Source organism: Telmatherina bonti (assembly GCF_933228915.1).
Source record: "Telmatherina bonti genome assembly, chromosome: 9".
Lineage (NCBI taxonomy): Eukaryota > Metazoa > Chordata > Actinopteri > Atheriniformes > Telmatherinidae > Telmatherina > Telmatherina bonti.
In genome coordinates, this window is record NC_136627.1 from 11,566,383 (window position 1) to 11,638,471 (window position 72,089).

Sequence of the window (72,089 nt, forward strand, 5' to 3'; positions counted from 1 at the left end):
GCGAGGGTTCTGATGAGGACCAGCAGGAGAGATCATATTTCACCAGTTTCAGCCTCTCTACACTGACTCCCTGTTAAATCCAGGATAAAGTTTAAAATTCTTCTCCTCACATATAAAGCTCTCCATGACCAAGCTCCATTGTACATAAAAGATCTTATAGTTCCAAATTTTCCAAATACAGTTTACTGGTGGTTCATAGTAGGGCTAGGCGATATGACCTTTTAGTAATATCCTGATATTTTTATGCCCTGTGACGATATACGATATATATCTCGATATTTACCTTAGCCTTGAATTAATGCTTTGGTGCATACAATCACATCAGTAAGATGATTTTGTTGCTCCATTAAAACATAATTGTTCATACTGTATTAAGATATGCTGATTTTAAACATTCATGCCAAAAGGATGAAATTTTAATGAAGCAAATTGATCAAAACCGTATTTATTGAACAGTTAAAGCAGTGACAGAAACATGTCATTTTAAAACAAAGTGAAGTGCCTTTGCATGATGTAATAAATGCAACGTATGAAAATAGGTGCTCCAGGGGGTGACTTTTCAAATGATGAAATAAATTTGTGGTACTACGACCTTTTGTGGCGATTTTGCGACATACATTGCATACGACAGTTGTTTGGTCAACATCCTCTCTCCGGTATCCAAACCACTGCCAGATGATGGATCCTGTACTATTTTTCTTCTATTCTTTTCTTTTTTTTGCCACTGAAACAGTCTATCCCTTTGAAAAATTATTTTGAATACCATTAAAACGACATTGTATGAATCCGCTTTGTCCTGCTTTATTAAATGTTAGATTATCAAATATCAAATTTAACCAAAGGATTGTTATGTTTTGTGGAGTAGCTAGCTGCATGTTCAACCCTCTTCCTTTATCTGGGCTTGGGACTCCCACAGTGACCCAAAAATACACTTTGACAGAGATACATTTATGTTTTTTTATTTGTGTAGTTTTCTTACTTTTAGTTTTGTCTTTTTTTTTTCCTTTTTTTTTCTAGTTTTAGCTTGCTTTGGGTTGAACTATTATAAAGCTTTGCTTTATGGATACGTTTTTGAGTTGTCGTGTATTTTTTTTTTTTTTTTTTTTTTAAATCGCAGAGTTTAGCATAGAAATCAGTCTTATAATACAGGCAGAATGTCCTTGTAATGTCTCCAATAAACGGCTTTAGCCAGCCTTTGAATTCAGGATTTGATTCCCACTCCTTTCTGTACTTTCTAGAGACATGACGAGCTAAATAAATATTTAGCTTGTGTCACACACAGTGGATGAGGTGAGTAAGTGACAGAGGCTGTGAATGTAATCAAATTTAATAATCATTTTAAGCGTGATGTGAAAAACTTTACGTAATGCAATTTACGTCCCACTCTGTAATCCAGAGCGGGATCAGTGGCGGATTTGGCTTTTCAGTTTGACTGTAGGTAGAGTCGTGCAGGTGTCCTCTCTGCTCCTCTGACTGGCTGCAGCTGCAGCCGGAGGGACTGAGCGCTTTAGGACGGGGAGAGACTCTCGTTCGTAACAATAACTTTACAATATGCGCTTTAAAGTCAGTCGCCAAAACACCAGGAAAGTCTCCAATAACCCCAGTAAAAGTCGCTAGATTTGTTGCTCGTCGCTTTTCACAAAAAAAGTCGCCAGTTTAGCGAGTTGGCAACAGTGGCAACACGCTGCCTCTCATGACGTAGCACGTAGCTCACGTTATGCACGTAACGAGGTGCGCTTGCTTTAATTCTCTGTCCAAAGCGGTGCAGAGTCGAGGAGGAGGGAGGAAACCCCGCCCACAGCTAAAAACAACTGCGTGACAACAGGATACTCGAATATGTAGAATATAGACATTTTCTATATTCGCACAGGGGACTAGCCACGATATCTCAAGTATATTTGATATATCGCCCAGCCCTAGTTCCCAGAGTCTCAAAGAGTACTATGGGAGGAAGGGCCTTTAGCTATCAGGCTCCTCTCTTATGGAACCAGCTCCCACCATGGGTTCGGGAGGCAGACTCCCTCCACACCTTTAAAATCGAGCTGAAAACCTTCCTTTTTCATGATTCTTATAATTAGGATATGAGCATCTCCTGAGTTGGAGTCTGAATGTACGGGACCCAACTGTCCAGGTTATGCTCATTGCTCTTATAGTTATGGGTAGTCTAGCCAATCATTACTCATGTAGCAATGGGGATGTTACCTGATGCACTGAGATGTACCTCGCTCTATTACTCTAATATATTAATGTATAAATATATGCCAATATTGTCGTCTCTAACTTATTTCTCCTTCTTTCTGCAGGTTTTCCTGAATAAGTGCAGTTGTACATGTTGATCTGTCTTTCCTGTCCTCTCCACCCCAACCAGTCGAGGCAGATGGCTGCCCTCCCTGAGCCGGGTTCTGCCGGAGGTTTTTTTCCTGTTAAAGGAGAGTTTTTTCCTTCCCACTGTCCCCATGTGCATGCTCAGGATGGGGGATTGGATCGGAGTCATGACTTGATGCAATCAGTTGGTTTCTATTATAAGATATGTATCAATTGGCTTGAAATGATGTGTATGTTGATTTGTGTATGTAAAGTGCCCTGTGACAACATTGTGGTGAAGGGGCGCTATACAAATAAAGTTGAATTGAATCCACTCTAAGTTTTTAACCACATGCTGCATTTCCCTTACATGCTCAATGCATCTAAAGAATAAAAACAGGTGGAAAGGTGAAAAGTGGGTGGCCATATCCTGTGGCAGAGACTGTTTGAAGGAGGACTATCCAAATGTACCTAGTTACTAAAGAAAAAAAAGGTCCCAGCACTCAAAAGGCTGCTTTAGAACATGTGGAAAAAGCCAGTGTCACAAATAATACTCACTCTTTAGGGGGTGGAACGAGAGAGTCGTGCTGAAGGATTAGATCTATCCTCAAAGGACGCGTTGCTTTGCCTTTTCTCTTTTTTCCTGCATCGGGCTCTGCTGCTTCATAGAAAAAAGAAATATTTGCAAGTTGCTCAACTGTATTTAATCAAGGCATAACCTTATATAACAACTCTGCAGGTAGCAAAGATAACATTTACCTTTTTGTTTAGGTTTCTGTGGCTGTCCAGTGTCGACAAAAAACAAACTTTCATCTGACTTCTCAGACAGAAGACCCCTGAAACGCATGAAAACCACATATGTTCAAAGCTGAAAACCTGTTAAAGATTTCTAAAACAATCAAACAGATGCCATGCTGTTGGATAAGTAGCAACAAAATTAGCCGAACAGTTCACACACAAGTATAGCTGTGCTCATATTTATTCATACCCTTTCATTAAAGAAGGGGAAAAAAAACAGCTGCCTGTAAAATTAGCTGAAATTGACAAAAGTAATAATAAATAAAAATTTTATGATCATCATGAAATTATTTTCCAATTCTGGTTCAATAGAATTTAAAAAAAAAAAAAAAAAAAGCAAAGAAATAAGATAATTTATTACATCACTCAAACTAATATTTTGTTGAACAATCCTTTAATGTTTTTCCGCTACAGTCAGGTGTTTTCTGTTCCTCTCAGTCAGACTTCTGCACCTGTTGACAGGTATTTTGTTCCACTGTTCAACAGAAAAGTGCTCTAATTTGTCCAGGACCAATTTGTTTGTTTGTTTTTTCTTTTTCAACTCAATTAAATGAAAAAAACAGTATCTTAAATATGTTTTTGCAAATTTTTAGTTATTGTTCCTTTTTAAGTCTCCAGTTATTTGAGTGACTGTTGTAAATTCAGCCTTTTCCTAAATGAAAGGGTATGAACACCAGGGCTGTGACAATATGGTTTTGTCCAGATTCAATTCAATTCCGAATTTGCTGGTGCCGATTCGATTTAAAATGTGATTCTCACAATTCTTTGATTTAGCTGATTTTTGTAGATTAAAAACCAAAACAAACAAAAAAAAAATGCATAAAACTTTTTTTGTATGTCTTTTTTTTTATTTCAATGAGGAAAAAACAACACAGTAGCTAGATCATCATACTGCTGCTATAAAGCCCAAGACGAGAAGTTGAAAAGAGCACTAAAAATAATAAAAATGACAAAAGTTTATAATTATTTTTATTTACTTGAAAAAAAAAATCGATTTTTTTAACAAAAAAAAAAAATCGATTTTAGAATTGTGAAGCAAAAAATCCCGATTTTCGATTCGATTTTCCCACCCCTAATCAAAACATATGAGCACAACTGTATATGGCGAAAATCACGAGCACGCGCAGAAGAGGCCAGTCCAAAGAAAACATCAACAAACATTGACCCATCTACTGTACTCAAGTTTATTTGACTTTATTATTAACTCCACGAACAGTTAATTTTTTAAAATGTTTTTATATATTTATAAATATTATTATAAACGATTAAATAAGCAGACGTTTACATATATACAATTAATTATCCTAAAGAAATGGCAACTTCTGTGTGGAAATGGTCGACTAATGAGAATATAAGAAACAAAAGTCGGCAATGTTTAGATAATTTAATTTTAGATTATCTTTGCTTTCCTTCCTCCCCTCCATACTCACCCAGTGGTCCTCTCCTGATGCCTGACATCCTCTAAAAAGTCATCCACGTCATTTATCTCGCTGTGCTTGTTCCAGTTCTTCTTCTTATTTTTATTGACGCGTTTTCTCCGGCTGCTCACCAAGTCTGAAGGGTTTAAAGCGGCATTTAAAGTTAGGAAACCGGGCTGTTTAGCTGCCACGCGTTTCAATCTCCTGGCAGCCGCCATTTTAGAGGAAAAGAAAGAGGGAGGGCCATAGACATCATATATACATAGACGCTGCACTGTATCGAACTGACGTCTCATCTCGCCGCCATCTTGGATGGGGCTCCGATGCGACTCCAATGCACGAATTTTTACCTGATTTTTCTCACAGTTTGCTTTATTACAAAGGGCAGATATATTGTTATAGATAATTGTAAAACATAAAAAATAACGTGCTTTTATGGTAAGGGATTGTTGATGCTAACATTAGGGATTGTTAGCATCACTTAGTCATGCTGCTATAGGTTTAGACTGCTGAGGGACATTTCCACATACACTGAGCATCTCTCTTTCTCTCTTTATCCCTCTCTCTTAAACACTTCATTTGAGTAAAATGTATCATATGCATTTTGTAGATTATTCACTGTGTTAACATTATTTATCAACCAATGATGTAGAAAAGTGTTTTGTTTGTGTGTTATATACGCGCTGTCCACAAAAAAAGAGTTTTGTGGGGAAACTACGTTAACGCTGCAGCATTAACGTAGTTATTGACCCATCCAATATGGCGGCGACGCTGGTTAAATCTCCAGCACTCAATGGGGCGTCTATGTATATATGATGTCTATGGGGAGGGCTACACGCTTCTTCTTCTTCTCTTCGCATGAATGACTCAGAGGCACCACCACCACCACATGCAGTTTATGGGCGCCTCCTAAAGGAGGGTTGATGTAAAGCATGATCAAATGCCTTGGGGGGGCAAAAAAACAAAAACTATTTTAAAAGTAAAATAATAATTTTACAAGTCAATTTGGAACCTTTTTATTCACATCAGCGTCAATATATACATTGTGAATTTAATTTAAATCAGCGGCGAGTCACATAAACCTTGCTTAAATACGTCTGTATTAGGTTATGTAAAAAATAATTAAATATTCTATTATATTCTTGAGGGTTAATATTTATAAAAAAAAAAAAATTAGTCGAATGTTGTTTAGTTTATCTACTCTTTGTGTTATAATCTTTATTCTAGTCTAGCTAAAGTAAATATATTGTAAAACAAAATCGTTCTCGGTTTTCAAAAAATGTCACAAACTAACAAAAAATGTAATTTGTTATAATTCTTAACAAAGACTTGTTGCACAGCTGCATCCGTCAGCATGACAGCGCAGTTTTTATCATGTTGCCGCATGTGTAATATGTTTTTCCCAAATGCATGATGGGAAATGTGTCTCCTCTTGCTTTCCTATGTTCATTTTTTTTCCTCCCTTCGTTTTATTGCGAGAACAACGCTTTAGTGACTGAAGAGTAAATTCCTATTTTTAAGGCGAAATCTTTAAGTAAGTTTTCAAGGTAGGTATAATTATCTGAATAAAAGTCCACCCTGTCGTTTAATGTCATTTTAGTTTCGGATTAAAGTGTTTTTGTGTTTTATTTTCGTTGAAAAAGAAAAGGCAGAGCTGTCGAGCTATTATCCGCCTTGCTCGGGGAGTCAGGGGTGCCCTTGCGATTTGCTCGATTTTCACTCGGAAATGCGCCTAATGTGAAGGGCCATCCGGCGAAATATTGTTAACCAGTTGATCCTTTGACATGTCTAGTATCATCCTACAATATAATATTCCACTTTTATGTCGCGGTTTTCATGTTCTTCCGACGTTTTTCCAATCGACTTCTTCGTTTGCTTCGACGATTTTCCCTTCCCGTTTACATTCTTCTCGCCAGCGGCCAGCCATCATCTTTGAATGCGCTCGTTTGCTAACACCGGGCAGCAAGCGCGGGCGGGGTCGCCTGTTTTTACGATAAAATAGCCCATTCTGTGTAAAATAAACAAGTCACGTGCACTTCCACTGAGTCCAATACGAAGAAACGAACGCACACAAGTTCAACACGCAAAGGGCGGGGTTTGTAAAACAAATAGCGTGTTGTGAGTGGACGAGAGGTTAAGAGCATCCCGCCCCACTCAACCGTTCAAGTTATTTGATTGGTTTACCCGATAAAGAGCTTAACTACGATTGGTCAGCTTTGCTGTCCCTTTCCATAGCCATTACATAAGCCATTTTGAGTATTGTAGTTAAAAAAAAAAAAAAAAGATAAAATGCTGCTTTTTTTCTTTCTCATTTTTAAAAAGAACAGTAATAATTTCAGAATTTGGTATTTCTATTGTAAATTTGAAGTGGAAAAAAAAGGAAAACAGGAAAAAAATGATCAGTTATACCCACCTGCTTTCTTAAACTCAAGATGAAAGTAAGTTATCTGAAGGAAACTTTATTTGATTTTAGGTCATCTGAAAAAAAATGGCCCGTACCAAGCAGACTGCCCGTAAGTCCACTGGAGGCAAAGCTCCACGTAAGCAGCTGGCCACAAAGGCTGCTCGCAAGAGTGCTCCTTCCACTGGTGGTGTGAAAAAGCCCCATCGCTACAGGTAAGAAATTACAAAGCTCTCCAATGTGCTTAGGCCCATTAAACAGCTGATCAGATGTATTCATTTGCTTTCATATGACAGACAAACACCAATTCCTATTACGTATGAAGACATTTGATTGTTACATATCTTGTTACTGAAAAAAAATGATAAAAATAATACACATTATAACATCTCTTAGAACTGTTTGAGAATGTAATTCAGGATCTTAGATATTTCAGAGGTATAAGTGCGGTAATCCAGTAATGCATCTCTTCTATGCTAATTTTTCATGACGATTCATGCTTCTGCTCCTCTCTAATCATCTCTCCAGGCCAGGTACTGTGGCTCTGCGTGAGATCCGTCGTTATCAGAAGTCCACTGAGCTGCTGATCCGGAAGCTGCCCTTCCAGCGTCTGGTGAGGGAGATCGCCCAGGACTTCAAGACCGATCTGCGTTTCCAGAGCGCGGCCATCGGAGCTCTTCAGGTCTGTATTTAAAGGATGGCACTTTTTTAATGATTTAAATTCCATCATTCCACTAAATACGCAATTATTTTTGTTCTGTCATCTGCAGGAGGCCAGTGAGGCCTATTTGGTGGGTCTGTTTGAGGACACCAACTTGTGCGCTATCCACGCCAAGCGTGTCACCATCATGCCCAAAGACATCCAGCTGGCTCGTCGCATCCGTGGGGAGCGTGCTTAAAATGTTTTCTGAGTTTTGAAATGCTGTCCTCTTGTTTCTCTCTCTCCTTCCTCTATACTTAGTAGTTTGTTTTGAGCTTCTATATATATATCATATGATTGTGATAACCGTAAATGTGTGATCATGTCTTCTTTGGTGCTACCAGTAGCTGATATTCTATAGAGGTGTCTTTATGTAACTTTCAAACTTTGAATCAGAATACACTCATGAATTTCTAATAGTAAGCGCACAGGAATACCTTATTACCTCAAAGAATAAGGTGTTTTTTCAAGCAAGAAGTGTATGATTGGGTATAGGAATTAGCATTAAGGTTGACATTTTCATCTGAGAATGGACACAATTTTATGAGTCTTGATCTTTTTTTAAGGAAAAAAAATTAAATTTGTTGTAAAAGTAGTGATTTTGGTTTTTTTTTTAATTTTCTTTTTACAAAATAGTGTATTTCTACTGTTACTATTCAGCGTATCAAAATGCAAAAGTTTGATTCTGGTTGTCAATTAAAAATGTCATTGTGCTATGATGACAACTGCATGGTTTGACAGACTACAAGCGGCATATATGTAGCAAACCTGTGTTGATCATGTTTTGATTTTCAATCATGTTATTATGTCCAGGTAATGTTTTGTTTCCTCTCTCAGGTTGACATGATGACCTAATTTTTTTCTACTGTGTTTTCGATTTATGTTTCGGTCATTTTTAAGAGCAAAATATTTGTACTCTGGAATTCACATTCAAACATAATAAACTGATTCTTGTGGTTAAAGTCTATGTGAGAGTGCTGCTGATATCCGGGCTGGCATATTAAATAGTGTAAGAATTGAGTCAAGGTGTCGGGGGTCCACTCTGGGGGTTTTGCGTGTGTATGTGTCTGATAAGGGATTATATCTGTTTGTGCCCAGAGGCACAAGCATAAACCAAAGTCAAACGCACACAAGCTGGAGGGGATTCTGATATAAGCGCTCTTCTTTTTCAGACTTAAAACCACTATTGATATTAATTTACAAAATTAGAAAAAAAATCATAGTTATTTAATATCTTTGAATAAACATTACGCCCCGCGATACTGATGAGCTGTCTGGGGTGTATCCTGCCTTTCGCCCAAAGACTGCTGGGATAGGCTCCAGCTTCCCTGCGACCCTTAATCGGATCACGCGCTTAGGAAAATGAATGAATAAACATTACTTTATTATAGTTTTTTTTCTTTTACTTTAGTCTAAATATAAGTAGTAATATAACACATCACCATCTTTCAACAACTACCAAAAGTAAAGCTTACTTTTACATGTACCTTTTCTGCATGTTTTAGTATGCAGAAAAAGGGTTAACTTGTTTAAAAGTAGTCCACTGCTTTAAATTTATTCTACTTTGTCAAAATAAATATATATATATATATATATATATATATATATATATATATATATATATATATATATATATATATATATATATATATATAAAGAGCAGGCTAATTTATACATTAATGTCAGACCCCAGTCTGGCCAGCATGTGTCAATTTTTTTTTTTTTTAATGCTTTATCTCAACTCACAATATGTCTTACAGTTCACAGTGAATGACATTGCAATAATTTACCACAAAAAAAAAAAAAAAAACCTCAATTGAGAAAAATAAAAACAATGTTTGTATTTAGGACATTATTATATCATTTTTAAATTCTTAAAACAACAGAATAAGAAAAAAAAGAATTTTGTTCAGAGGTTATTTTAAATAAAATGTATAAGCATGTTCAAGGACATAGGATCTGAACTTAAAAGACAAGAGACTCTGGCATGTTTTGTTTTGTTTGTTTTTTTATTAGATTTTATTGTGACAATACATATATACATATAAAAAATACAAAGTAAATAACTAATTAACATTCAATAAAACATATCAAATAAATCACATCACTTCTAAAGTGTCTTTTGATATATTTTCTTCGGAACCCAGGAAAATTATTGATGTGGAAACAAACAAGTCCACTCACAAGTGAACCTTTTCACAAAATGAAATTCTGTGTGAACATAGCTTAGAGAAGATCTAGATAACAATTTAATGTCTTGTTAAAAAAAAAAAAAAAGGAACAAAAAAGTTTCATGTGGGAATGATAAAAAAGTTAAAAGTAAGATAAAATGATACATTTGTAAAGGGTAGGGACTTAATTTAGATCATATTCATAAATGAGAGAATAAAGTTTGGTAGCTTGGGCATTTTTAATCAATTTTAAACTTTTGTAAAACAGAGTTCATGATTCAAGGCATTAGGGGGGATTCTGTGAACCGGCATGTATGTAAAATTTGGCAAAAATGATAATATTGTTAATTAGAAATTGCATTGTCTTATTTTCCATCACAATACGAAGTTGTATAATGTTAAATTAATTAAAAATATACATTTATGGATTTACACTGAAGCCATTCCTGTATTGATCGCCACAATCTATTGATTATTTCACAACTGTAAAACAAGTGCTCTGTTGTTTAATTTTTTATTACATAAGTAACAATTATTTACTTCAAATGTAAATTTGGATCTGATAAATTCATTAGGGCGATATATTTTATCTGTGAGAATCCGGCACGTGTCAGGTTGTAATGACCGAGATGATGTGTGAGCACCGTTGCATTGTGGGACACATGATTGATGCCGCGGCCATTTTCCCGCTGGACGCTGCTTCCCATTGTGGAACAAAATAGAGACAAGCGCAACATTGCAGACGATTTCTGTCCACTTTCCTGATCGGTAAGCCTCTTAAAATAAATCGTTTTATCAGCATATATAAACTTAATAATTTCTAAGTTTCGTCTTTATGCATTAGTTGTGGAATTGAGGTGAAAATGTCTGTTTTTGTCGTGTGGGTAATTGCACAGTGCTGCTGTCGGAGCGGCAGTGAAATGCGGACTTCTCTGCAGATGAGCGCAAATTCAGGTTCAAATTATGCGCCGCTTCAGCTCGGTTCTACGCAGCCACTGGGGGCTGTGGAGCTCCCCTACATGCATCTATTGGTACCTTGAAATGTCTTCTGTGTTGTTCTCCTATTTTCCGATATGTTGGAACAAGAATTATTTGTAAAATTGAAGTTGTTTATGAGCTACTCGTACGCTCCTCCGCGCTCGGTCTTTATCCCGTTGGCGCATCAAACCGCCGCCATCGCCAGAGCGGGGTGGGCGGGGCTAGCAACAGTGGCAGGCAGCTGTAGAGTCCGCCCACTTCATAAGTTCTGCATCCCGATTGGTTGTGAGGTTAATATTTTTTTAATTTACATTTTGGTCTAACAGCCAATAGTATCACGAGCTGTCTTTGATTGATGTTTTTGGGCTGATTGTAATCGGGAATGCAATGTATGTTTACTTTAAGAAAGATAAAGTTGTTAGTACGAGTTTTAAAAGTGTTTCATAGCATAAACCAGCATTATTCCTATCTATCAAGTGTCATTTCACGTCAGCTGCAGAGCTATTCAACGAATAAAGTTCAGTCATGAAAGATGCATAAATCTGAAGCTCAATCATTTGTCAGTCTTTAAGATAAATGATAAAAATCGGAATAAGAGTGGCAGAACTCTTTCGGGTTATAAAATTATGACAAAAAGCAAACATACTTTGAAACAAATGTTGACATTGATCAACATTGAGTTTCAGAACATTTCAAGTAGGATTAATCATTAGTTTTAATAAGTTTCTTTAAATATTTAACTTTAATCTAAACTTGAATTTTTATGTGATCTTTATGTGGCAATTTAAAATCAAAGTGCTGGGTTCTTTAAGGGGCAATGCTTTGAATTTAAGATATTTGATAAAATGGGAGCATTGTCCACTTTTCATAATCATATGAGGTTAATATCTATGAAATCAAAGATGGTAAATTATTTCCCCCCTTTTTTTTTATCTTCATCCTCATCAGGTGATCTTAAACAATGGCCCGTACCAAGCAGACTGCCCGTAAGTCCACTGGAGGCAAAGCTCCACGTAAGCAGCTGGCCACAAAAGCTGCTCGTAAGAGTGCTCCTTCCACTGGTGGTGTGAAGAAGCCCCATCGCTACAGGTGAGCTAGACCACAACAGCATCGACATTAGAGTTTCTCCTCTTAGTATTTCCCCTCTGTTCATGGAAACCAGCATCGATCAACTCAAATGAAATATACTTTATTCATTCCCGAGGGGAAATTCAAGCATTAGGGTATCAAGATTACAATTTTTTGGTCCCGTATTTCTCAAAGAAATAATCACAATTTTATAATTATCACAGTGTATATGATATAATTAATTTGTGTAAATTCACATGCACGCTCTTTGTAGCTCTGTCAAGATGAACACATTAAAAATATTACTCTGTGGAATTAACTCGTTAACAACATGCCACATTAAGAATTAAATGTGTCATTATCTGTGCGAGAGAAGCTGATTTTTGGCATGTAAATGCTTTATCACAATGGTAAATCAAATCCACCAAAAATTACTTTATTCTCCTTATGCATCAAGGTTGGGACATTTTTTTCAAGTTTTAAATTTAGAAGTTTTTCAGAGGATGACTTGTTTAATATGTAAACTAACTTTGTTGTCATTATGTGCACAAGCTGGTCTGCTGTTATGAATTATATATGATCTTTTGTGTAAAGTGTTGTCAAGGAATCTTTACAATTAATTAATTGTGGCATTTAATTAATTGTAAATCCCAGTAACCATGACATCCACAGCTGGTATTAATCTGTTTGTTAATATCACTTGATGATGTAGTTTTCTTATAAGCTGTAAAAACAAAAATGATATAAATGAATTCTCAAATATGGGTCTTGGACTCCTGCAAAGCCAGCTGTGGTTTCTGCTTTGGGTACTGGACCTCATTTCTTTATTTCAATATGAACAAACTTTATTGTTTCAAATGATAACCTGTTTTTCTTTTTTTTTTAAACTGTTTGAAGGCCAGGTACTGTGGCTCTGCGTGAGATCCGTCGTTATCAGAAGTCCACTGAGCTGCTGATCCGTAAACTGCCCTTCCAGCGTCTGGTGAGGGAGATCGCCCAGGACTTCAAGACCGATCTGCGTTTCCAGAGCGCGGCCATCGGAGCTCTTCAGGTACGTTACAGAGGTGCCAGGGTGTTTGAATAATGTCAACTTAGATGTTGCTTTGTGTGTATTTGAGAGGATTGTGCATCTGAAAGTGAAGAACCCTTATTTATTGGTGATGTATTGCAAAAGCTGGCTGAAATTTAAACGGAAGATTAATTATTCTGAAAATATTTATGTAAATGCATAAAATAAAAACTTGCTCATCAGAGAAAAGAGATTCCAGTCAATAGTCTAAGTATGGACTCGTAAAGCAGCATTTTGCTCATTTATTCAGCTAACAGTTCTGTAACATGTATGATTGACTGTATAGAAAGGTTATTTCTGACATTTTTTGTTAAAACTCATGTCAAAACTCATGACTTTGAGATAAAATCACAAGTAAAAAATCCCATCACCGGCTGTAACCATTTTTTTTTCTTCATCTGTTCCTCTCCGCAGGAGGCCAGCGAGGCCTACCTGGTGGGTCTGTTTGAGGACACCAACCTGTGCGCCATCCACGCCAAGCGTGTCACCATCATGCCCAAAGACATCCAGCTGGCACGTCGTATCCGTGGAGAGCGCGCTTAAAACTCACTCCTTTCCTCTTCATCTTCTCCTTTTCACCTCATCCAGTCCTTTCCTCACCATCTATCTATCCGTCCCTCTGCTCCTCACCAACCCCCTTCCTTTAATCCTTCCCCCCTCCCTTGTTTGTAGTGTGTAGAGGAAAACTGATTATATTATAATTAAAGTGTATAGTCGTGTTTTTCTTAGTGCTTTTGGCAGCAGACTTATAGGGTACTCTCTTTTTGTGCATGTACCAACTCTTTGGTGATGAGACCTCCTCAAGCACACATTTCCTAGTTTGCACTGTTTCTAACTTTGAGGGTGTGGATGATTTGTGGGTGTGATAAGAAAAATATGGACTATAGCGATGCAGATTTGGAGGGGACAAACAGGGGAAGAGGACAGGTATTTTTCTGCTTGGGGGGACTGTGGTCTCTGCAGCAGGGTGCTAGAAGAACTTGTCTGCTCCTCTTTTCCTGCTTCTGGTTCTCTGCCAGTCTCTTCTGAGATAAGCAGAAACCATCCCCGTATGTGTCTGCATGAGTGTGGGCTCTGATCACCACAGCAAATTGTATACAGTCCATCAACATCATGCTTAACATGTTGCTGTAATCCATTATGTAAGTTTTTTGTTCTTGTTTGTTTTGTTTTTTTTGTTTTTTTTCAGCTTGTTTTTTTTTTTTTTTCTCTTCATGCTATTTGCGGATAACAGAGATGGGGGGGGGGTATGAATGATTGACATGCAGAACAGAAAGCAGATTTGAATTTTTTTTCTATTGAAATGTGAGTCTACTGACCTGTTTTGGCTCCAAATTTTGATCCTCTTGTAGACGCCTATTTCCTAACACCGAAGAGTTTAGCCTGGTATGTTTCTGTGATGTTCAAATTGGTTTCATCGAATAATGTTAAAGCCAAAGCTTAAGAGCTGAAGCATGGTGTCGAATATTTTTCATACCTGTGGCTCTTTTTTTTTTTTTAAATAAAGGACCTTTTTGTTTTTTAAGGAAAGGTTCATGTAGGTTTGTAACATTCTCTAAACCAAAATCTCTCCAGGTGTTTAAAATAATGATTTTTTTATTTTAAAAAAAACGCAAAAATGACTTAAATTAAATGTATCCTAATTCAGTGTGACACAATTAATGATACTAATCTTTTCTGTATGCCTCCCCCTGTGCTTGTTTTGTTTTTTTCCTTTTTGGATCAGTTGATCATCTGTGTACCATTTCTCAGGTTGACATTTTCCCTTTTAACTAAGTTTGTTTTTGTTTTTATTTTTTTTCCCAGTTTGATTTTCTTTCTTTTTTTTTCTTTTATGAAATGTTGAAGATAATGTTTCGATTATACGATATTTGTAATTTCCAGATTTGTCATATAAGGCGGTAATAAATGGATGTTACACACACTGACTGTGTCAGAAGTCTCACTCAGATATGGATTGGGCTTAATGTTAGTCACTGTTAAAGATAATTATTAAATTAAAAGCATCAAAGCTTGGCTGTGGAAATATAATGATAATGCTCAGCAACCCAACATGGCACAACTAAATGTATGAAGCTTTTAATCAAAGCTTGACTACATTCATAACTAGAAACTCTTCACTGAATATTCACTGGCGCAAGTGCCAACTTCCCCACTAGATGGCAGTAAAACAGCATTTATAACTTAAAGTCTAGCTTTAAACAGCACAAACCAAGTAATAAACCTTTTGATGCAAAGAGCTACAAAATGTAATAACTTGGAATGAAATTAACCTTGTGGTTTATGTTTTCTAAACGAATAAACAATGGTATCGATGTTAGGGGTCTAAAAACCACAAATGAGTTTGTATTTGATTCACTCTTGCAAAATGCCTATACATTTGTGTGGCATTGTCAGGCTGAGTATTTATCTATGTAAAAAGATATTTTACTGGTAACTCCTGAAGCATTGCCAGTTGTCTTCTGTACACGTGTGTTGTCTTGCTTCTGTCCGAAAGTAATTAAGGGATGTAATTAAGAATTATGTTAAATTCTAACAGGCACAAAACCACAACAACACAAACACACAGAATGATGTTAGATCCTAGCATGACAATTAATATCCTTCACTTGGTTGACATCATTCCTCTTATCAGTGTTTGATTTCATCCTTCTACTTCCTTGATTAAAAGGGATAAAGCCATGCCCGCTGCTATATTCATTTCAATCAAATACACACACATTCACACAGATGCACCAGTAACACTCTGGCCTCAGCAACACTCATTACAATGAAACACAGAGACAAACAAACATCTAATCAAACACCAGTCTCTAATCCTGTTGTTTTGAAAAGGAGGAACATTGGCATGGGCTTACAAGTATGCATGTACACCCACAAACCCACAAAGACAAGCGACCGCATCACTGGGGTGAAGTCAACAGAAAACATACCTCAACGTGGCTTGAAATGATGTGTATGTAAAGTTCCCTGTGACAACGTTGTTGTGAAGTGGCGCTATGCAAATAAAGCTGAATTGAATTGAATGTGGTATCACTTCTGATTAACAGTCTGATACAAATTGTTAAACAGCGTGTGGATTAGATTTTTTTTGTCTTCAGGCCTGTTCATATTTTATTTTATTTTATTTTATTTTATTTTATTTTATCTTATTTCCAAAGACATATCAGCTGTTCATTGTTTCTTACGTACTGATTTCTAGATTGAAAAACAAAAATCATGAATCTATGAGGACTCTGATCGCATGTTAGATGGTGATTAACCACTATGTATCAATACATAAATACTTTATGCACTTCAAATGTTTTGTAGAAGTTAGAAGACAGTCCATCAATGTACCAAACATCTTCATATTTTTCCTAATGTAATTGTTTGAATATTAAATGGATTCATAAATAAATAAATAAAACTCCAAGACAATCTGACTGCAGGATTACATGGTAACACATCAAATTAATAATTTCAGGATATAGACTATAAGATTTGAAGGACAACTGGGACTGTACCATTTAAAATGAGCTTTAGTTAATAGCTTATCTGTCTATATTGTGAATAGTGAAAATACAAAGCGTAATTTCCAGTCAAGTTAGGACCTTTTCTAAAACTGTAAACTTCTATATTTTGTTCAAATAAAAATTATTCAAACAAAAGACTATTATCACCAAGCAAACTTGATTTTATTTAGTAAATATAGTCATTACAGAGTTGATAACAACAACAAACTAGAAAGAAAAGAGGTTGCTATAAATGAAAAAAAATAAATGAGAAAAAAAAAAAAAAAATATATATATATATATATATATATATGGCTATGTAGTAAAAAAAAAAAAAAAAAAAAAAGGAAAATGATCAAATATACAAATAAAGTCATTTTGGAGGATTCTCCGCATTGTGGAGTAATTTATTAGAGGTAAGGGTGTCACGATTGGGTATAAAAAGTAGTATCCATGAAAGGCTTTGTGTCATCATGAATATTTACTTTGTGCCAAACTCAGTCTAAGAATAACCATCAAGATAACTTTGTTTCTTTGTACTGTTTTATTTATTTATTATAAACCACTAAAAATTATACAAGTTCCCAAAAGAGTTAATATGAGATGAAAAGAAAGACAGAGAACATGTGTTGGTTATTCATCTCAGTAAAAAATTCAGATTTTGGGAAAGAAACACAAGTCTGCTTGGTTGTACAGGCTTAGATAAGCTATCAAGACCAAAGCCAGCACCCAAGATGATATATACAGTAGTTACATCAGTGTCCAAGGCACAGCTACCTTGCATGTGCAAAGAGACCACTGATGCGGAAGCTTTGCTGGAATTTGAAGAGATGTATACTTTCATCAAGGTGGCATCTTTTCTTAGAAAGAAAAGTTCACCTGCAATTCAGATCTGTCTCCTACTGAAAATGTATAGTGTCATGAGAAATCTAATCAGATAATAATCACGTTCTGTTGAGCACCTGAAATCCTATATCCATAAAGAATCAATATTATATATATATATATATAAATGCCTAAATATTGTGAAAAAAAAGGCAGAGTTGGTGTAACTCAAAGTCAAACAGGCTTTTTATCTCATTCTTTCGTGGAAATGGGAACATTAAAATATGTAAAACGGGGCCCCTTGTTTTAATGTGCATGTTGTATTTTTTGTGGAGCAGCAACATTTGGTCCAGTTTTTTTTTTTTTTTTGAAGGAGCATGTCATGAGATTGCAACCACAGATTACCAGCGTGCTGCCCTAATTGCTGACTGTGTAATGGAGTCTGCATGTCCATCTAAAGATGTATATACATAGTTTATTTTTTTCTCTCTAATTGTATGTTTTTGTCCATGTATGTGCATGTGTGTGCATGTGAGTGCATGTGTGCATGTTTGTTCACAACAGTGCATTCACCTTCCCCAAGGTCTGCGTAGTGCCGCTCCATCTGTGGCACTCAGGGGATTACAGCCAATCTGTCTGTCTGCTGCTCAAAGTGCTGACCGTCAGACCAGCACCAGATTAACGCAGTGCTGGGATTGGGAGGGGTGGTGGGCGGGTGGGGTGGGGTGGGGTGACGGGTGGAACAAGGGGGGGGAGAGGTGGGGAGATGAGGGGGCAGCCAAAGGAGAGAAGTGGATGGATATTGCGAAGGAGAGATGTGTACATGTTGGGGGGTGGGAATGGTGGGGTAAAGGGGTGGAGGATGGCCCTAGATTAGCACACAACTGGTACAGTGTGTGTCCATGTGTGTGTCTTAACGAATGGGGGTTGTTAGAGTTAAACAGGACAGACGGAGAAGAAGGAAGAGAGACAGATGTAGGCTATATGTATATGGTGGTATATGGTGGGGGTCATGGCAGATACACATTTTAGATCCTGACTTACTTTCAATGGCTTAAACGCACAATGTTTTGTAGTTGTGACAGAAGAACAGATGAAATCTCACCGAATCTACCTTACTTTTTTCTTGATCATACAGTTCCAGGCCTCCTTGAGGTCTAAGAGATGTCTCAAATTCCCTAACTGCAGCTTTGCCAATTACTTAGTATTTATTGATATTTTAGTATTGTAACATTGTTTTTGTTTTATTCTGTGCAGCACTTTGGAAAGTGTTTACGTTTATAAAATGTGCTGTATAAATAAAATGGATTGGATTGGATGCTCCCCAACTGCATCATAAAAGCTAAAGCAAAACATGGCCTTAGTATGTAGTCTCTTCTTAAAGTTTAGGTCTGTTTTGATCCATTTTAGAGCTAAGGAGTCTGGGATGGTGAAACCAAGGAGACAAGGAGTGATGTTCAAACCTTGGTTTCTTTTACCCCCTCCTGATCTTTGCGTTGATGTTGTTGATCATGTGTGTCTTTAGAGGATCTTTAAAATGAGGCTATTTGTACAAAGTATGGGGGGAAAAAAAGACAAAACTGTTCACATCATAAGGAAAGAGCTAAATACTGTGAGCGATCTGAATCAAACTGAGACTGGATGGTTGGAGGTTTCCTTCAGGTGGGATATCTGGGAGGAGAGAGGAAAGACTTGTTTTTTTTTGTCTGGTTAGTTACTAGTGTTTAAACTCAGACAAAGTGAGCTGGTCACTGAGGTCACTGTAGTGGTTTAGTGGAGCACAAAGAGACACAGGGAGCCAAGGGGGTTGGGGGGTCGAGGAACTAAAATGTGGGGGAAGTTGAAATTGCTCTCAGGGATTAAATATGTTCAGCCACTGGCACAACCTGTTAGTCAGCAAGCAACACAGCAGGGTTCATTGCAGACATACAAACTGTTTAACAAGAACTGCAGCTTCTAATCCAAGCTGAGGATAAAGATGGGAGTGGTACGACTTAACAAAAGGTTTCCAAATGGAGAGATACATATAAAGCAGGCACTATAGATTTGCACATTTATGCCATTGATCAACACAGTGACAAACAACCATGCATGCTAACATTGACTGCATGTTTTTGGACTTGGAGTGAAGCAGAACTACTTAAAATATGCAAGATGAACACATTATACCAAGACATTTTTCTGCTGTGAGGGGATATTGCCACTGTGTAGCACTACTGTTAAAATACTATAATGAAATGTGATTAAATGAATAATTATATTATTATCAAAGTGGACCAAATGGCTAAGTCTGTCATGGTTTGGACTTTTCGTGTCTTAGTTTTCCTGTTTTATTTTGTGGTTTTTCCTGTTTAGCTTCCTAATGTCTTGTTTAGTTTTTGCTCCTGTTAATTTAGTTCACCTGGGTTCATTTAGTAGATTTATTTCACCTGTGTCTTGTTGTGTTCAGTGTATTTATACCCTCGGCTTCAGCGCTTTGTTGTGTTAGCTACTCCCTAGTATGGCTAGTGGCCTGTGTTCCTGCGGCTCAATAAAGAAACCATCCTTGACTCAGCATTGCTGTCAGTTTCTCTGCATTTGGGTCCACACCTCACCTCCACCAGCCATACCAAGGTCTTCTATTGATCACATCTTCACCTGGTTCCCTGTGAATGCCAACTGACTCCTCAGGAGGTGTCCTACCCTTTCATGAAACAATGTTGAATCAAGACTTGGAGTTCCTTCAGAGATGGCTGATAAAAGCTCACATTCAGAGGTCAGCAGTCAGCTATAGACAGGGACAGTTACACTCTGCAGTAGCTTCACACACATGAACCTCGGCACAGTGGGCAAGAGGTAAAGATAAAAAAAAAAACCCCAAAAAAACCATACACTGCATATCAGACATAGTTAAAGCAGGTCATCAATCTATAAATGACTTTTTTTTTTTTTTTAACTTAACCTTGTCTCAGCAAAACAAGGAATAGTTACTTTTACAACTGCCTTTATCTTTATTCATCTGGACTACAGATATGCTGTGTTTTTTATGTGTTGATGCTTCCTGCACAGCATCAATGGTGGAGATTCTGTCACCCAGATTGTGGCAATCCTGAGATTTTTAGCAGAAATCAAGAAAACTGCTTTCTGTTTTCTTTTTATTTTTTATTTATGTTGTCTACACAACCTGTTCTGAAGTGTTTTGAGCCACAACCCCCGAGAAAGCATACGTTGGTCATCACGACCACCCTGTGATGACTTATACATTATAATTGTGTGATATGTCAAATGGAACTATCCAGCATCCATTTGCTAAATGCGAGTCTGGAAAACTGTCATAATCTTAATATATAAGAGAAAAAAGTGTTTTTTTTTAATGGATTTGGTTCATCACTGTGACAAACCAACTGCATGCTGAAAATAAGCTACATCATGAGACAATACCAAATCCAAAATTTCTAATGTCCTTCGTGAGAACTCAATTGTTTCTCCGTTCATGTGTTAAAAAATAAGAGCCAATTTCACAGTTTTCTCTACATTAATAATTTAGTTTTGAAAGTCCTGATAAAAATCCCAAATTTATTCAATAAATGTCAGCTATGTTTATTTATCACCTGGCAACCCCCTGAAATTATCTTGCCACCGTCAACCTCCAGGTTAAAAACCGGTCTATACATTCAAAGTCTCATTTGAATGAGTTCATATATATTATAATACTCCAGTGTTTTTCAATCTTTTTAGAGCCAAGGTACATTATCTCCATTGAAAAGATCACAGGGTGACCACAATCCAAAAATGTTGAAAAGATCAGATTAGATAAGATAAACTTTATTCATCCCTGAGGCGGAAATTCAAGGTTCAAGAACAACTCGTCCAAGATTTAACAGACAAACATTTAACATCATACACAGATCACAGGTCTGAGAAGTCTTAGGCCTCGGAGCCGGAAATCCAGCGCTGCCTTAGATAAGAACAGAGGTACATTAGGATCTAGGGTGGAGGGCAAAAAAACAGGTACCACCAAACTGTGCCTCATGGGGGCGCAGTCTGGGAAGAGAAAGAGAAAAAAAAAACACCTCATATACACATAGGCACAAATTCAGACAATGGACAATACACAGTCCAGGAGGCGGTGAGTCAAGGGTAAGTGTGGACCACGGCCAGGTGCCACAGTCCATGTGTCGGGGTGGAGGGTGTTGGACAGAGCGTCAGTGAACATCCCAAAATAAAACTCTGTAGTCTGTATTCACAATATGACGTTTTTCTTGTCAAAACATCTTAAATAAGGATCGAGTGTAAAACCTGGGTATGTTTGATGCTCACAGAAATGTTTTTTTGACCAATTAGGTGACTCTGCATAAGTTCCCATGGCACACCTGACAATCTCGCAAGGTACGCGAGTGTGCCATGGTGCAGTAAACACTGCATTCCACTTCGTTTCCGTTGTACTCCATTTTATATCTCACTACAGTGGTGAGCCCTGCCTGTTTACAAACCACACAAGAATAGATCAAAGCAGCTGATATACCTTATAAGAAATCACTTGCTGAGCTTATCCCAGGATCTGCTATCAAACTGTGTTTACATCATTCTGCACCATGATGCCATAAACAAGTAAAAAAAAACAACAACAAACAAAATGAGTTGAGAGGATTTAAATCTGCTTGTAGAACCATACTCCTTGTATTTCACCTCGCTGAGTTTAGTTCAGTTCAGCATAATGTGTACATGTGTGAGTGTATGTGTCTTTCCTGGCTTGTGTTGATCAGGCCATGTGCTTCTCTAGTCACACTGCTACCAGAGGCAAAGAGGAGGGGGGGGGGGGGGGGGGGGGGTGCGGGGGGGGGGGGGGGGGGGGGGGTGGGCGGCATACAAGTCTCTGTAGAGGCATGGTCCGCATGCATGCTGCTTTACCTCTGTACAGCCCCCTCCAACGACCACTTATGGCATTACAGGGAGACTCGGGGCCGACTTTGTCCCTCCTCACGTCAAACAATGTCTAACAAATTGTTTGCATCATGCAACCACAAAAACATTAAAGTCTCCTAATAGAAATACATAAGGTACATAAGGTATGTCAGTATCATTAAAAGTAGCTGATTTTGAATATACTTCAACTCTTTAAAAAAAACTGAACCATTTTTTAAAAATTTAATATTTTATTTTCAATGATGATGAACTGAACCAGTGTCCTGAAAAAACTAAGTTATATTACTTATATTTTTATTACATTTCTTTTAGGCAAGGCAGGTTTAGTTGTGAAGCATCATTCATGTACAAGACTCATCATGCGTCATATAAAACCTTGAAAGCATCACAACAAGATGCAAAAGAAGAAATAAAAAGACATTTAAAACAAATGAAAGAGAATAAAAAGGTGAAAAAATTATTAAAACAAACTAAAAATTATTAAAGAAATTAAAAACAGAATAAGATAAAAGAGAAACAATTAAATATATGCATACAAATATCATTATCATATTATTATTTTATTATTTAACTATGAGCCACATGTATAAGATCAATTCAGATAAACTTTCCACTCTATTTGCTTCAACTAATAACTAACTATTCATCATATTCGTCATATAATATAGTCGTAATAATATATCATCAGTTATGATGATAAAGTGTAAATTTGTAAATATACTGTTGTAGTTGGTTTGAGTGAAACTAATTTGGACTGTTCATTATGGATTATTCAGTCTTTTTTATTTTTTACTAATAAACAGATTTTAAAAACAAACAAACAAAACATCTGTGAGTAGTAAATATGCTGTCCGTAAAAGGTTGATTAATTTAAAAGGTCGACTCACAGGCTAGCTGCATGCTATTAATTTTTTTTAGTTTAATCTAAAAACAAATATCATACTTTATAAGTTCCTCATTTGCATTTCACAAAAAGAAATCAAATCCTAATTTGGTTTAATAATGGAAAATTGATTTAATTAATAAAACTTAGACAAATCAAGTCAGTTCAAATTAATTTATAAAGCGTATTTAATAACACTTAGCTGAAGAAAGTGCTGTGCAAAACGAAACAGATAAAATTCCTAAGCGATCATTTAAACAAAATTAACCAAAATATCTAGTACAACAAATCCCACTAATAAAACAATAAAATAATAAAATAAATAAAATACCTTAAAACAACAAATCACATATAAGAACAGGAACATATTAAAAACAAATTTATGGTGCCCAAGCTGGAGGTTCACCAGTGAGAAAAGGTGTGTTTTTAAAAATGATTTAAAATGCTCAGCGCTCTGCACCGATCTGATATTAAAAGGGAGACTCTTCCAGAATATGGGAGCAGCAAAAGAAATATCTGCCACTTCTGCCTTTTAACCTGCTTTCAGGAACTGTTCAGAGCAGCTGGTTTGTTGCTATTAGAGCTCTGGCTGGACTGTGAACATTGAAAAGTACTGAGAGGTCAGGTGGTGCTTCGCTACTAAGACTTTTATAAACAAGCAAACATGAATTAAATTGGATCATGAACTGTACAGGAAGCCAGCAAAGTAAAGCCACCGCCGTAGTGATGTGCCCACTTAGTTTTCTCCCTGTCAGCAGGCAAAACGACTGTGTAGGCAATGAAGTGTTCTACGTGGTCTGCACACACCGAAGTGCGCTTACTGCCAGTAAAATGAGACGGCCTATCTAGTGTACGAGAATTACCCATAGCGCTCTAGTCCTCCGTTGCCTGGCAACCACATATGCCAAGTTTATCTAATTACTGATCCCATTCTTCCATAAAAAGACACAAAAATATTTTTTAAATGACAGAAAATGGTGCCAGTAATTAAACTTTGATTTATTGTCATTTTCCTTTGTATCTAAATGACCAACATGAGGATTTTAGACGAGCTCTCCTCTGGCTGACAACTCATCCTGTCAAGCTGACGTTAACTTCAGTGGAAAATAATCCTTGTTAGACACATGTACAGTCATCCTCATATGTATTCATATCCCATTAAAGAAGGGGAAAACAGCTGCCTGGGAAATAAGATGAAACTGACAATAGTAATAATAAATAAAAGTGTGATGAAAACCATGACATTATTTTCTAATTCTGGTTCAAAATGCTATAATTTGTCATGGACCAATTTTTTTTTTTTTTTTTCTTTAACTCAATTAAATGACAAAACAGTGTCTTATATCACTGGATTAAAATTTAGCACATTTTTTAATTATTGTTCCTTATTTCAGTCTCCAGTTATCTGAGTGACTGTGACAAATTCAGCCTTTTCTTTAATGAAAGGGGACAAAGACATCTGAGGATGACTAGAATGAAATTCATTTGTGGTTATTGGACACAAATATGTGTGTGTTTATACATAAAATAAATAAACGGTCTTGCTGGTGTGGTACCTACACCAGCGCTCTGCTGCTCAGTCTTTTCCATCAGGAACGCAATGAATTCTGGGAGAGGGTGCAAAGGATACATCTCTTGTATCCTTTGTTTTAAGCTAATCTGGAGCCAAATGAAGTGCACACTTGAAGGGTGGACTGGAAGGAGCCTTTGAATTGAGACAGCACTTGGCGCGCCACGATGACGCATGCAGCCGACGAATCCGCACTTCGAAGTGTGCAGACCCTGAATTGAGAAACACCCTTTGTAAATGCCTACAGATGATGATTCTCTCCGACCAATCAGTGGTCTGCAGTGCTTCCATGTGACCACAAAGCTTTGACCTGGTCCGTTTCAAAGGAAGCAATCAGTTTGGTATCTGTAGATACTCACTTTTTTGGCGGATCTATAAGATTTCTTGTTAACACAATCAGCCAATCACATGGCAGCAGTTCAAAACATTGGTGTGTAGTCATGGTGAAGGCAACTTGTTGAAGTTCAAACTGAGCTTTAGGATGGGGAAAAGGGGGATTTAAGTGACTTTGAACATGGCATGACTGTTGGTTTGAGTATTTACTGGGATTCTCACACACAGCCATCAGTAGGGTTTACAGAGAAGGTCTGAAGAAGAGAAAATATCCAGCGAGCAGCAGTTGTCTGGACCAAATTGACTTGTTGATGTCAAAGGTCAGAGGAGAATGGACAGACTGGTTGGAGATGATACAAAGACAATAGAAACTTACATAATGACTGGTTCCAATCAAGATATAATAATCTCTGAACACACATCATTTCCAACCTTGAAGGAGATGGTCTACAGCAGCAGAAGACCACGCCGTCCACCCCTGTGGAAAGTGAAGCCAATGGTGTGGGTCCACCATACAGTCTATGGGGTCCACAACTGGTCCCAACTGGCTACATCCACGAGGATAAATGCACCATTTCACAAAGCTTATATCATCTTCAACAGGTGTCTTCAACATGACAATGAGTTCAGTGTACTTTAGTGGCCTCCAACAGACACCAAAGCTCACAATGGATATGTAGCCTACAAATGTGCAGCAACTGTGTAACACTTCGTGTTCATATGGAGCAAAATCTTTATAACACTCTGTCGAATCTTTGACATTAAGAATGAAGGTAGTTCTGAAGTAAAAAGGAAGTCTAACCTGGACGTTACTGACAGAGAAAGAAACATGATTGACATGAGAATATTTTAAAGCTTACCTCATATATTCAAAAAAGATATTTAAATTATTTATCATTCTTTTACTTTTAAATAGATTTTTTTTTAAATTCTGCTCTATCTACTGTGTATTATGCATAATAAAGATTTATCTCATTTAGACAAACAGCCCATTAACATATGTGTGTCATAGTATGTAAACATATAGTTCAGACTTTAGGCTTGATACGTATGGTGCGGTATGCAGAAAATATTTAAGAGAAGATTGTACAAAACTGTAAACATATTCATGGAGTAAATATTTATATCAAGGTGAGGCTGTTTGGCAGTCCCAAATAAACTGGTTGTTGATGTGTTTATAGCAGACAAACTGGTGTGTGAATAGACAGTGAGTCACAGAAATGAAACAAACATGTTGACTTGTTTCCCGAAGGAGAGTGCAGTTATGTATGTGTTTATGTGTGTTTGTATGTGTAGGTGTGCATGTTTTTGTGTGTGTGTGTGTGTGTGTGTGCATCAGTGTCTGACTAATATTTTGTAACTTAATGGAGGCCCCCCCTGATTTCCCCCCATCAGTTTGTGATTGGTCTCTAGCTCCGGCATGGGGGATTAGGGCATGTTTCCCCACTTTCTGCCCACTGTTCCTGTCTCCCTTCTCGTTTCTATTTCTCTCTGCCTTTCTCCCCACATCACATGATCCGTTACATCACGGGATTGAGGTCAGAGCTGGATTAGGCCGAGCTATGTGAGCAAGCTACGTGAGTGAGAGAGGCAGCGCAGGAATTACTGAAAGTGAAGGAGAAGAGATGAAAGGGGGGGGAGAGATCGGGTCGGGTTTGGATGGCCCAGAGTGGAAACCGTGATGGGAGATGGAGAGGAGATTGAGAAAAAGACAGAAAAAGCAGGGAGTGTGGATGAACATCTGAAGGTGCTTAACACTAAATGCAGGACATAATGATGCAAAGTTCTGGTGTAGTTGTGGGTCTTTGATGCAACATTTCTGAGACGAGCTCCATGAGAATGAAAGTTTTTGTTGGGTTTTTTTCCCCTGGAAGATGAAGGATTAAATTATTGTGCAATAAGACAGATGAAGAAATGGCAGGGATCACACATGAGTGCTAAGAGAGCTCCAAGGAAAAATGTTGCTGTAAGAGATGAAAAATGAGAATGTCACAAACAGACTGTCTTATCCTCCTGAATCAGTAACCCTAGAACTTCCATCCAACTGGGCTGTAATGAGTTTCCTCTTACTAGATCATCTGGAAAACTGGCTGAGAGCTTCTGACACTGCAATCAACTGACTTGAGTCTTACTTAAAGGACAGGGACTCTTTTGTGTGGATAAATGAGTGAACCTGTGGAGTTCCCCAAGGTTCCATATTGGGGCCACTAGGATTCAACAGCTACATGCTTGTACTTAGTCATTTTGTGAAAAACAACTAAATATGTTGCCATAACTATGGGGATGACATGCAAATCTACATAACCATTTGACCAGGAGACTATTATCCAAATCCAAAAATGGATGAAACAGGCTGCTCCCACAAATGGGTCGTATGATTTTCATACAGAAAACAGTGAACACATATTCATACAAATTCTGAGTATCGGTGATCAAGTCACTGAAGGAACTTTATTGTACAATAATCAGAGTAGAAAAGGGAGAAAGAAAAAAATGTCTCACGATCCCTCTCTAGCTCAGTACTGTATTATGTTCATTCATTCATTCATTTTCCAAACCGCTTATTCCAATTCAGGGTTGTGGGGAAGCTGGAGCCTATCCCAGCTGGCTTTGGGCGACAGGCAGGGTACACCCTGGACAGCTCGCCAGTCCATCGCAGGGCCACACACAGAGAGACGAACAACCACACTCATGCTCACACTCACTCCTAGGGGCAATTCAGAGTGACCAATTAACCTAACATGCATGTCTTTGGAAGGTGGGAGGAAGCTGGAGTACCCAGAGAGAACCCACGCATACACGGGGAGAACATGCAAACTCCACACAGAAAGGCCACTGCCCAAACCAGCCAAGGATTGAACCAGCGACCTTCTTGCTGTGAGGCCACAGTGCTAACCACTGCGCCACCGTGCAGCCCGTATTATGTTCATGTTCTCCCTAAATCGTTAGTTTAAATTAGTCACTGTAGATAAAATATCCATCATATTGTTTCAACCATATTAAATATTTAATCAGTTAGTTTGTGATGAAGCTCCAGATCTCTCAAAGAGGGACAGAGCGGCTCTGACATCACCCTGCAGCGGACCGTGCATGTGTTTCTCTGCGTTAATGTTCCAGTGGTTACGCCAATTTTACAGCAATCTTCAAGGATCAAAAAGATCTGTGCTATTCACATCTAGATTTTTCCATGGCTGAATTTTTCTTAAGCTGTTATAGGAACCAACCATCACACATCCTCCCCAGTTTCCTTCATATTGTGTAAAAATATGCCTTTTCAGGCAGAAAATCACCATATTTTCATTGAAATCTGTTAAAAGGAGGGGGGCGGCACTTCCGTTCAACACTTATCTTTCAAACTCGGTCACCTGACGGCGCACTGTACGTACACTCTCACTCACTCACGTTATTACACACTGAGCTGCCTGGACTACACAGTTGTCACGCTGACGTGGTGATGAGGACCTAAATGCGGGCGGCAGGAGCCAGAAATGCAAGAAAGCTGTTTCTTGAATCCCATAAAACAAATGCAGACACATGAGGTAACAAAGACTACCAAAATGAACCAGCAATCAGGAACAGAAACCAAGAGGTATAAATGAGGGGTATAAACGAGACACAGGTGAAGTGAATGAACTAAACGAGACCAGGTGAACTAATGAACAAGAAACCAGACATGAGGGAAATAAACAAGGAAAACTACAAACTAAAACAGGAAATCAGGACTAGGATAAACACATGAAACGTCACATCATGACAACAGTCACACACATCCTGCAACACGATCATATTTCCCCATTAATGGTGATTTGTTGCAATAGTATCTGCTGCCGAACGAGCTGCAGGTGCTGCCAATGGCGGTTGACTTGGCAGCGCCACAACAAGAGACGTTAAATAGTCCGCTCAGCCGCTTCTTGTTAAAAACATGATTTTAATAGTAAAAACATTAGTGATTGATCTTATATGATTTCCTTTGTGAGTGACCATGGTATAAGCGGGATAATGCCCTCCAAGGTTTCCATTTTTCAGAAATTAAACACTTCACGCCGGACGGTTCCCACCTCTATGTCGTCCATTATTTTCTGATAATGGACACCTCGTGGGGGATTATCCTTTACTTTTTCAGTCTGTATGGGACAGTGGGGCATTATAATTGGAACCCAGTACACCAGCAGATCTCAAATCCTCAGCATTAGTATGCATTTTCTGGAAAACCACATACATTTAAAACATTTAAACTGGGGCAATGATTAACACACACATTGAAAAAGCTGCTTCTCACTCCCAATAAACTATAAACAGTTTAGACCATTGAATCCAAAAGCCAAACCGTTTTTTTTAAACCCACAAAGTTTCGCAAGTCTCACAAGGTTATTGCTTTCATGGTTGCTACGGATGATGCTACATGCATGGCACAATCCAATTCTGCTTTGGCCCGTTTGCTGACTGCCGTTGGTATTAGGATCTTCATTAGCTTTGTTTATTTTCAGGTACATTTCAAGAATATACAGGTTGCTCTCTTCTTTTTTTTTTTTTTTTTACTATAGTTACATTAATATAAAAACATGACCAGTATTTAAATATACAGTTCTTTACAGAGCACATTTCTAATTAAATCATGCTTTATCATTAGTTGGATAAAACTGGACTTTGCGCATTGCAATAAATCTCAGCAGTGTATTTAATTACTTTTGTACAAGCAAATACTGAAAGTTCAAAATTATGTATGTTTGGAGAGATGTTCAGGATCCAAACGCAGACCAGTTCGAGATTCAAATAAGAGTTTTATTGTTTCATTTTTCCCAGGCAGATTGGCAGGCAGGCAGACAGACAGGCAAGCAGACCAACAGGCTGACAGACGGGCACGCGTGCAGACAGGCAGACAAACTGGAATCTCTGGGTGAAAATGGACAAAATCTGGTTAGATCAGGCAGGTGAAAATATTTGCAAAAATTCTTAGAATGGCTGGGAGCTGTACCACTGATGAACAACAATCAGGCAATTACTGGAAGGCTGAGCTGGGTTTTTATAGTGCTGCTGCTGATTACCAGATGAGAAACTGGTGCAGATCTTGTTGCTGAGGAAACAGGCACGCCCACTGCAGCACACGCCTGAGCTGGAACTCCAACACAAAAACTGCTTTTGCAATCTGTAAATTATTATTTACGTTCTTTCACATCAATAAATGTGTCATTTAATTTTTTTTATGTTATTTCTCAGTGGATATTGAAATAGTACCCTGTGTATGTATATGTTTCATAATCTGTGATCTAACCCTGACTCTGACCTATGGGCTGTGTGCTGACCCTAAGTCCATGATTTTAGCTCTTATGTCAAGCTTATATAAATATTCTAGATGACCCTTTAAACCCTGACTTCACTTCATATTTCATGGCTCATAATATAACAACAAAAGGGGCTAAAGACATGAGACAAACCGTTATGCCTCACGTCAATATTAATTTTTGCCACCTTTTGTCAAAATAAGTTAATTCCTCACACTGTCACTTTTATTTCATGCATTTTATCTACTTTATCACATTTTCTTACTTGTTTTATGCTTATGTAAAGTACTTTGAATTGTCTTGTATATGACATTTGCTATATTAATCAACTTGCCTTATAAAGAGGGTCTGACCTGTGCTGCCATGTGTGTCATGGCGTGTTTTACTTACCACATGGAGGTGCTGTCAAAAATGGATATAATAATTTACATCCAACTCTGCGATGGACTGGTGACTTGTCCACCTCTCGCCCAAAGGCTGCTGGGATAGGCTCCAGCTCACCCGCGACCCTTGATCGGATTAAGCAGTTTAGATAATAAATGAATGAATGAATAATTTACATCCATGTAACATTCAGTTTACTAAGATTTGAATCCACAGTTGAGTTCACAGTCCCCTTTAAAACCATTTTGGAGTCAATTCAATTTAGACAACCTTAAATTTAATGCAACATGCTCCAAACAAAATCAGTCCAATGATTGTAATTCTTCCAGGTTTCAGAGTTCCTCTTAAGATAGTGTAATGAATATACGCCTATATCTGTTTGGTGAATAAATGCCTAAAAAGCCAAACTAGTTGTTTCACTACTTATATTTGATAAGTCCATATTAATCCAAAATTAATATGGTTTCTCTGAGATATACAATCTTTAATTGAATGAATAATTGAATAAGGTGGGCACATAAAAAGAGTCCATCCATCCATTTTCTAAACTGCTTAATCCAATTCAGGGTTGTGGGGAAGCTGGAGCCTATCCCAGCTGGCATTGGGTGACAGGCAGGGTACACCCTGGACAGCTTGCCAGTCCATCGCAGGTCCACACACAGAGATGAACAACCACTCATGCTCACACTCATTCCTAGGGGCAATTTAGAGTAACCAATTAACCTAACATGCATGTCTTTGGATGGTGGGAGGAAGCTGGAGTACCCAGAGAGAACCCACGCATACACGGGGAGAACATGCAAACTCTACACAGAAAGGCCACTGACCAAACCCCTCTCCAGCCAAGGATTGAACCAGTGACCTTCTAGCTGTGAGGCCACAGTGCTAACCACTGCGCCACTGTGCAGCCCCATAAAAAGAGCCACCAAATGAAATTCTTTCTTCAGATTTTACTTATATTGTAGAGCTGAACTAATTGTTCAGTAACTAAATGATTGATGGTGATAAAAAGTAAATACGTGGGTTAAATTTAGATATTCTAAGCGAATGTTCCATAAATTACCCCTTTTGCATGATGTCTAATTCACACCAAGAGAAACCAAGAGGAAAAGGAGAAAGTAAAAACATCTCCTGAAAGAGCCTAAAGCAGGAAAGTGTAAGACGTCTATGTAAAAGTGGAAGTAAATTAATAGGTGGATTGACATTAGCAGTGCATTGACCATGACACATACACACTAAATGTTATTCAAGACAAAGACTTTAATGGTTTAACAAGAAATAGTTTTTTTTTTTCTTTTAAAATTTGTCAAATTAATGCATATTATGCATAGGCTTCTGTCGCTGTCTAAATGTATATATATATATATATATATATATATATATATATACACTGTATGTATATATATATATAAACGAGGGGTATATACGAGGGGTATATATATATATATATATATATATATATATATATATATATATATATGTATATACGTGTGTGTGTGTGTATTCTCAGTGCAATATTGCAAATTACTGTTATCTTTTAAAATGTACAGTGTAAAATGTAAAATATCCAATAAGAAAAGATGGATGCTGTTTGGGGAAATCTGAGAAGGTTGGGAGGCCAAGGACAGAGTCGAGCAGTGCAAGCCAACATAATCAATATAGCCACACAGGAACACCTTGGAAAAAGATATACAACTTGACATCAAGGGAATATCTCATTATTTTAGCACGACAGCGCTGTACCTTTACTTCAGATCTGTCGCCTGTTCAAAATATACAGGCGCATCATGATGCAGCAAGGCGGACATTTTTTATGTTTACATTCACTCGGTAAGCAAATCAAAAGAGTTATCTTTCTAGTTGTTATTCGAGAAAGAATAATGAGAAAATTTGCCAATATAATAGAATATTCAATGTACTATCAATCAACTGTTGTAGTTTGCATTACTTTTTAGCCATTTTTTGAAGGTGTAGACGGACTTCCCTACTTTTAAACTGTCATCGAGCTCATTCCAGATCTGCGACCACAGACTTAGACAACCCATCTTTCTGAGATGTTCTTTGATATTCAGACACTTAGCTTAACTTATTCGATGTTTCAGTGATTGTTTGATAATTAACATCCATTCTTGCACTTCAGAGCTGAAACATCACTAAGAAAAAGCTGGGGTAGATGTTACCATCCTTCTTCTTCTCACTACTGGACAGTTTGTATTGATGAAACACAGCAATGAAGTCTTTCAGATGCCGTTTTGTACCATTCATCCTGCTGAACGTTTGCAGTGTGAAAGGGTTGTTTTTGCTCATTTTTATGTTCTTCTTGACTTTCTGCTCTCTTCTGAGGAAAACCTGTACCCTCATCATCCTCAGCCAGGTCTACAGATGGGGTTATCCAGTGTTTTTTTTAACACTGGATGAACTGGAAAAGATGTCATCTTCAAGGCAGCAGGTCTTAGTAAATCTTTATGCATTACTGCTGGCATCAGAAGAGGACAGAAGCTTTTCTTAGATTGCAGGTACACCTCATACTATCTCCAGGCCTGACTTTTGGACTTCTGGATGGATCTTTTAGGACTTTTGTGTGAAAAGCTGATAATCTGAGCAGCTTCGACTGTGTGATCCCAGATGCCACTTCGGACAAGATTAGCATGAGGTTCCTGTTTTCCCCTAATAACATTTTGAGTGGCCTGTATTGTTTGTATCGAAGCTTTCTTACAATAACCCTTTATCCATATTGTTGCATCAGTTATTGATGCAGTATTGACTGATATATATATATATATATATATATATATATATATATATATATATATATATATATATATATATATATATATATATATATAAATAAATATATAATATTTCACAATGTATTACTTTCCATGAAAATGCTGCATTGCTTTTTCAAAGTCCTTCTTGTCGTCCATATGCAGCAGGTCTGTGTAATTAGCTTAACTGTGTTGCAATTTGCAAAAGAAATCACTGACATTCTGCATTTTTAGAGCCTTGAAAACAGTTACTTTACTATTTGAGCACAATTTAGTTTCCCAGAAGAAGGCATGTTATGTTTTTCAAAGGCAGAAGTAGGGTATAATAATGATATATATATAGACAGCAATTCTACTATTCTAAAAAAAAAAAATGATTTGCTTTGTGGAATAACGTACCTGTTTCCCGTTTAAGGTGTGAGACTACATCAGTAAAGACTTTATCAGATTCATCAGGTCCATTTTACTCTAATTATATACATTTCAAGTTTATGTGTCTTTAACTTTTTTTTTTATTAACATCTAAGTGGCTGAGTCATTGCAGAAAACAAAGTGTAATCAAATTCAGTTTCTCTATATATATGATTTATAATGAATAAAAGGGACAAGGACAATGTGTTTGTGTGGGACAGAAACATGGAGGTGTTCATTTGCAATCCTATTAAAGATACACTCCATTATGCAATGGACCTAAAACATTCCCTCTTCAGTGCGTGTCGGGACCGAATGGGAGTCTGATTGAACCCATTTTCAAAAAACCAACACATACTGGACAAGAAAAAGCACTTATATAACAAAAAGCACAACAATTAAAAACTGTGGGGAAAAAAGTGGTCAGTGCAACATGTCACCCAGGCAACAAAGCAAAAGGCAGCTCAGCTGTTTCATCCTGATAAACAAGACCTAAACTGACCTCCACTTGCATGGCAGGAGCCAGACTACAGATTAGACTATATCACCTTGGCATGAAGTGGAGATGGATCACAGGTCGCTGCAAGGACACGGTCACAAGGGCTGGAAAAGGTAATCCCAACAGTGTTGTTCTTCCTGTATTTTAAATAAACGTTGTTGTTTTTCTTTTAAGAAAATAGAAAGAAAGGCAGCGTGAGATAGAAAACCGGTTGGAATTAAAATGAATTTTCTTCTCTTGTTAGACATGCTGATGCTTGGCAGACTTCATCAGAGTTATGTCAGGATTTCTCCCTATTTCCATTTCCAAAAGGTCAAAGTTTAATTAACAATACTTTTTCCCATGATGCACTGGGCCTGTGAGAGCATCTGTCACTTGGGGCGGGGACAGCGGTTTTGGGAACCAATTTGTCATCTGCAGAGGAAGAAGACTTTAATCCTGACGATGAAGAGAGACATGTCCAGAAAAAGATAGACGTACAAGTGGAGAGATGATGAGGAGAGAGTGACAGCGAGGATGAAGAGGAACCGGACAGCAAGGAGGAGGAAGAGGGAGACAGTAATCCTGTCTAATTCACTTAGTGTTGCGCTGAGGGAGCAGGACACTAAGAGGATTTGGGACATTCTGTAAATTAGATCAGCAAGAATAACAAACTGCAAGGAGAGGTGGAGTGGAGAAACGAGGGGGCATACTGGGAGAGGTGGCATGAGGCAGGGGCATCTGAGGCCAGGCAATAGGGCAGGTAGGGTGGAAGAAAAGGATGCACAGACTGAAGAGACAAAAAACAGGCATCAAGATAAAAGTGAAACGTTTGATGGATGTGTTAAGTCTTTAACACCAAATCCTCCCAATCCCCTGTGTTTATAGTTGCCTTGCAGCGTGTGGAGACGGCCAAAGTGGTACCTGCTGCAGGCTCAGATCACAATCTGCATTCAATACTAGCAGTCAACGCCAAGTGCTCCGATAATCCCGACAACTGTTTCAGTCAAACATATCATTAATCTGTGGCTCTAAACACTGACTTTTACTATTAGTAATATTAACTAGGTGTTAAGTTGTAATCTGCAGTAAAGCCCTAAGCAGAAGTGTATACTGAGGTTGACGGTACTGGTTGATCCATTCATAGTGTAATACTGATCCTGTTACCACTGCCAGCTGCAGATCACTCAAACCTACTTACGCCGCAGCACTATGAGATTCAACAGCATTACAAATCTTATTTAATGATTAATGCAAGTTATAACACATGATCAACACGAGGATAAATTTATCAGCTAATAACGGCGAGGATGTACTCTGACAAGCAACCTGCGTTTGGTTTAATCTGAGGCGAGGTACTAAAAACTGTTTTCATGGTAGCAGATCTAAAGAACTGGTGAAAATAGAGACATAACACCATATATATATATATATATATATATATACATATCATTTGCTGCACTGATTCAAACTAATTTCTTAATTAAATCAGTACATATTTAACTAAAGAATGCCTCATTTGTGCATTTAAACCCTGCATTTTGGAAAACTTATTTATAAGACAAATAAATGTTTTGTTATCAGTTTGACTCTCAGATTTTTTTCATTATATGTTATTAAGCAATATGTGTTTATCAGTTTTATCAATTATCAAAATATATTTTCTGCCTTTTTTTTATTCATTAAATCACAATTTCCACGTTGGTAACATTGATAAGTTTGACACACAACTGACTTTTCTTTGGCTGGAGATAATGTTTTCTTTTTTTATCCTGAACTGATCAAGTTAAGGTTTATTTATGTTGCACATTTACGACAACCCCAGTGGCCCAAAGTGCTGTAGAATGAAAACTATAATGATGAAATAATATAAACAATAAAAACGAAATAACACAAAACCAGGATAAAAAGTTTAAATAAAAACTGTGAAAGAAAAATGTGTGCAAACTAATGCATATTAAGATATATCAGTTTGTTAATCCAGAATTGATTTTTTATCAATATAGCAGAACAAATTATGCAAATAATAACAAAACCGCTTTAGTTCTCCAATCATTTTTCCTTAAATGGCTTTAAAAAAAACTCAATCTGTATATAATCTGTGGTATTATTAGACTCAACAATTGGAATATTACTAAAGGGAATATGATCCCTTCTGGATAGACAATTGTAGTTTCTACTTAATTGTGAAAGTAAGAAACATCTGTTGAAAAATATTCTGATAAAACCTAAATTTGTCTCTACTTTTTTCTTCTGTAAGCTGGACGGTAAAACTGCTTTTTCCCCCTTTTGTGAGCATCTGCAGTGACTTTTGTCCATCGGCACGTGTACATGCATGCATGTGTCTGAGAGAATCTGCATTCATAAATGTATATTTGATGCGCCCATGTCTGCTGTGTGCGCTTGGCGGCATTGGGATTAGGAATCGATTAAGAGGAAATTGCACTGCAGGCAGGAGGGAGGGAGGGAGGGAGGAAGAAGGGAGGAAGGGGTGCAGAGATGGAAGGATGATGGGACGACCACTCAGTTCAGGCAGAGGCAGCCTGTGACATGATTACAGTTTGCCTGCGGAGCAGGCCGGCCACCAGCTTGTTTGCAGGGGATTAAAGAGAGGAAAGAAATGAATCATATTTCTAAGTCCTGAGTGTATCTGTGTCTGTGTCTCTGTGCCTCACAGTCCATATGCTGCAGATGGGGGATTATAGGACACTATCTATCTATCTATCTATCTATCTATCTATCTATCTATCTATCTATCTATCTATACCTATGAAAATCAATTGTATTTATTGATAAATACATGTCTAGTCTGCGTTATGCTGCGTCACCATGAGGCTGAACTCGTTAGGCTCTGTGCTGTCGGGCTAAAATCCAGCCCGAGGTCTCGATGTTACTTTACAGCCCAACAAATGTCTTTAATCAAAAGTGCAAAAGAAAAAGTGTGAAGACCTGATTTATAGGCATTGAGGAGATTCCTTCCACGTCTTCTACCTTTTTCCAGATTGAAACCCACCTCATCAAGGTATATGAATGTGTGCAGTGGTCCCATAGCCTCCAGCTCCAGTAAAAGCTTTAATACAGAGGGAGCAACAAAAACTACATTTCCTGTGTAACTTAATGCATTTTGGGCAACATATTGTACAGTATGCACTGTGACTACACATGCACAGAACTGTCATTTCAGTGTAGTGTATGACACTACTCAAAGTAAACAGTTTACAGCACTGAACTTTAGAGTATGTACAGAAACACATACATGTTTTACCTGTACATACTGCTGACGGATCTCCTTCACTCCATTGCTGTTCCGTTCAGATGGCACATTGTACAATTGTTTCATGCGCATTTCATTTCTCCTGAGCATGCTGTTAAATGTAGCAATTGAAACAGATTCTATATCCCCAAAGTTGTTGCCATTCTCCATAACAGCACTTTGTATCTCTCTCAACCTCATGGCATTGTTTGCAGTCACCATTGCACAAATGGGCTTCTCTTGTTGCGGAGTAAAAAGAGGGCCTCTTCCAGCTCTGCGAGGTTGTCTTGCAATCCTATGTGCTGCAGAGTAAAATTACAGTACATATGGCAAATCTTTACTGTAACACTACTGTATACTACAATACACCAAATCTGTGATTTTGTAAAGCTGTAAGAAAAAATGCAAAACGTAAAAAGTGACAAGTCCATGTCCAAGCTTCATGTGTGATACAAAGACAGTAAGTGCAGTGCAGATTGTTTGGTGCTGAATTACTGTCCATTCATACACACCTGTTCTCCCGACCAAATGTTTGAATAATTGAATTTACAGTGGTTCTCCCAACATTTGGCGGCACCCTTTGACCAGCCTCAGCCATTGTGAGGCCGTGACTGACAACATGATCCACAATCGTAGCCCTGATTTCATCAGGAATTCGCCTATGTACTTGGCTTCTTCTTCCTCTTTTCCTTGTTTTGTCCCCTTTCCATTCCTCCCCGCAACCTCACCCCTCTTCCACGAGGCTGTCCTTCCATTTCTGTGTCACAGTATTGTGGAAATGGTACACACTATGTCCTGCTTGGTTCATATATGCTGGTGAAATGGAGGTTTCTGGGACTCAACTGAGTGATCGTAGAGAAGCTGCTCATCATTGGTTGCAACTAATGCTTCACACACCCCTTCTCATCAGTGAAAGCTGTGGTTCACCCGAGAGAAATTGTTCAATTTAGGAGACATTTTCAGGTTAAAAAAAAAAATGTTGAAAAAATATTTATACAATTTTTTGACAGATTTAGACAAGTAGTTCAACGTTTTGTATGGAATGACTCGAGCAATGAAATGAGGGATTATTAGTTTTATATGGAATGACTATTCAGCATTCACAAGTATAGTTAATTTGGACTGACATGACCTTAGCAAATGACAATGTTATCAAACAGAAGAGAGTTGTATGAAAGTAACTGATGCATGTCCAAAAGCATTTGCAATTTGAAAAACTGCTACTATGATGTGCACGATGCAAGCTGGACCATCAAGCCTTTTACACTATTCAGGATGTAAGAAGATGGATAGGTCACAGCTTTATTATGGCTGTTAAAATGTGTCTCAGAGTCCAAGATGACACCAAGATTTCGATTTATATCTGTTTTTAACATTGTTTCAAGCTGGGCACTAATCTTCGGATCTTTGTTAATGTAATATTTATCTTTATTAAGTTGAAGCAAATGCTGGCACATCCACATTTTGATTTGAGGCAGTAATATAGAGCTGAACGTCATCTGCATATGGTAAGATACAAATAATGTGTGGCATTGTCACACACACTTTTGGCTCAGTTAATGAAACTGGTTATCTCTGTTTTCAACTCTCAGTAAATGGTAATACAAAATTAACAATGATGAAGAATAACTACTGTGGGAGTAATATATTATTCCATCTTACCCCCCAATATGTGATGAGAATCCTGCCATTATCTGAAACTGAAAAAAGAAACTGAACCCTTTAAAACCTGTATTTAAAAAACTGAAAACTGAAATAAAGTTTAGAAACCTTGAGAAGTATTTTAGAAGTCTGAACAAAGTTTCAGTCTGCAAGTATAACTTTGTAATGAATTTTTATTTTTCATATAACGGAGTTTCAGCCTGACATTTTCAGAGATTTAAACCTCTTGCTGTTTTCAAGTCGACATTCAGTTGAGTCACAGCTTAACTGTGTGAATCAGTGTGAACAGTAGTTTTGAGTTTTCCAATTGAAGCCTGTTTGTTGAGTGTACTCTAAAATGCTTTGCAGCTAGTTGCCTTACTTTTTGAAGTTTGCTCAACTACTCATTCTTTAGCTGAGAAATCTGTATATAAGAATTCAAATACCCCTTTAAAATAATGTCATTTATTGAGAGAAATACAAGAGCAGTTAGCATTAAATGTTCCACTTAAAGTAGAAACATGAACATAACAGACATCGTAAATTTTTCAGTATTTTTCAAAACAAATGCCGCGTTGTAAAATTGGATTAAGAAATAGTTAAAGTGGCTTTATTCTGCTATTTCTAGTTTTCTGAGCTTCCTACAGTGTTATGGTGTTGAATACTCAACAGACAAATGAGCGGTGCTGTTTTTTTTTATCACCAAAACATGTGTTTGAGTTTTTTCAGCACTCCCTTCTCGGTTTCCATGGTGATGGAAACATCAGTTTTAGAGAGTTTTTTTCGACATTGTAATTTTAGTGACTTCCCAGGAAAGGGACTCAGTGACTGGTGATATCTTCTCCAGGGTGTGCACGTTCATGAGAGGAAAGCCACGCCCACCTTCACTGCTCAGTATAACTACTCTTAGCAGTTGACCAATCAGAAGCAGGACGTAGGGCGGAGCTTTCTCTGTTCGCTTGTTTCTGGCAGAGGCTGATCTGAGAGGATCAATGTAAAATCAATGAAGGGATTTGTGAAAAATGCTTGATTATTTCTTGCCCTTCTGGACTTGCATATAAAAATACATGAGACTGGAATGTGCATAATAGAGACACTTTAAGTTGTTAAATAATATATTTATTTCTTACATAGATCAAACATCAGTAATTATAAAATAAATTACCAAAAATCCAAATACTAAAAAACAAAATTATTTTACCTGTTATCTGTGTTTTTCTGGGCTGTATGACTAGAAATAAAAACAAATAAATAAAACTATTATCTATTTATAGATGCATCTCTTCTCCAACACACTTGACTCAAACAACTGACTCGTTACCAGGACTACAGAGATTAATGATGGGGGGGATTTTATTTTATCTAAAAGTTGCAGGATAGCAGATATCAGTACCAGAGTTGGGCATCCCTTGGATAAATGTTACACTCAGTAATATTTATACCAGTTAGGACCTTTTAGGAAGCATAAAGGGAAAACAAACAGTTGGCAATATTAACTTATCCAAAAAAAACTTGCATTTTTCTTACATAAAAAAACATATCAATAGAATGTTAATATTCCTGTTAGAAAAAACAACAGTGTACAACAATAACTCCATTTATGCCACCTCTGAATTGTATAGCAACTTAGAAATCTTCTGCGACTAAGCTGTTGTTAGTGAACAAGCCAGACAGCCAGGTGTGTCTCAAACAGATAAATTAGGGGGGGATCCAACATTACCTACCCAGCTTTAAAGCTGTAAATGTGCACCAATGGGTATGGCAACATGTACCACACTGAACAAGGATCACAGAAAGCAGCAGTTGTCTCAAGAGAAATAGAAAAATATATAAATCATGCATGTATGAGTTAAAGCTAAAAGGTCATCCTCAAGCAGCTTGATGTTCCTACAGTTGCTCAGATTATTCAGACATGTAAGGACTGACGGGCTTTAACTCATCTCCTGCATTAGAGGGTTTTTCTGCATTTAGATGCAGAGAGGATCCAGGTCCAGTCCACATAAACCCAGACCGCAACCAGAAGATCTGAACATCACTCCAAGCACACATCGGGAGAAGAACTAGCCACTGACGTGGATGCCCGTACAGGTCAGCTCAAGGACCAGGATTGTTTTCCAGCAGAGAAAAAATAATGTCAAAAAGGGGTGCGTAGTTTGTTAACAGATTGACTAAAATCCTGGTTCATCAGGCTGGTTATTATTCTATAGATCCTCAGCATCTGAAAAGCAGGTCAGAGAGCTGTGTCGGATCATCTGGGCTGTAGTGGAAGGCCATGACTTAAAGATCACAGAGAGCATGGACCTGCTTCCCAAGTACGTGTTTCTCCACCTGTGCGAAAACAAATTTATTCCCAATTTATTGCTGCTTTTGGTCTTTTCAGACAGCATAGTGGGAACGGCCCACTTGGTCCACTGCTCCTCACACATCCACACTGCTGGAAGCACTGGGAGGCCTTCCATCTTCCAAAGTGCTTTAATATTTAGTATCAGTTACCTTGACCGATACACACCCACACACACTCACACCACATTGATAGAGTTGGTTGATTAGTTATTTTGTTGTTGTTTAGTTATTTAATTTAGTTAGTTTGTTGCTTGTTACTTGGTTTACTGTTGGGTCTAATTAGTTAGTTTGTCGTTTAGTTACTTAGTTTAGTCAGATTCTTAAGTAAATTAAGGTAGTTAAATTAGCTATTAAGTTAGTGTGTTAATTATTTACTTGATTTGTTAGTTAGTTAGTTAGTTAGTTAGTTAGTTGGAATAAATGTATACACCCCAAACAGCCAGTCTATCACAGGGCCAACACAGAGAGACAAACAACCATTCACACTCACTCCTAGGGACAAATTAGAGTAACTAATTAACCTAACATGCATGTCTTTGGACGGTGGGAGGAAGCTGAAGTACCCTGAGAGAACCCAAGCATACAGAACATGCAAACTCACTGTGCCCATTGTTGCAGTGTATTTCTGCAGTATAATCAAATCAAATCAAATCAAATCAAATCAAATCAAACTTTATTTGTATAGCACTTTTCGTGCTTAAAAACAATACAAAGTGCTTTACATTATAAAACAATTTACATCAAAATAGATAAAACACTAACACATACACATCCCCTTTCACCCATCCTCAACCACCCTTACCCATGCCCTATTTGCCCTGTAACAGTTAAAAGAAGATGAATGAATGGCCAGGTGCATTTGCACCAGATGTGCACCAGATAAGGAAACGGTATTCTCAGGGAGCCTCTACACAAAGGGCTACCCCCAACCAAGACCACCCAGGCCATCACCATGGGGGCCACCCGGGTCCGGGCAGACAGGACCCACGCCACAACCGTAAAGCTGCAGCGCTGGATCCCGACCCACCAGACAGGGACAGCCCCCACAGCAACACCCATGCAGTCAGAGCAGGGGCAGCCCTCGGCGAAGAGGACCCCGATGAGGAGAGAGCTGGAGTGATAACTAAACAAAAATAAAATCCATTAAAATAAAATAATAAAATCTATACTATGTAAATCAATATATAAAATATATAAATAAATAAATAAAATTAACTAAAAAGAAAGATAAATATGGGTTAATATAAGAATGTTAAAACTTAGTTATAAGCTAAACTAAAAAGGTAGGTCTTGAGCTTTTTTTTAAAAACATCAACAGTCTCTGCAGCCCTGAGGCCCTCAGGCAGGCTGTTCCATAGGCGAGGCCCGTAATACTGAAATGTGGCCTCGCCATATGTTTTGGTACGAACTTTAGGAAGAACTAAAAGGCCGGTACCTGAGGACCTCAGGGTCCGCGAGGGTTCATACCTTAAAAACAGATCAGATAAATAAGAAGGCCCAAGACCATTAAGACATTTATAAACCACTAAAAGAACCTTAAAATCAATCCTGAATTGCACGGGGAGCCAGTGCAGCGACGTTAAAACAGGTGTAATGTGTTCCCGCCCCCTGGTCCTTGTCAGAACTCGTGCCGCCGAGTTCTGCAGTAGTTGTAAACTAGAAATACTCTTTTTGGGAAGACCAGAGAGCAGGGCATTACAGTAGTCTAGTCTACTAGAAATAAAAGCATGCATTAGTACCTCCGTGCTGGCAAGAGAGAGAAATGGGCGGACTCTGGCGATGTTTTTGAGATGATAAAATCCTGTCTTTGTAACATTTCTGATATGTTGAATAAAATTCAGCTCAGAGTCAAAAATAACACCCAGATTTCGTACACACTGGGAGGATTTAAAACTCTGCAGTTTGCATGAAATGATCTCTCTCTTGTCTTCAGGACCGATGATTAAAACTTCAGTCTTGTCCTGGTTGAGCTGTAAGAAGTTCTCTGCCATCCATGACTTTATATCTAAAATACAGTTTAAAAGGGTGTTAACTGGCTCCAGGTCATCAGGAGACACGGCGATGTAAAGCTGTGTATCATCAGCATAGCTGTGGAAATCAATGCCGTGTCTCCTGATGATGTCCCCAAGTGGCAACATATACAGGTTAAAAAGTAGTGGGCCTAAAATTGATCCTTGGGGAACCCCACATTTTATTTTATGGGTCTTTGAGGAGCATGTATCCATACTTATAAAAAACTGTCGATCTGTGAGATAGGAGTAAAACCATTTTAAAACAGTACCTGAGAGGCCCACCAGACATCTGAGTCTGTTTAATAAAATCTGGTGGTCTACTGTATCGAAAGCGGCACTGAGATCCAGCAGCACCAGGACAGAAAGTTTTTGTGCATCCAGATTGCCTCTTAGATCGTTCACAATCTTTAAAAGGGCCGTCTCAGTACTGTGGTTTGTCCTAAAACCAGACTGACATTTTTCTAAGATATTATTCCTGTTTAAAAACTCATTTAGCTGAATAAAAACAACTTTTTCTATCATTTTACTAAGAAACGGCAAGTTGGATACAGGTCTGTAGTTATCAAGAATGTTGGGATCCAGATTACTCTTCTTCAGAAGGGGCTTCACCACCGCTGTTTTAAAGGCGGTGGGGAAGACACCCGTCTGAAGAGAGGAATTTATGATAAGTAAAAACTCAGACTCAAAGAAGCCATAAAATTTCTTGAACAGTGATGTGGGAATAGGGTCTAAAAGGCAGGTTGTTGGGTTCAGCTGGGAGAAAACTCGACCAAGCATCTTTGTATCAACCAGGACAAAACTCTCCAGCTTCTCCTCGGGTAAAAACAATGCTTCAGATCTGTTAAAATCAACACTGCATTTAGATAAAAGACCGGATCTGATAGCATTGATCTTACTTCTGAAGTGGTCTGCAAAGTCCTCACATGCTGTTTGTGATGGTTGCATGGAGGACTTATTAAAACCAGTGTTTATTAAAATATCAATGGTTTTAAAAAGGAACTTTGGATTACTTTTGTTGACAGTTATGAGTTTTGAGAAGTGATCAGTTCTTGCCTGTTTTATTGTGTTATTATAGATTCTTAGGTGATCACGCAGGATTTCATAGTGCACTACAAGTTTAGTTTTTCTCCATCGTCTTTCTGCTCTCCTGCAGTTTTGTTTCAGCTTTTTTTATATTTACATAACACAAAATAAAATTTACAAAAAAAACAGCGATAGTTTTGTGCTTCATGTTTAGCACATAAGTGGAGTAAACCAAGTTTTCTTCTTCACTAGGATCTTGTCCTTTGTTTTGCAAAATATTAATGCAGCACCATCTTTGGTAAGAATCGAGATAAATTACTCTCATGGTTTGGCTCGTTTGTCCAAAGTGTAGCGTGAACACGATCTCAGTCCACATGAATACACCCCCCTCCAAATGAGCCGAATCCGCAATCGGACCAAGTGTAGCAGACTATCCTGATGTGAATGCACCATTAGACATATTAAACATGCAAGGTTGCAATGTGGTAAATAACTCAAAAAATGTAATATCAGTTTGTATCTTCCAGATACGTTTGTGACAGATGCCAGCTGATGGTGTGCATTTTGATGCACTTTTTAAACAAGTCATTTTAGGTGGAGCAGAGATATTAGATGTGCCTCCTAATTTCATGAAATAGTCATGAAACAACAGCTGCATTGTATTTAAATTAAATTAAATTGCATATTTTCTTTCCAACTTCCAAACTGTGTTCCAGACTCATTTGTTTACACAGTGACATTTATAATCATTTCTGGAGCTGTGACGGCAGCATCCACACGATGCAACTTCTTAAACAACCACAGTGGCTGATTCAGTAAAGAAATGTAAGACGACATCATCAGATGATGAGAAAACAGGAAGAGACAGACAGACAAAGAGTTAAGACAAGGGTCAAGGCTGGAGAGCTCACAGAACAGATAGGAAGCAAGTTGGATGCTGAATTAGCCGCTGAAAGGGGGTGCTTCACTTAGAAAAATGCAAAAGTTCTGTAGTTCAACTTAACAGCTAGCTCCTCATTACTGTCAAAACAAAGACACAAGTTCAAACCCTGCTTTATGTGAAAAGGGAGTTGAAAATGGGATGGTAATAAAAGAAAAAAAGGGGAGGGGTTTGGGATGCTGTATAAAGGTTTAATGAAAACACAGTACAATCACTTGCTAATATGCAACTTTGCTAATTGCATCAACCCATATTTTTATTCCCAGTAAAACATGAACAACATAGCAGAAGTTGAAAATGAGACACATTAGCATTTAATAGAAAAGAGAGCTGTGTTGGACTGAATTTGATCGCAGAAACATGCCTGAAAAAAGCATTTCCAGCGTGATGTTTAGCATTGTTAGCATACTCTTCTCTTGTGTGTTTAAACATCTGTGAAGGGAGGAGACCCATTGCTTGTGCTTTAGGATAGGAGTCTTGTGCCATTCTGGTCTGATACAGGATTCCAGCTGCTCAAACAGTCCTGGACCTTCATTGCTGGATTGTGGCTTTCATTGTGCATCAAATGTTTCTATTGTGGAAAGATCTGGAGTGCAGGCAGACCAGTTTAGCAGCCAGACTCCTGTCCTGAGAAGCCATGCTGTTCTGATGGATGGTTTAGCCTTGTCTTGCTGAAATGTGCAAAGCCTCCCCAAGAAATCTTCAATTCAATTCAGCTTTATTTGTATAGCGCCACTTTATCATCTCAGGTACAGACACAACATTTCCAGCCACTTCCTAATAGGTAGCCTAGATAAAGGAAAACCAAAAAACTGCATCGAATCTTGTCTTCAATCCAGTCCCCATCCTGAGCAGCATGAGGCAACAGTGGGAAGAAAAACTCCCTTTTAAGTGGGAAAAAAGTCTCCAGCAGAACCCGCCTCAAAGCGGGCTGACATCCCCCTCTTCATGTTCAGACAGTTTCTGAACAGGGATTGTACATGACTGAGGTAAGAGGTTTCTTTTTCTCCTTAACCAGAGCTGAATGTTAGGGGAGACAAGTAAATCCAGTTTTCTTTTTGTGTCTATGTCATCACAAATATTCATGAAACCAGCTGGAAAAGTAGGTTGTGCTCCGGTCAAACTCATACTTATTTTCTTCCAGCTAGACGGATAGCTATTACAAACAATGCTGATCGTTTTCTGATTATCCAGCAGGTTTTTCGATGCATTGATCAGCGCGTGAGTAGGAAACAGTTGAGACATTCAGACTTTGTATCAGAGTTAACTGGAACGTCAAACGTCATAATTTCTTTTTAAAGCTGTTTTTGTCATTGTTTCCATTGTGTTCGTATTGTTTTGCTCCAATTCTCAAAGTCAGAATATGTCTGTGCACTTTTAATACTTTCTTCTTCTTTTTATAATATTAAAGTCCCGTTACTGTACATCACTGGCTTAACAACTCATTTCCACTCCAGCTACGTTCATTTAGTTGTTTATGCATTTTTCCCTGAAACAACCAGGAAGTAGGACCAAACCTTTCAACATTATTGTCAAACAGCTTAAATAGGTTCTTCTCCTAAGTGCATTGTGTCGTGAAACAAGACCGGCGAGCGTGTTTCAAGATATCATCTGAACAAACACAAGCTGATGGGACATTAAAACCTTTCATCCAGTGCACTTCTCATAACCCTTGCAGTGCTGACCTTATGGCCTATCGGTGGCTGGAACACGCAGAAACATTCAGCAATCCAAAGTAATCTGCCCATCTCTCTTACTTCAGTTTTCGGGCCAACGTAGAGATGGGACTCAGTATAATGGTTACTTCTAATCTGTTTTTTGTCCTCTCTGCCCTGCTCCCTCTCATCTTTGCCTTAAACTCGCTGACACTCTTGTATGGATTAGTGGAGTGCTCCCACAAACAATTCCCAATATCCACTTTGCAGATGACCCTTTCCATTCTCCTTTTTTTCTGCTCCAAAATATGGAGCTGGAGATGTAGAAGGATAACATGCTTAACGATAACACACCTAAAAGCTAATATTCTGCTATTTAACGCCTTTATGACTAACAGAACACAGTGACCCCAGAGTTTAATGAAGTCATTTAATGTCTCAGAAACATCATAGCTATCTAACATGGTAGTGATGAGACTGGTCCAAACACAGGAGACAAATATACAAAATAATTCATGTCAGAAAAATAAGCAGAGAAGATTATAATGCAAAAAAAAAAAGAAGATAAAAGTACAGTAAATCATTAAGAAGCATACATAGCATTGTGTCCTATTACTGCTACTTCATCGGATAAACCCCTGAGTTTGAAAAAAAAGAAGAAGCATAAACCAGAGAAATATACAGAGTAAAAAGTTGGCAGTTTTCTAGATTTTTTTTAAAGAGAAGACGAGAAGTCTGTTGGATGGAGCGCCTGCGTAACAACACACTGCTGATACCAGACAGGATTGCATTTTTCAAGTTTTAATATTTACAAAAACAACAACAAAAACGGATATTTGCAAAGTCCATGTCAGTCCAAGACATAATATGAATGATGACAGTAAATAATACTGATAATATCAACTTCAAACAAATTACCACAAATTTTTTTACTTCAACAAGTTCACAACTTTTTTTTAGAGAAACATCATGTTGTATAAGTCTAAAACAAAAGTTAAATTAAAAACATCAAAACACAGAAAGTGGTGTCATATCTTTACAAGTTGGAGCTGAGAGAGGCACCACACGCTCTGTGCAAAAAAAAAAAAAAAGGGGGGGGGGGGGGGGGGGGGGGATGTGGGGGCTGCATGGCGGCCCAGTCCCTTCCCTTTCTCTGGTGCTATCTTCTCTCCAATCCAACACCTCACTGGAGCAAGAATGGCTTCAGCAGTCTGCTTGTTTGATGCAGCCGTGAGGCGAAGTTGAGGTTGGTGTTGGGGGCGGGGGGCATTTGGGGGATGGCTGCAATGGCCACAATGTGACCATTGTTGCCCTCATTGCGTGAAAGTGATCCTATTAAACTAACAATGTACGAGCCACTGCTCTAATGATTACAACCATGCTCAAAGGCAACCAGTTTGTACTGCAGTCAGTGGAAAGACCGACTCTTCTTCCTCCGCTTTGTATCCAAAAAAAACCAGGCTGCAGAGGGTCAGTGTCATACAAGGCTACTGGGAACCATCAACCTGTTCCTGCTATGCATTTCTCATGTGGGTACAGAACTAGTTAAGACAACTTCTGATGTCAGGTTGGGATGGCTGATGTGCTTGAGTGGGAGGAAATGGGAGGGAAAAAAAGCAGCTTTTTATGATAAATCAGAAAACTCAAGACTTAGTTTGGATGGAAGAAAAAAGTTGGAGATCAACAGTTGTGGCGTGACAAAGGACAAACTGGGACAGCTTGCTTCAGTTTTTATCTGCACAGTTTCTTTTACTCTTCTCTTGTCGGTGTTTAAATGACAACACCTTGACTCTGATCCACAGAGCCGGATCTTTACAGCTCTAACTAATCAGATTTTGTTGCACATTTACAGCTTCTGACTTGTGGTCGTTGTTTGATTTAAAGGCGGACGTCTTTTTTTTTTTAGAAACATGTCTGTCATTTCTGTCACCATCACAAAGGCCAACATCAACAGATCATTTCACTTCCACATGCTTTTACAGGAAAAAAAACCAAAACAAAATAAAAAGATTATTTTAGCTGATTAGTTCTTCAACTCATATTATCAATACATGTCCACATCCCAACTTCTTCTACAACACCAAAAGTAACATTTCCTACTTTGATTTCGTTTGATTTCTCATTTCTTCCACCCCCGCACCCTCCCTCCCCACATTCCTATTATTTACAAGACCTGGAACTTCCAGGAGTTCTGGTCTTTGTAGTCCAGACAGTCAGCAGCGTTGAAATTAAGCTTCCAGGCAGCTTGGTCTTTGTAGTCTAGACAGTCGACAGCTCCAAAGCCCAGTGAGGCAGCTGTGTAGCCCTGGGAGGACAGGGAGGCCGGGGACTGGCTGAGGGGCCCGCCCATTGAGGAGGCTGTGATGGGGCTCAGGGCTCCTCCGGTGCCTGACAGCTGCGGGTGCATCGGAGACAGGTAAGAGCTACAGTCCAGACCGGTGAAGTATGAGGAGGAGCCTGCGTAGCTCTGGCTGTAGGCCGGCGCCTGGGTGTAGGTCATCGGGTAAGTGGTGGTGCGCTGCATGCAGGGGGTGGTGGAGACAGACAGGGGGTCTGGCAGAGGAGAGATGGAGGCTGGGCTCCAGATGGAGACGGTGGCACTAGCAGAGCTGGAGCTGGGAGTTATGGCGGTGCCTGGAGGAGGGGGTGGAGGGCTGTAGGGTCCATTGGTGGGGTTGGCACTGGCCTCGGTGGTGGCCTCGCGGGCTGGGGATGCCTTCTTTTTAGGGGGTCTTGGTTTGGACTGGCCCGTGCTCTGTTGCTGCTGCTGGCGGCATTTGGCACGGCGGTTCTTGAACCAAACCTTTAGAGTTAGAAAGAGGAGTCAGAAGGTTTTGAAATTAACGTGACGCAGTCGAAACAAGAGGTTATTTATTAATAAACACGTTTCTTTATTATTTAGTTATTATTATCTATTCAAAGTAAATTGCTTCATGTGTTACCTGGACTCTAGACTCCGGCAGGTTGATCTTTAGGGCCACCTCCTCCCTCATGAAGATGTCTGGGTAGCGAGTTTTGGCAAACAGAGCCTCCAGGATGTCCAGTTGTGCGCGCGTAAAGGTGGTGCGCTCCCGACGTTGTTTACGTGGGGTGCCTGTAAAATTATTATTATTATTATTATTATTATTATTATTATTATTGTTGTTGTTGTTGTTGTTGTTATTATTATTATTATTTGTTTTGTCTTGTTTCTCAGAAATGCAGCCGCATGCCTGAAGCTGTAAAAGCCATCGTTGTTTTTGGTATTTGGCTCGTGAAACAGACAATATTGTCAGGACGGCAGAGTAAAAATATGAAGTAAAAAAAAAAAAAAATTATCCATATTAACACGACTACACCCAGTTTAAAAATGATAGTTTCCAAATCACTGAAAATGTTGTCATTTTTTGTGAATTCGTACATTGTTTTCTGTCATTGTTTTGTCACTATTATTTTACAACCCGTCATTTTTTTATTTTTTTTTTAATGATTATTTTTTCTACAGAAGAGTTTAAAAACACAAGAGTCAAAGTTTTAGGCCAGTATTTCATGGCGTCCTCGGTCCGTATTGGCACGTCAATAAATAAAAGCTATTTTCTTAATAAAGAACCTTGTGAATGTATTTTTTCATCGAACAAATCAAAGTAACATATATGCAATTTTTAAATGTATTTTTGCTAATCGAAATATTTTAATTTATCAACGAAATGTACTCCACAAATTCTGATGTCTATTCATTCATTTATTTTTTTATTTCGTTCTGTAAAGTTCTTCACATAATCTGCAGAAAAATTCGAGATTTGTCACACGCCTTCTGTCAACACTGACAAAAAACCTCAGCGTCGTTTCATCCAAACTCTTGCATCGAAGATGACAGATGCTGATCAGAATCAGTCCATCAAACAATAAGACAAAAGTTCATTCACGGAAAAAACAAAACGAAAAAAAAACAAAAAAAACACTGAGTGTCATTTTGTAAATAGGTTAGACGATTAGAGCAACAGATTGAGGTTTATTTGAATTCGGTGTGAGAACAGGTTGTGTTTCCATTCACACACAATTTCATTGTTTTTTGACTCTGTAATCCGCTAAACTTATAGGTCAAACCAGCACATGTTCCCAAAAGCTGAGAAATCAGACACATTTTGTGGGACTCGTGAAGCTGAGCCTTGTAACTGCAGTTGATGAAACTTTTAACTCATTTTACAAACAAGATTTCCCCTTTTCTGCTTGAATTCAGCCAGTGTCACCATTCACAATGATCATTCTACATCTAGGCTAAACATCAGGTTCAAATGTATATCAATAGATGCTCCAAAGTTTTTACTTACTGGGATATCCAACGGCGGCGGTGTGGAGCAGATCCATGCCCGGGCCGGACAGCGTTAACCCGTTCACGGCGTAATGGGGTTGCTTAATGTAGGACATCATGCCTCCTGCCGGCTTTAAAACACTCCCTCACTCCCTCACTCTCTCTCTCCTTCTCTCAGACCGGGGGCCGGCTCTCCTAACTAGTTTCCAGGAGGTGTCTCTTTCTCTCTCTCACTCTGTTTCTCTCTCTCTTTTTCTCTCTCTCCTATTTCCCCCCCTCACTCTTTTCGTCTATTTGCCTTTTTCCTACGTGTTTCTCACGTAGTTGTTGCTTTTGTTTGTTTGTTTTAGACTTCGTGGTTCCTGTCTTTCACCTTAACAATCTTTCTTTGCGTCCCTGCTTTGTTCAGTCCAACTGCGCTCTCACACCTGTCTCCACCTGATGCGTAAAACTGCAGAGAAAAAAAGCGCAGTTTGAGTTTTCTGCTCCTCCTTTTTTTTTTTTTTTTCCAAATAAGAGGTTCAATTTAAATTCAAGTCAACTCAAGACTACAAATAGAACAGAAAAAAAAGATTAAATAAACAGAGTTAAAAGTAGCCTCCTAGACGCATCAGAACTCTGTTTGTCGGGAAACTTCGTGCGTAATTTCAGTGCGCACCAGCGGTGCCAAAAACGGAGCAGTTCCTCAGCAGTTTGTCACCTAAGCGGTGTGATGGGTGATGAAAAGCGGCGCAGGGGGCCCGAGTCGGTCCCTGGTCTCTTTCAAGAGGTTGTGGATCTGCAGGATGGACAAGTGAAGCAAGCGATAAGAGACTGGCTAATTAGAAGTAACTTCTTACCCAAGTAGACACCCAAAGCCCTCCCTCCTCCTCTCTCTCCCTCCCCTCCTTCTCTCTCTCTCTCTCTCTCTCTCTCTCTCTCTCTCTGCTGCGCTAAAGCAAACACGCACACACACATTTATTCATTATGTCTTCAATTTGGCCTCGATTTAACTGAGCATGATGAAACTTTGTCTCAAAGATTTTGTTTATCATTTGCACTGATATTCACCGAAACATTGAGGCCAAAAGAAACACTTTTTTTGCTGCATCCACTTGTTGATATGCGCAATAATTAAAACAAGAAACGAAAAATGAATTTTTAAAGGTGCTCGATCAAATTTACTTAACAGATAAAATAATTTAATCTACTTTTAACAGAAGTCAAAGATGGAAGGAGTCCCTTTTCTTATGACGTGCCTTTAGAACAACATTGGCCTCCTGAAAATAAGTGGGCGACCCTGCTTCAGTGTGGAGGCACAACAAATGAGAGGCGGAGAAGGGGGTACAGGTCGGATTAAAAGCAGCACAAAGACCTCGTTGTTCTGGTATTAAATCCTCCCTCTGATCCCCAACATGCTCCTTTTGCCCCATTCATCCTTTCATTTAATTTAGAAAATAATAATAATCATATTTATAATTATCAAAATAATAATAATATTAATAATAATAATAATAATAATAATAACAACAACAACAACAACAACAACAACAACAACAATAATAATAATAATAATAATAATAATAATAATAATAATAATAATAATAAGTTTTTTGTTTGTTTTAGGGAACTGGTTGACCAGAAATACCAACGATATTTTCACACATCCAGGACAAGCTGGTCACATATTCAGCTCGCAAATATTCTTAAAAATAAGGTCAAAATATAGTGTAAAAAGTTTCAAACATAAGACTGTAAGTATTTATTGAGAGGAAGTTAAATGTTCTTTAACCTTTAAAGTTTTTTGTTTTTATCTGACGTTGTTCACACTAAATTTCGGCCAAACTGTCACAGCAGACGACCTAACTGGGGGTCATCTCATCACCTCAGGGGGACGTTTATGTTGTTGTTTTTGCTGTTTTTCTGGATTATTTATTTGTTTATTTCAGATCCGGTGTGTATTTAATAACCCCGAGCTGTGTGTTCCCCTCTGCCAGAGCCATGGTTTGGCTTGGAGCATCCTCTGCGTCCAGACAATTTCAGTGTCCAAAGCCGATTCTCTGCGCTTGTTAATTGAATCGGATTTCTTATAGTTTAAAATCCACTCACTCACACACACACGCACACACAGACCCGTGTAGCTACAGCCCAAACTGTATAAGGGGTTTATCTGGCTCTGTAAAGCCAAAGCGGAGATATAAAGACACACACAGAAGCAACAGGGACACTTTACCGGCGTGTTTCATCGTTTCCAAATCTCGAATAAAACGTCTTCACCTGCTGCTGAAGTGTGTGTAGCTCTTAGGCCTCTCCATGTGTGTGTATGTGCATGTGCGTGTGTACAAGCTGCTGCTGCTTGGATACCTCGAGTCTTCAGAGGACCTATCACCTTCTCCACAGGTACGCGTTGTTTGTTTGTTTGTTTGTTTGCTTTCTGCAGTTGCTTCGTTACGCTTGAGCTAACCAGCAGCAGAGAAACTAGTCAAACTGTCCTAACTAGCTGTGAAAAGTCTGAGAGGAATGTCTGGATGGATCTCCAAGTCACCAAAGGAAAAAAAAAAAAGCGGGAATAGAGAGAGACCTTTGGTTTGCGCCAGAGCGCGCAGAACTATGTGCACGCGCAATCTTTACACACCTGCTGTCTACTCCAAGAACAAGGAGTTACACTCAAATAATTACCACAGAAACAGAGGTTTCCTAAAGACGTGATTCTGTTTTTAAAAGTTGTTTTTTTTTTATGAAGCAAACAGAAGCTGTTTATTTAATTTATTCACATTTTCTTCACGTTATTTAGGGGAAATCTTTAGATAATTATTTAATTTTACACGGTTTTTCTTTGCTTTCCTGCTTGTCATAAACGAATTCTCTTTAATTCAGCGTGTTGTTGCATGAGGAGTGTTTCCTGCGTTGTTTGCCAGTAAAAATTGCTTCATGATGAAGGTCTGCTGGTAGTTCAGAAGCACTAGGACCCAGAGTAGAAGCAAATTAAGGACAACCATCACATAAGAGGCTTAGTGCATCTAATCTATAGTGCTACACACACACACACACACACACACACACACACACTCACACACACACACAGCATTTCATAAACATCCCATTTTGAAACAAGCACGCATGCATGTCCTGGCAAACACTGCTATTGTATTTTCATTTAGTTTTCATTTTCTCCAAACTCTTTTTCCTCTCCCCTCTTGTTGACCTCAACGTCCATGGAGAACATTCACCCATATGTTCCACTATTTCTCATTTCATTAGCAGACGGCCTTCAATGCACTAAGAAGTCAAAAGCTAACTCATTTGTTCTGGACAATTATAACCAGAAAAGAAAAAAAAATACTTCGGGAACCTTCCTTATCCATTTGGTGAGTGCATGTGAGCATGTCTGTATGACACTGCGGGTTTCATCAGCCTGCTAAATCACTTGAACAATCACTCTGACGGATCAGAATGGAAAAGGATTTCAAAGTGAAATTGAAATGAAGTTGGACTAAGTCATACAGAACAATCACTTAAATGAAATGACCCCAAGACCCCGACTGATCAAAAGATGACATTGTTTTTGTTTCTGGAATGGTTTGAGAAATAAACACAGGACTTTCCCAGAATCCTCCCCTGCTAGCGTGGCAGTATATGTGTGAGACATGCTGCCATTTTACTGTATGATATAAACCAAAAAAAAACCCAACACATCCCAAACAAAACACACACACACACACACGCACACACACACACACACACACACCCCTATGCATTATTTGCTTGCACAAGCCCTCCACACACACTTTCCCAACTCTTCAGCACCTCTGACATCATGTTGTTCGATACACACAGCGCAATTTTGTATGTCCGTGTGCACACTGAGCGCTTATAGTGCATGTGTGAGTGTGTAACTGTCTCACACACTCACACATACACACACACGCACTGAGTTCAGCCGATTTATCATAATATGCTTTATCTGAAAAGTAAGTATCTTACCTCGGGATAAAGGGAGGAAAGAGGGGTTTGTGGCCAGATTGACAGAGGAAGGGTGGATGGAGAGAACCGAGCGCTCAGTGCAGTGGAACGCATCGTGGAACCTTCATTTCTATTGCTGGATTGATCATTATTGATAAGGTAACTGAACTCTGAGGGACGGGTAAGCGAGGCGTTCATGGAGTGGGCCACATCGGTGTGTGTGTGTGTGTGTGTGTGTGTGTGTGTGAGTGTGTGTGAGATGGAGAAGCAGATGAAGTAGGGGGCTGAGACCGACACAAATGAGAGGGAAGGAATGTGGGCTTACCAATGAGGGACTGGTGAAGGTTAAAATTCAGACTGGAAGAAACTGGGAGGAAAGTTTGATTGGATGGGGTGGGGTAGAAGGAGGTAAGAATAGAGGAGTGGGATGACAAAAAAAAAAAAAAAGAAAAAAGTGGGAGAAGAGAGAGCCAGAGAGAGAGAGAGAGGCAGATGGGAAGGGGGAGTCTATGGGAGGGGCATTCGGACAGAACTACTGAGCTTCATGAGAGTCTTTAATGCTGCTTTAAATGTTGTAAAAGTTCAATTATTCACTTGAAATATCATTTAGTATGTTTTATTTGGGTTTTTTTTTTTTTTACGGCTTTCCACGTAGTTATAAAAGCAGCTCTGTGGGTGTGTATTAAGGTCAGTGTGTGTTGAGTCCTCATCTGAATGATGTGAGGATTACTCAGTAGGAGTCCAGGTCAGACCATGTGTCTCCCTGCAGAGTGCTTGCATGTCTTGTATCAGCAGCAACACAATAGGGAATATGAAAAGTAGGCTCCATGCTGAGTGCAGGTTACACTGAATGCTCCTGCTGTTGGGCGCCATGACATACCATTAGAGTATACATGTATGCATATGGGCTAATTGGTGTGTGTCCATCTGGAAGGATCGGGGTTGTCATGAGTCTGGACTAAAGATAAACGCAGGTCTCTTATATAATCAGGAACCACATATATAAGAGAGAACTATATATAGGTAAAAGCAGTAGGATTACAGTATATAAAGCAACAGGTTTCTATATAAACCTTTGTGTCTACTTGAGCTTATATAAGTTTAAAGATTGAAGTTATAACATTGAAATATATTTTATCCACCTTGTATTTGTTATAAAAAGTCACTTTAAAGCTCTTTGTAACCATGAGCTGTTCAGTTATTTATCAAAAAGTATTAATAATTAGCTTAAGTGTCATATGTAGTTATATTTATGATGTGTAATATTTATTTAAGAATTTTAAAAACCACTCAAACACATTTCAGACTTGTTTTTTTTTTTTTATGTGCTTGTTGTGCAGCTATATAAAGCTTTTATAAACGAGTTTGACGAGTAAACAGATTCATCCTGAAGTCTTACATTCAGACAACTTCCAGACTGTCTGACATAATATTCTAACAAAAATTGCCTTTTTTGAGCCATCTAGGCTGAACGGTGCTGATGTGCACCCCAGCAAGACCAGTCCAGGGCTGAGCGTCATGATTAAGCCTTGGAAGGGTCCTAAGTGTGTGCGACAGAGGAAGGAGGATCAGTCTGACCATGAGTTCATCAGTAAATAATGTCTGGCCAGCATCTCGATCAATTTCACAGACTGCAGACCCCCTGACGCGTGCATGTGGGTGTCCTGCTGTCTTCTAAGGGTAGACAGATTTCTAATCTGCCGCAGACAGCAGCAGGTGGGGTGTGTGTGTATGTGTTTATGTGTGTGTGTGCAGCAGTGCTTTTGTTAACTGTCATCATTTAGCCCCCTTATTGACTACTGTCTGGGGGGGGGTTAGCATATTAACACCTGTTCATGCCGTCATACTCATAGACTTCTACACTGTGAAGGGAAGTACAGTTACGCCACATATTTGATGCGGCTCCGAAGGAAACTGAAATGCAAAATCTTTGTGGAAAAAGTGTAGTTGTTCTTGTTTGTTCGTCACATTTAACTTTACACAAAGTTTTCAGCCTAAACTGACTCATTTCTGACATCCTCGAAGGAAGCTCAAGAAATGGTGACGGCGTGGACATGCATGAGATTCATGTCCCACAAATACGCAGTCTTCAGCTGGTTAAGACAAAGCTTATATGTGCATTCATGCATGGCCTCATGTGCACTGCTTTATGAAAGCCTCTGTGTATATTTGTGTGTGGGCCCCCCCTGGACATGTGTTTGGGAAGCAGAGTGTGTGTGTGTGTGTGTGTGTGTGTCCTGTGTGGTGGGGAAGGGGGTCATTGTCATTGTGGCTGAGTTTGAGTGTGGGATGCGGTACAGTAGCTTGAACCCCACGCCATTAGCCTCCATCCTCTTCACCCCCTCCACCTGCTACCCCACCATATGGCAGAAGACAGCAGTAGTAATCATGGAAGTGGAGCAACAGGCCCTGAGCCTCCCTAATCCTCGGCCACACTCCGACACGTGCCACACTGATGCATACACCCACCCGACGCGCGCGCGCACACACACACACACACACACACACACACACACACACACACACACACACACACACTCACAGCTATTGAAAATGCAATCTAGATACAAGTCCATGCATATACACACAAGAGTGTGTGCACACAGGGGCATCCAACAAATGCACTTGGAGATGAAGCGAACAGAGTTTAACTTGCATTAACTGCTCTGTGCATTTTATGAGTGACAGTCTCGTAAAGAGACTGGTGATATTCATGATCTTTTAAAGTAAAATCCACCAAAACAATAACACAAAGAGTCTCTTTTTTTTTTTTCTTTTTTGATCAGCAAAGAGCACCTTGCCAGAATGCACACACAAACTCACACACACAAACCCCAGTCACACGCACTCGCTGCAACACGTACACACAAAACCTTCGAACTGTGACGCACAAGGGGGACAGAGCCACAATGGCTCTCTTATTGTTAATTGGCCGTTTAATCCCAAGGAATTCGTGTGATTAGTACACGCCGGTGGGTCAGGATCTTGCTCAACACTCTTGGTCACAATGGGCATGCTGTAAAAGAGATCTGCAAAGGAGCGCACACACCAGTGCACACACACATACACTCGCATGGTGTGTGTGCACTGCAGCGTGCAGGTCGTGCAAAGTAATGTACAGATAATCATAAATGCATGCAACCTAAATGTTAAGCTAATAACAATCATGATTATGTTTATTTGTGGCTCTTTGCAGGCTGAGACTCATTTTAAAGGAGAGTCAAGAAGTAAAAAAATGGAACTAAATTGATACCAATCACACCTTTAAGGCCTAAAACTTCCCTAGAATTCAAGTGCCCAGACTACTGGTCCCATCCATCTTGCTAAGCCTAAGACTAACTTGTAACTTATAAAAGACATCATAGCTGACCATCAGCAGGTCTTTTAAAGAAATGCTTTTACATAAACATTTAACCTAAACAAGTTTCTTTCATTTTCTATTTGAGTTTGAATTTATTTGCATTTTTAAAAAAGGGACAATTCACCACATGTGAAACATAAATTTGCAAAATTCAAGCAAATTTTATTTCCATCTTTAGTCTGTTAGCTGGCCGACACACAACAGAAGGAGATTAAATTGCAGTGATGACAAGTAAATTAAAAAAAAAAAAAAAAGAGCATTGTTGGTGACCAGAAAGAGTACCCCACTGACCAGGATCTGAGTTTAGATGTTTAATTGCTAAGTGCCTCATCAGAGGCATGCAACGCAGTCTTAGGTGCTGTTGTCGAGGAAAACCACTGATGGTGGCGACTCCCTTGGAAGTGAAATTAAATCTTTGCAAAAGCCCAAAAGGAGCTTCTATGATCTGCTCAGGGGTCAAGAGTAGGTGATGCACGGTTCACGCTGCAGCGGCCGGCCAGCATCACACAATCCAGTGTGTTTGCTGCAGGGAGGACTGTCTGGGGAAGCAGAAGTTACTGACACTTCTGTTGGTTTTATTGTCACCAGTATGGGAAATAAATAATTAACGTAAAAGGTTCTCATGACAGGCAGACCAGTTACAGGTAGACATGTAAGGTCTGTGTATGTGTGTGTGTTTGTGTGTGTGTTCTGTAGGAGGTCCAGCCAGGCTGCATCACTGCTGACACACTGCTGCTGGTAAATCCAGCTTAGTGTGTCTAAAACAGGCCTACGAAATCTGCCACAGGGCACCTAATGCTTGGGCTGCTGTCACCCTCAATCACTCACACACACCTAATCCCTACGCTGTGACCCAACACACACACACACATGGCCTGACTCCCCAATGCAGGGACCCATTCAGCTTGGCAGGCCAGTCCCAGTACCAGGAGAAACCAGGCACAGGGTCAACATTTCATGTGGAGGAGTGGAAGAAGGAGGAGGGGAGAGGGGAGTCAGGCAAAGAGCTGGGTGGCAGGTGGAGGTAGTGATGGAGGTGAGACGAGAGTTGGCAGAGAGTCCAGGAACTGGGGAAGTTAAAGCTTTAGAGGAAGTGTAAGACTAAGATTTGCAGAAGGTGGAGGAGAAGATGGAGGTAGAAGTACAGGGTGTGTGGCGAAGGAGCAGAGCAGGAGGGACATCAAACACTGGGATGTATTTCAGCTGCAGAAAGAAAACATTAAAACAGATACATGTACAAAAGAGGGTGATGGAAATGATCTTTTCTCCTCTTCATCAAATTTTTGTAAATTATTTTTTTACGCATGAACAAGTTAAAATATCACACCGGTACAGCAGAACACACACGATGGTGCAGACTGCAAATGTCACCTAAAAATAGTCAATTAAGCAAATTTCCTGGTCAACTGAATTATTATATTTCTACAACTGCCTTTTCCCACTTGTAATTTACTTATCATAAAACTAACATGTAGAAATGTTACCTGCCACCATTTTACTTTGGAAATTAGTTTTGGGAGGGGTGAGGAGAGGTGGGGGGTTGTGATGGTGCACATCCAGCAGAAGTTCAGAAAAACTTTTAATGTGATAGCAGGTGAACCACTGATTGTCACAAAGGAGACCCAAGTTTGAATCTTTATGCAGCCATTCGTGGTTGGTCGTTACTGATAGAAAACACAGATTTAGCTAAGTTAAGAAATTCAAAGGTGATGGGTTTGCATCGCAGTCTTTGAATGCTTCCTCATATAAAAGTCATTAAAAAGATGTTAAGTGCCGCTTATTTTCACTTTAGTTTAGACCATCCATCCATTCATCCATCATCCATCCAGCCAGCCGCTTATCTGAGGTCAGGTTGTAGGGGCAGCAGCCTCAGCAGGGAATCCCAGACTTCCCTCTCCCCGGGCATATTTGCCAGCTCATCGGGGGGATACTGAGGCATTTCCATGCCAATTGAGAGACATAGTCCCTCCAGCGTGTCCTGGGTCTCCCCTGGGGCCGTGGCCAGAGCACCTCACCAGGGAGGCGTCCAGGAGGCATCCTAACCAGATGCCCAACCCACCTCATCAGGCTCCTCTTTATTTGGAAGAGCAGCGGCTCTACTCTGAGTTCTCCCTGCATGACCGAGCTTCTCAACCTATCTCTAAGGGACCCTGCGAAGGAAAACTCATTTCAGCTGCCCAGTCATTCTTTTAGTCTCTTCCCACAGCTCATGACCATAGTTGAGGGCAGGAACATACATCGACTGGTATACCGACAGCTTTGCCTTCTGGTTCAGCACAGAGTCCATGTTACTGCCGATGCCAAATTGATCTGCTTGCTGATCTCACGCTCCATCTTTACGTCAATCGTGAGATATCTGAACTCCTCCACTTGGGGCAAGATCTCTTTCTCAACCCAGACAGGACACTCCACCCTTTCCCTTACTTAGACATGTGGACAAACTGAACCATTTAACACAATTAACAAATTTTAGACACTTTCCTGCTTATTATTTCCCATATGAAATAATTGATCTCTTATACAAATTGTCCAAAATCGTATAAAAAAGTTCTTTTCTCAATGTTAAATCTTTAGATGGAGTTTTCTCCTGCATGGTGACAAGGCTTCAGTATTAAAATGAATGAATTATTAACAATAATAACAAGCAAGCTTTTTGTCTGCTGTGAAAAGATCTAGTTATAGGTAAAATATAAAACATGTCAAATTTCCTCACATGGATTTTTATCATAAGAATGACCACCAGTTTGATGTCCCTCACAGATTTCTGCGTTAATGCCATTAAACTAATGCAACTGAACATCGCTTCTTCTTCTGTGTGTTTTTCAGGTTCTTGTGAGGACGAAGTCAAACATGACACTCGCCAGCCGACACACCAGACACTTTTACCTTTAAACATAAGAACTATATGTCTGAAAAAATTTTCATTAACTCTTTTTGGCTTGAAGCTACACTGAAACTGAGCTAAGTTTAATTGTTTCTTTTATGCACATCCTGTCTTAATCTTAGAAAACAGTCTTCTCAGCCATGAGGTAAGTGGAGAGCAGACACTAAAGGGCATTAAGAGGCCTGTCGGTGTAGCATGGGACGTCTCCAGCTTGCAGAATTAATGAGACTAGTATGGCTTTTTGCTGCTGACTGAGAGTCACTGATACAAGCTTCTCAGTCTAAATCCTGACTGTGTCTGCAAACAAAGTGAGGACTGAACCTTTAAATACCCCTCTTCACATTACTAGGTTTAAATATGTCTAACTCGTTTGTCAGATTTTTAATTCGGTTTTTATAAATATGTAAGAAATCCAGATGTAAAATCTACACGCATGTCTGATCTTTGGTTCCCAGAACTTTGCAAATATAAAAAAATGAAGAGAATTGGATGCTGAATTTGTTTTAATCTTTAATAAATGGTAACATGTAACTTCTGTAATAATACTGCAAGATTGAAGCTTTAATAAAGTAAAACGTGAGCAAAACCTGCTGTTCTGTGTGTGTGTGTGTGTGTGTGTGTGTGTGTGTGTGTGTGTTGTTTAAGGAAGAAAGTACTATTGTAATAGATTAAATCTGTAAACATATGTGGAGGACAAAGGAAACTTTAAAGAGACTGATATTTACAACCAAAGCACAAGAACACACTGAAAATATTAAGATGCAACAAATGTTTATGACTCAAAATCAGTAGAAAAATAAAGGAAACATAAAAGCTGTAGGCAGGCATGATGCTGCCATCTAGTGGCTACACGAGGAAGTTCACCCTGCAGGATATTTTTTAGTTAAAGTAAATGCTTTTCAAATTAATGCTGCATGATTTTCCTGATAAAATAACTGAAAATATGTAGATCAATAATGCATCATTTTCCCTCTGTCTCATATTCTAATCAACTCTGCTGGAAGACCTTCACTAAATCCTGGAGGAAGTTCATAGATCAGGCAGGCAAGCTGTGGATGGGTGACCTGGAACTGACATCAGATTTAGCTCAGGTGCTGCCATCTGCTGATCAACAAGGTGAATTTCATCTAGTCAAGATGGTTCAGCCACTATGTCCGAGATTAAAGTTTAAAAGTCTATGTAAATATTCAAAGAAACACAGAAGATTCAGATTCAGATTTTTTTTATTTAAGACTTTTGTAAAAGGGTTGACATTGAGTTAGTGGGTGGACTGTTTTAATGTGATGAGGGAAGGTAAAAACTTACAGTAAGAAACTGTCACTAAGGTTCTGTACTCAACCAACAATTACTGAGTCATGAAAATATGTAGCAAACTATGATGGCGTCATGTGTCGCTTGAAGCACCTGTATTGATCCTTTAGAAAAACGTTTCTTTATCAGGCGTACGTGATCTGTCTTCCTCAACAAATGGATGAAAAACTGTGTTTGTCCTCGGCCTGCAGGCCACAGCGTGGCTAAACTGGGATAAATCAAACACGCCCAACATAAGATGCTGTGATGAACTACTGAGCGCCATTTGTGAGTGAGCCTCTACTCTCGTTCTGCGATGGCCACCAGGTGGGCTTCAATCTCTGCCTCTGACAGCGTCCTGTGGGACAGAAAAGAAGAGACGAGGAGGGAAATATTGACAGTAAATCAGATGCATGGATCTCAGTTAATCACAGAAAAGCTGTATTTATAATAACTAAATGAAACGAGAATGAGAAGGTGCAGAAAATCCTCCAGTTTTACAATATGAAGACAGTGAATTCGTGCACACTTACGCTGTGTCCGAATGGCCACACTAACCCTTCGTTTACATCACAGGGCTGCACTGTACAGCCCACTAGTGCACCCATTCTGTTGGCGATATGAACTCAAAGCTGACTGTTTTCTCATGACTATCAGTTGTAACCACGGTAACCACAATGGGTCTTCCAAATCTATTCCAAACTTGTATATTTTATTTTCCTGTATTGTATTTTATTATTTATTTGTTGCATATCTGTTCAATAAATACTGATACAAATGATGAGTTTATACTGTAGTTTCTTTTTTAAAAGCTTTGACGTTCATGTAAGCTCCTACACATTGTGGCCTATATTGATCTGTCTAGTGCAGTCTTTTTTTTTTTTAACCTTTTTTGAGCCAAGGCACACTTTTTTTTTCCTCTGAAAAATCACAAGGCACACCACAAACCGAAATGTTGTTTGTTTGTTTTTTTAAAAGTCCACATAATTAATATAAAGTCCATCTTGTCAAAGCCTCTTGAATAGAAATTAGATGAACACAAGAAAAAGGAATTCATTGTCCTTCAATGGGGCCTGTTTCGATGAACACAGAGTTGCTTTTTAGACCAATTAGGTGAAATTGGGTAATTTCTCAAGGCACACCTGATGATCTCTATTGTGCCGCAGAACAGTGGTTGAAAAACACTGGTCTAGTGACCATCGATGCTCACTACGTTTCAAGATGCATTGTGGGTAATCTTGAGTGCACTACTTTTTAGGGGTGGGAAAAATTGAATTGAAAAATCGAATATTGGGATTTTTTGCTTCACAATTTTAAAATCAATTTAAAATCTTTGTTTTTTTTTCAAATAAATGAAAATAGTCCATTATAAAATGTTTGTCTTTTTTATTGTTTTTATTGATAATTTTATTTTACTTGTCTTCCTGGGTATTATAGCAGCAGAATAATGGTCTGGCTACTGGGTTGTTTTGTCTTGAAATCAAGAAAAATGTAGAGCAAAAAAAAAAAGTTTTATACATTTTTTTAATAAAAATAAAAAAATAAAAAAAAAGTCAGCAATATTAAAGAATTATGAGAATCACAATTTAAATCAAATTGGTAGCCAAAAAAATTGGAATCGAATTGAATCAGAACGAAAGCATATCGTCACAGTCCTACTTTTATCACCCCTAGAAAACAGCGAGACCACATTACAGGGCACTATGTAGGGAATAATGTGGACATTCAGACACAGCTTGAGAGTTGAAGCCTCAGGAAGATCAACACATAAGAGACTCAATTTATTTAAAATTCTGTTTCTACAGTAATACACAAATAATTACCTGAACTTAAGTGTGTCTTTGGTCACTACACCGACCTCCAGCTCAGTGGCCTTAAAGTCCAACGACAGGACAGAGGACAGACACGATATAGCCAACTGGAAGGACAGAGGAGCTGAGGTGAAGAAGCATTAAGCCTGAATATAAAATAACCAACCAAACCAAGTGTGTATGTGATTTCTTTTAACACTGAAAACACTATCAGGAGAAACGAAGACATGAAGAAAAATGTTCAAAGTGATCCGTTAGAAGCCCTTTGAGTTAAAGTCTCTGTTAACTTGTTGAAGATTTGCAAGTCGACTGAAAGGCTTTGGTGGTTGTGAAAAGTAGGGCTGAATAGTTTTGGAAAGAAACACCTTTAAAATCACAGTAAGTTGTGACACTGGAGGCAGATGAGTTGCAGAGTGAAATGAATGAGACAAAGCTCTTTGGGCCAATCAGGTCAAAGACATTAAGACAGCTTTGATCTGGGTTTGGATTGATCTGAAGCCTTTAACCCTATAAACCCTAACGTATCCTATTTGATACATTCAGTTTCTGAGACCTTTGGCATCAATTTATGGTTAAAACTTTGCTCAAAATCCTGTTGAAGACAATTCATAATAATAAATATAAATATTGCCCCCAAAATAGTTACTTTTTGTTATATTTTGTTTAAGGACAAAATATAGACCTCATATTAAAAATCTTTTTAATTTCTTACCATTTTTCATGGTTGAGCCTTAAAGGGTTAATTAAAGGGTCATGCAATATTATACCACAACTTTCATATTCATGACATTAACATGAGTAAATAACTGAATATATTCATTTAATCTAAAATATGTGCTAATCTTTACTTTACTGTCAGCAACAACTCTTAGAAAAAAGTGGGATGGGGCAGCAAAAGGCTGAAAGTAAGTGGTGCTAAATCCAAACAGGCAGAATCTCTCATGCAGAGATGAGCATCAGCTCCGCAAGCTGCGAAGAACTGTCTACCAATTGTGGAGTTTTTTTTAAATAACATGGCTTGATGTAAAATACACAGCTATAATATTATAAAATCCACAGTTAACAATAACACTTTAGAGAATCTGAAGAAATCCCTGTGTGCAGAAGAAATGAAAAAAAAAAACAGAAATGGAAACCAGTGATCTTAGGCAGCGCTGCATCAAAAACAGGCTTTACTGATACGCAAAACACATCTTGGCTCATTAACTCATCTAATCACTGTGTAAATACCCTAAGTAATCCCTCAAGGTAATATTTTATTTTAGCATTTATTGTCTTTCTTTGCCATCAGCTACGATTAACTCTTTGCTTTTATTTTTTAAGGTACTTCCGTCTATCAGTTGTGGTGCGAGCGAACTTAACAGCAATGAAAAGACGGTAAAAAGTTTCTGTGTATTTTCCAGCTCTTACCATAAATTTGCGAGTTTACTGTCATTAAACCTAAAAATCATCAGTAAAGTGTCAACCTTGAGTTGGGGGGGTCCGCTACACACTGTCTTCGGACAGACGCCACTATGCCGTCTATAAATGCAGGTCAAAGCTCCATCTGGCTATGAGGAAACCACATGTGAACACTATCCAGAGAGCTACACTCTTCTCTGAGACAAAGTTTATTTAAAATGTACAGAGAGGAAAACTGACACGGCAGCATCCGGATTAAAGGACCATCTCACTTGTATTCAGCATTTAGTTCAAAACCCTGCATCTCTGATGGTGTGAAGGTGCATTAAACCCTGATTTGCACATCTGGAAAGGCAACGTCGGTTTGGAATAAACAGCTGTAAAAGCAAAATATGTTCCTATCCAGACAGTGTCTTTCATATTTCAGCAAAGCATTGCTAAACCACAAAAAAGAAAAGCTTTTCCACCAACTGGAAACGTTTTGTGCATCGTAAAATACCAATAAAACAAAGAAGACCCAGAACTGCTGAGACACTAATCCTGTATCAGACAAGCACGGTCCAACAACAAGGTCTCTTTAGTCCCCACCTTTACAGATTGTTGCTGAAAGAGGAGATGCAACACAGTTGTAAGCATAAAAAATACACATCTTAACTTGTTGAAGCTGATATGAACCATATCACAAACACAGTGGTGTGTAGGGATACAACACAATACAACTTTATTTATTATGCACTTTAAAAACAACAATGTTGACCAAAGTGCCACATTGGGGGGGGTTAAAAAAAAACAAAACCGTATAAATAACATACATGAGGTAAATTTGAAAAAAATTACAGGCATCTAAAAACAATAAAAAATAAAAAGCGATCAAATTAAAACAATTGAAATAAAATCAGATCTAAAAGGTCGACTTATTGTGCAGAAAATGCCAGCTTAAACAAATGGGTCTTCAGTAAAGATTTAAAAGAAGCTACAGTGGAGGTCTGTCTGATGTGTAAAGGATGAGTCTCCACACCTCTCTTTGTCGCCACCTTTCCCCAAAGATCTCTCTGTTCCTCCTGATTAACCTTCTGAGTGACCGCAACTCAAATGGATAAAAATAGTAAAGGCTGCCGTACCTGCACTGTCCTGTCATGGGTCAGTTCTGGCTTCTTCTTCAGTTTTTTCTCCAGGTAGCTGTTGGCCTCGGTCTGCTTGGCACCAACCGCTGTGGCTCTAAATCCACAGTAGTAGCCAGCCGGGTCACATTTATACAGGACAGGTCCGAGCTGGGGGTCAATAGCCACCAGAATCATACCTGGAGCATGACGAGATAAGAGCCGCTTTTAGAAATGTGCAGTGAAAAACACAGAAAAGATTTCTAATGGTCTGAGAGGGAAGGAATAACAGAAGTCATAAGAAAAGTCACTCACAGCAGCCTAGAGGCCTCATCTCTGCATTTTGAGTGTAGACCTGGGAGATATCCGCCAGCCGACGACACAACACGTCCGCTGTTATGTCATAACCAAACTTATATTTCCATTCACCAGCTTCAACCCGAGCCCGGTGAACCTGCGAACGGCTGTCAGCTGCACCGACCAGAGGGAGTGTCGTGTTATTAAACACGCAATAAATATAATTTAACTTCATTAACATATGCATTAACATTATGCATATATGTCGTCTGCAACTAGCCATGAGTATTACACTTGTTCACATTTATTACATGAAAGTGTTGCAATTACTTAGACAATTATCCTGTAAATATGTCATGCATGTGAGGAAAACACACCATTGTGTCCAGTCATCACACAACCGATGCGAGGAGTTAGTTTGAACATGTTTGTCACAGTAGAGGAGTCCAGCAGCTTGTCCTGCAGATGAGAAAGGAAGCATGAAATTTAGCATATGTTTTTATTATTAACTCCCTCAATTCATTTACTACTATATAAAAACCAAATAAATACAGAGGTAAGCATCCAAACCTGTTATATATTTATAAATATGTATCATTCATTATATTTTTATTCATACATTCATTCATTCATTTTCTGAACCGCTTAATCCAATTCAGGGTCGCGGGGAAGCTGGAGCCTATCCCAGCTGGCTTTGGGCGACAGGCAGGGTACACCCTGGACAGCTCGCCTGTCCATCGCAGGGCTCATTATACTTTTAGACACATTTAATGAAATCTGGACCCATCCAGGATAAATTACGCCTGCTGGAACATGTCAGTGCCGTGTGGCGTGGTAATGTAACGCCACGGATCCTGTTCACATTCTGATATATTGTTCCAGCATTTAGCTGACTGGACCTGCGTGGCTTCACTATTTTATTTCAGCTCGCTTTTGTCAGCATCCTTGGGATGTGTGAGTGTTTGTGAGTGTTTGTGTATGACATCCTACCGGTACTTTCTTTTGCGTGACCACCACCACACTGTCAGCCCCCCTGACCCCAACAGATGTTAACCCACTTTGGGAGATGGCTTTGAAGGCATATTCTGCATGGAAAAACACAGAAAAGAACCATAAGTATGGTAGAAAAACAGAGAAAACAGTATTATAGTTTATTTTTCTAAAAAAAAAAAAATCAAAAAAGACAAAAATGAACCTGTGGTTGCCAGATATAGCTAAAGTTGAGATTAGGCTTTACACCTCGATTTAATCGGAATATGGACCACAAAAATAAATAAATAAATAACAGGGGGGTAATTACTTTAGTTTCACACCCAGATCAGAACCAGTGTCCCTGGCTTGTTTCTGCGGAGTCACTTCTCTCATTACACGCAGCCAAACCTGGCAACCAGATTAGCTTTGACTAAAAAGCGGCTTTAAGAACTAAAATCAGGGTTTAAAAGACCAAAACTACAATTTAATGTTACAGTAGTGGATTTTGACAACAGGTTTAACTTTAAATTTATTAAATTAAGGCTTCCATTTTAAAAAGCTGAGGAAAAATATGGATTTACTTGACGTTGCCAACTTGACCTGACATAACCTCCTGGAAACTTCACTTTTAGTGAAAAAGTTTAATTAAAGTTGTTATTTATACACACAGCTTTTTTTTTCTTTTTTTTTTGTCCTCTGCTCTGTGGCAGCCACGCTGTTTTTGTTAGCCTTTTCTAGCTTCCTTACCGACTTGGTAGAGGCGGCCCTCCGGGGAAAATATGGTGATGTGTCGGTCGAAGCCTGCGTTGGACCCGCGCGACATTTTCCTCTGCTGACCTCAGATGAACTCAGCGACAGACTAATGTGACCCTTTGTGTAGGATATTAATCGATTATTGTTTTGTTTAGCTAGAGTTAGTCGATAGGAAACGGCATGTCTGTGTGGCTGCTGAATGATACGCAGCATAAAGACTTCCCTGAATGAATTTTACTTTCTCTTTCAGTTGTTCAGAGCTGCTCCATCTCTCTCCGTTATTGGACGACAGAAACAAGGAAGTCAGCTTGGTTTACCTGCCTCTGCCTTCACCTGTGGGCTCATGTGGACTGTAGTGTGTCGCAGACTGGAAGGAAAACATCTCCACAAAACGGGGGAATTATGGGGTTTGTTAAAAGAGGGTTTTAAGTGTCTTTTCCTTCTGTCTCTGTCTGTGCTGCTTGTGCTCCCCAGACACGCAGTGTTGGGCCAGTTCTTTACACTTACGGTAGGGTCTGTTTATTTGTTTGTTACAGTAATAAGAAGAAAGTAAATACTTTTTTTTTTTTTTTTTTTTTTTTTAAATAAATAAATAAACAGGCCATCAAACCTCCTTTTTATTGCTCCACAGCGCCTGGTAGAAATATGGAATTGCAATGCTTAAAGTGCACTTTGAGTAAAATAGGGAACATGGAAAAATAGGAGCTTTTTTTTTTTTTTTTTTTTTTTTTTTTTAGCAGAGTTTTTGCTTAAAACATCGGCTTAACTCAAGCTATTTATTCATTATTAATGCATTTATCCTATAATAAACATAAAATCCTCCCTGAACATCTTCACGTTCAGCTGTTTGAGTCTGTTTTGCACAGATACCAGCCTCAGTAAAAACCCAGTTACTCAGTTTCTTTAAAGGTGGAGTATGTAAAATTTTCAATATTTCTTTACTGGTAGGCAAACATTTAAGAAGGGTCTTTGTCATTAATTAAACTTGTAATTTAATAACCTACTGGACTGGAACCTACATGTTTTAAAAAAAAACTATCTAATTATGATTATAGTTATTTTTTTAGTTAATTTATTTTGAAAATATTGAAAATCTTACATACTCCACCTTTAAGGTCTCCAGGAGGATGTTCCTCATGCTTCTATCTAGTAGTTTTGTCTCCTCCCTGTTCAGGCCACCAGATCGCCTTTGTCAACAACCACTGGTTTTTAATTGTAGGAAAAACAAAAGCCACAAGTAGACATTTTAGCTGGAAAAGCTCCATTCCATGGATTTCAGTCCAAACAAAAGCATCCCTATAATGTAATACACTGTAATGTGTTATACATTATAATTATGTATAATGTTTAAATAATGTATTACATCATAGGAAAGTAAATTATCAGGATCATTCTAAAAAATTGTCTTGTTCATCTGTATAAGATGTGACTGCTCTTTGTGAAAGCTTGATTGAGATGAGTTTTATGACCCTCTGACTTCAGGACACCCATTATATGCAGCTCCCACTGTGTGTTGGTCATATTACTGGTTTTGCTTTGAGTAAGCTGCAATTAAGACAATGCTATGCTGCGTATCAGGTGTGTTGGGACAAGCTTGAAGCTCCATAGGGTGTTCCTTTATTCCCATTGTAACATAGAAGCAGCTATTTTCAGTTTGTGGGTGTGTAATTGTGAAAATTAATTGTGTGAATTCAATTGAAAAGGCAACACAAAGTTGTTTGTTACATCGTTTATTGATTGACAGGGAGCATCGAAGATAATACAACAGGCACATAATACAGCACTGATTAGCAAGTAATATTGCAAATCCTTTTTATTTCATACATTTTTATTTCTATGCCCTGTATGTCACCCCCTCTTGCCCACCCCAAATACACACGTTTTCTACAGCTTTCTTGCTGGCTTGTTAGTCACATTTTCTGAAAACATTCTGCACTTCTGTAGAAAGAAAATTAACTACAGTACATTCATTTTAGTGGGCAAAGTTCTCCTCTTTGGAATATTTCAGTTTTGACTAAGAATGTGTATCATTACTGTGTTTACACGAGCTGAAGTAGCTACTTGGCCAATATTTAAATACATAAATGTACTGTAAAGCTTGGCTTTGTAAAAAAACAAGGAATTATTTGCTATATGGAGTACATAATTATGCACTTTTATTATATATTAAAATACATCAAACAAATCATCTTCTGGCTATTTATTGCATTCAAATGTGCTGTAATCTAAACTATATTATTGCAGAAAGTGGGCCTCCATTAGTAACCCTGTTCATCTTGCACCATGTGCATGTCTATCCAGTGTCCTCATGGGGGCGCTGTTGCTTTTTTAAATTTCATATAACCTTGGCTTACAGACCACAAACTTCATATTTACACAAATGACGTGACAGCTGTGAAGTTGGTGATTTAACATTGATGAGCATTGCCAGTGTTGCTGTTAACAAACGACAACAAATGGCTTTAGTGTGTCCCTCCTCCTTCCTTCGACTCCTCCTTGGCTTGTTGACATAAGAGTGCAAAGCTGGTTGAGAACCCGAAGTGACACTTTTAGACCTTGTAAGCTATAAGTACAGCACATCCTATCACCACGCCACCCATCGCACAAAAGACTGACATAACATCTGACACATGAGCGTGCAGAATCAGCATCGTCTTGTGTCTTGTTGTTTGTTTTGTTTTTTTGGCTTGTGTCACTTGGGTTCATCACAAACAGTCGAGGTTTAACAGTGCGAGCCAAATGAAACGCAATCCTTATTTCCACTTGATTATCAAAGAAATGAAGAGGGAATCATGTCTTCCTATGTAGAAATATCAACATCACGTATTATTAACAGTCAGAACAGCAGGGATGGCCTGGAGATACAGTTATTTAGCAAAG

General features: G+C 38.6%; 5 protein-coding genes across 7 annotated transcripts in view; 2 read left to right on the forward strand and 3 right to left on the reverse strand.

Annotated features, from left to right (window-relative positions):
* Positions 1-4,739, reverse strand: part of nop53 (NOP53 ribosome biogenesis factor) — an 11,944-nt gene extending 7,205 nt beyond the window's left edge. The window contains exons 1-3 of one of the 2 annotated variants that reach the window (XM_079246716.1): positions 4,533-4,739; positions 3,064-3,140; positions 2,863-2,962 (exon numbers count right to left, since the gene is read on the reverse strand). In XM_079246716.1, the coding sequence (XP_079102842.1) occupies positions 2,863-2,962; positions 3,064-3,140; positions 4,533-4,738 (383 nt within the window). In that variant the 5' untranslated portion in view covers position 4,739. Of the gene's footprint in view, positions 1-2,862; positions 2,966-3,063; positions 3,141-4,532 lie in introns of both variants that reach the window. The other variant, XM_079246715.1, reaches the window with a different exon arrangement.
* Positions 4,740-5,912: 1,173 nt separating this feature from the next.
* Positions 5,913-8,582, forward strand: LOC306760738 (histone H3.3A). 2 transcript variants are annotated; one of them, XM_079246718.1, is made up of 4 exons: positions 5,913-6,054; positions 6,994-7,136; positions 7,450-7,603; positions 7,692-8,582. In XM_079246718.1, the coding sequence occupies exons 2-4, from the start codon at positions 7,009-7,011 to the stop codon at positions 7,818-7,820; spliced, it is 411 nt and encodes a 136-aa protein (XP_079102844.1). In that variant the 5' UTR covers positions 5,913-6,054; positions 6,994-7,008; the 3' UTR covers positions 7,821-8,582. The 2 variants fall into 2 exon arrangements, with proteins under 2 accessions (XP_079102844.1, XP_079102843.1); XM_079246717.1 differs by having other exon boundaries at positions 5,918-6,067.
* Positions 8,583-10,453: 1,871 nt separating this feature from the next.
* LOC306760960 (histone H3.3A) lies at positions 10,454-14,831 on the forward strand. Its single transcript, XM_079247018.1, has 4 exons — positions 10,454-10,560; positions 11,719-11,859; positions 12,736-12,889; positions 13,322-14,831. Exons 2-4 carry the CDS (start codon positions 11,732-11,734, stop codon positions 13,448-13,450), a joined length of 411 nt encoding a protein of 136 aa, XP_079103144.1. The 5' UTR covers positions 10,454-10,560; positions 11,719-11,731; the 3' UTR covers positions 13,451-14,831.
* Positions 14,832-49,271: 34,440 nt separating this feature from the next.
* Positions 49,272-51,517, reverse strand: LOC306760054 (homeobox protein otx5-A-like; the record flags this gene model as incomplete). Its single annotated transcript, XM_079245822.1, has 3 exons — positions 49,272-49,910; positions 50,050-50,201; positions 51,418-51,517. The coding sequence occupies 3 exons, from the start codon at positions 51,515-51,517 to the stop codon at positions 49,272-49,274; spliced, it is 891 nt and encodes a 296-aa protein (XP_079101948.1).
* Positions 51,518-62,878: 11,361 nt separating this feature from the next.
* On the reverse strand, positions 62,879-69,561 carry LOC306760766 (proteasome subunit alpha type-6-like). Its single transcript, XM_079246753.1, has 7 exons — positions 69,204-69,561; positions 68,475-68,569; positions 67,862-67,943; positions 67,503-67,658; positions 67,209-67,387; positions 64,699-64,793; positions 62,879-63,233 (listed from the first exon to the last, which is right to left on the reverse strand). The coding sequence occupies exons 1-7, from the start codon at positions 69,277-69,279 to the stop codon at positions 63,176-63,178; spliced, it is 741 nt and encodes a 246-aa protein (XP_079102879.1). The 5' UTR covers positions 69,280-69,561; the 3' UTR covers positions 62,879-63,175.
* Positions 69,562-72,089: the final 2,528 nt, after the last annotated feature.

Bases quoted from the DNA above. Each gene is read 5' to 3' on its own strand.
- LOC306760738 (XM_079246718.1), top strand. From the start codon at position 7,009: ATGGCCCGTACCAAGCAGACTGCCCGTAAGTCCACTGGAGGCAAAGCT. The intron at 7,137-7,449 runs GTAAGAAATTAC...TCATCTCTCCAG, and splicing joins AAAAAGCCCCATCGCTACAG to GCCAGGTACTGTGGCTCTGC. The intron at 7,604-7,691 runs GTCTGTATTTAA...TGTCATCTGCAG, and splicing joins CGGCCATCGGAGCTCTTCAG to GAGGCCAGTGAGGCCTATTT.
- LOC306760766 (XM_079246753.1), bottom strand. From the start codon at position 69,279: ATGTCGCGCGGGTCCAACGCAGGCTTCGACCGACACATCACCATATTT. The intron at 67,944-68,474 runs GTAGGATGTCAT...TCTCATCTGCAG, and splicing joins TCACGCAAAAGAAAGTACCG to GACAAGCTGCTGGACTCCTC. The intron at 63,234-64,698 runs GTAATTATTTGT...TCTGTCCCACAG, and splicing joins AAAGACACACTTAAGTTCAG to GACGCTGTCAGAGGCAGAGA.
- LOC306760960 (XM_079247018.1), top strand. From the start codon at position 11,732: ATGGCCCGTACCAAGCAGACTGCCCGTAAGTCCACTGGAGGCAAAGCT. The intron at 11,860-12,735 runs GTGAGCTAGACC...AACTGTTTGAAG, and splicing joins AAGAAGCCCCATCGCTACAG to GCCAGGTACTGTGGCTCTGC. The intron at 12,890-13,321 runs GTACGTTACAGA...TCCTCTCCGCAG, and splicing joins CGGCCATCGGAGCTCTTCAG to GAGGCCAGCGAGGCCTACCT.